Source organism: Salvia splendens, chromosome 6, assembly GCF_004379255.2.
Source record: "Salvia splendens isolate huo1 chromosome 6, SspV2, whole genome shotgun sequence".
Classification (NCBI taxonomy): Eukaryota; Viridiplantae; Streptophyta; class Magnoliopsida; order Lamiales; family Lamiaceae; genus Salvia; species Salvia splendens.
The window spans coordinates 15,007,719-15,078,693 of record NC_056037.1 but is presented as its reverse complement, the minus strand read 5'-3'; the positions used below and the strand labels follow the sequence as shown (position 1 = coordinate 15,078,693).

Below are 70,975 nucleotides of genomic sequence, written 5' to 3'. Positions count from 1 at the left end.
AAGTCATTGGCGAATAATAATAAAATATCTACTTCCTCTTATTTGACCGAGTCTTCAAATTTATGGCATTGTAGATTGGGACATGTAAATTCAAAAGCCATTAAAAGATTAGTGAATTTAGATTTACTAAAGGCTAATGAAGTGGATACCCAAGATAAATGTGAAATTTGTCTTGAAGCAAAAATGACTAAGTTGCCGTTTCACTCAGTTGAACGAAGCACAAAACCCCTTGAATTAATTCACACGGATGTATGTGATTTAAAGATGGTGCAAACTAGAGGTGGTAAAAAGTACTTTATCACTTTCATAGATGATTGCACAAGGTATTGCTACATTTATCTTTTAAGAAGTAAAGATGAAGCAATAGAAGCGTTCAAAAATTATAAGAACGAAGTTGAGAATCAACTTGGTTGTAAAATCAAAACGATTCGAAGCGATAGAGGAGGCGAATATGTAGCCCCGTTTGAGGAGTTATGCAACGTAAGTGGTATAATTCATCAAACAACTGTTCCATATTCACCACAATCTAACGGTGTTGCAGAACGCAAAAATCAAACTCTAAAAGAGATGATGAATGCACTGCTTCTGACTTCAGGATTACCACATAACATGTGGGGGGAAGCTGTTTTGACAGCCAACTATATCTTGAATAAGATTCCTCTCAAAGGAAAAGATGTTACTCCTTATGAGCTGTGGAAGGGAAAGAAGTCATCCTACAAATACCACAAAGTGTGGGGGTGTTTGGCAATGGTGATGGTTCCTCCGCCCAAAGAAGTTACAATCGGACCTAAAACGGTTGATTGCATCTTCATTGGATATGCACTTAACAGTAGTGCATATCGATTTGTTGTTCACAAGTCTGAAATATCGACTATCACCGTAGGAACAACAATTGAGTCGAGGAATGTTGTATTTCTCGAAAATACATTTCCTTGCAAAGACAAGAAAAAAGTCTCAACCAATTCTGAGACAAGAATTGAAGAAGCCACTAGTTCTAAATCAGCGGATGAGGAACCTGAATCGCGCAAGCGTGCAAGACTCGATCCAAAGGATACAGTACTAAGACGTGGTAATAGAGTCAGAACACCAAAAACATTTGGTCCTGACTACATTTCTTTTATGTTAGATGAAGAACCGACATCTATAAAAGTAGCATTCGATGGCCTAGACGGGTTACATTGGAGAGAAGCTGTTCAAAGCGAAATTGATTCAATTTTGCTAAACCACACGTGGGTGTTGGTTGATTTGCCCGAATGTGCTAAACTTTTAGGATGCAAATGGGTCCTTAAAAGAAAGTTTAAGGCCGATGAAACAGTTGATAAGTATAAAGCCCGATTAGTGGTAAAGGGTCTTAAACAAAATGAAGGACATGACTTCTTCGATACATATTCACCTGTAACAAGGATTACATCTATCCGAGTGCTTCTCGCTATTGCTGCATTGCAAAATCTTGAGATTCATCAAATGGATGTAAAGACCGCGTTTCTAAATGGTGAATTAGAAGATGAAATATATATGGAGCAACCCGAAGGGTTTGTCGTACCTGGACAAGAGAAAAAGGTATGCAAGCTCGTAAATCTCTATATGGATTAAAACAAGCGTCATTGCAATGACACTTGAAGTTTGATAATGTGATGTTATCAAATGGGTTTAAAATCAACGAGTGCGACAAATGTATCTACATCAAGAGCACTAATAACGGCCATGTTATAGTGTGTCTATACGTTGACGATATGTTAATCTTGGGTAGCAACACTCAAGTAATTAACGATACAAAGGTCATGTTAAAGAGAAACTTTGACATGAAAGACATGGGTCTAGCCGATGTAATTCTTGAAATGAACATTCTAAGAACGTCTGATGGAATCATCTTAATCGAATAAATTCAAGGCCTATGATAGCGCGTCGGTTAAGACTTCAATTGAACTCGACGTTCACTTGAGCAAAAATAAAGGCGAGCCCGTTGCACAAGAAGAGTATGCACGGGTCATCGGGTGCATTATGTACTTGACTAATTGCACTCGACCTGACATTGCTTGTGCCATGAACAAGTTGAGTCGTTACACGAGCAATCCTAGCAAAGAGCATTGGAGAGCTCTTGTGAGGGTTTTGAGATATTTAAAACATACTCAAAATCATGGGCTACACTTCTCGAGATCCCCCCCGGTACTTGAAGGGTACTGTGATGCGAACTGGATATCCGATAATAGAGACTCACTTTCAACAAGTGGATACGTCTTTACTATTGGGGTGGTGCTGTATCGTGGAAATCCACAAAACAGACATGTATAGCCCGATCAACAATGGAATCGGAGTTCATTGCCTTAGATAAGGCTGGTGAGGAAGCCGAGTGGCTTAAGAACTTCCTTGAAGATATTCCATGTTGGTCTAAGCCAGTGCCACCAGTGCTGATCCACTGCGATAGCCAAGCGGCTATTGGAAGGGCAAACAATGGTTTCTATAACGGTAAGTCTCGACATATACGTCGACGACATAACACCGTGAGACATTTGATCACAACAGGGGTGATTACAATTGACTATGTGAAGTCAATAGATAATCTAGCAGATCCGCTAACCAAAGGGTTAAACCGTGATCAAATGAATAAGTTGCTAGAAGGAATGGGTTTGAAATCCACAAACTAAAGAATTATCATAGTGGTAACCCAACCATGATGACTGGAGATCCCAAGAACTTGGTTCAAAGGGACAACTAAGCTATGAGAGTTCATGAGAAACACTCAACTATATCTATTCCCTAGAGAGCAATAGAGTGTTGGAGAACTTGCCTAGTGGTACAGGCTAAGTCTATGACTTTTAATGGTTCTTAAATATCTCAAAGAGATGGACTTCTCAAGGAGACCAAGTATGGCAAGGTACTTGACTAAGAATCACCTATGTAAGTGCGAAGTGTGGTCGCTTCATAAAACGCACTTATGAATCCAAAGTGGGGTCCAAGACCGCAACGGACACAAAACGTGAGAACGGATGAGGTTGAGGTGTTTAAGTGTTAACACCATTGTCTCGGTGCACGACGTGGGGGATTAGTTCAAAGCATCGCGCTACTAAGCCGCCTGTGTATCCGATGGTGTCGACTATGGAAGGTTCAAAGCCAACAACTACCTATCCTTATGCTTATATACCTCTCGAGGGTTGAGCTTGTGTCTGCATGCATATGCATTTGGCTATTTCCACTCATGTGGGGGATTGTAAAAATCATGGATTAAATATGCCCGATCAATGGATTTTGACCAAATAATAAATGTGAGGAGACATTTAATTTTGTGAAATTAAATGACATAGCGTCAATCTACATTTTACGTAGATAAATGTAGTATATTCACTTTCTCAAATCCGATTTCCGGTGAATGAGAAATAGTGGATTAAAGTTGGGCATAATTAGCTTTTAATTAAAGCTTGAAGTTGGAGCTTAGGGAATAATTAACTAGTGTTAATTATCCCACATTGGAGGATTAACACATATTTTAATGTGTTTAAATTAAGTGACTTTATGTTACTTAATAATTATAGTGGACCAAGATGGGTGAAAGAGCCCACACGCGCGCGCCGCCGCCCGCCCGCTCGTGCTCGCGCTCGCGCTCGTGGGCCTCGGGCCCGGGCCCGGGCCCGATCCTGATCCTGATCTTGATCTTGGACTTGGACTTGGACTTGGATCTTTGGGCTTGGTGCTTGGCCCAAACTAATCTTTTTAGACCACCGCCGAGTCAGCAGTCCAAGTGGCTTGACACATCGTCAAGCGAGGCACAATCACGGTTGCCACATAAGAAATCCACACGCTCCACACGCGAAAGGCACACTCCTGCCTCACGCCTGTAACCGACGACGGTTACGAATCTGCCATGATGAGCCTTCAATGGCTTGGTTGACCCTGCATTACTACACACAAACAAGCATTCATAAGCTCTCTCCCTCTCTCTGCATTGTTTTTTGCGGTGCTACTTCACCAGAGACGTAGCCGTTTTACCTTTGGGGACGACACGCCAAACCGAGAGCATTACCGGGGCGTATCTCGTCTTGCGGGAAGAGGCCTCCTCGACTCGGCTAATTCACGGTTTAGTTGTTTCGATTTTCCGTTGTAATTTTTAAGTTCAGTTTCTCCTTTTGTATTCTTTCTTTTGGGTTGTATTACGCCCGGTTGTATCTCTTGTAATCCTCAGAAACCAACAAATTCAACGTTTAAGATGATGACAGAGCCTAAACCCAAGCTGTAAATCGCTGTTTGAATGAGCGGCATGGTCGGCAGCTGGATAACGACTTGTATATATTTTTCGTTAAAGTTTCACCCTTTTTAATCGGAATAATCGTAAAGAAAATCGGAGAAATTTTAAGAAGGGTCCATTTACTCAATCAATTACTACTTCTTTGGATTTTCTATTCCAATAATAATAACAATACTATCGCTGTCTAGAAAAAAGAATGCAAAATAATGTGAAAGTCGAAGCATCATCATATCAAAGTTTTGCACGAAATTAGGGTCCTAATTATATTCACACAAAGGTCTCCTTTTCGGCAATGGTGGTATCACATCCATTAATTTATGATTAAATAATATTCTGTTTCTTTTTATACTCCCTCCGTCCCGCACTACTTGCACTTATTTCCTTTCTGGGCGTCCCAAGTTATTTGCACTCTTTCCATTTTTAGAAACAATTTATACCTACAGCCGTAATTGTTGACTTTGTCTATTACTTATTCCTTAATCTCCGTGCCCAAAAGGAAAGGTGCGAGTAGTGCGGGACGGAAGGAGTATTATATTATGTGCAGCATAACACACGCTAGCTAATCTTCTACCTTCTGTCATTGTGTATACCAATTATATATATTTCCTTTTATCTAATTAGAACAACTAATAACAGTAAGATAGTACTATTAATTTGTTATCAGATGTCAAAAACAGAAATTCAAAAATTGATAATAAATTAATAAAATCTAATTAAAAATTGAGGATTGTAGCTAGCCAATCACATGAAGGCAATTATTACCACTAATTTGGCAATACAGGATAAACAAACTGCCACTAATATTAACAAATTAATTAGCCAATAATAATTTCCAAAGAATCGACTAAAAAAAATACCTCATATGTACAAACATTCGACATTTTGTACTCCCTCTTCCCGATTAATTGTCACTCCGTCTCTCAATAATGGTCACACTTCATTTTTACCATAAATGGTAAGTAGGTCACACATTCCACTAACTCACTCCACTCACATTTTATTATAAAACCAATATAAAAAATGGGTCTCACATTCCACTAACTTTTTCAACCAACTTTTCTTTACATTTCTAAAACTCGTACCCGGTCAAAGAGTGACAATTAATCGGGGACGGAAGGAGAAGGAGTAATAAAATTTGGTACCCCTAATATTCTTTTAACAATCAAGTCATCACCCTTTTCACTAAAACATGTGTTCACTACAAACGGGTCGTGGTGCAGTTGGCAGCGTGGAGTTGTGGTGACCTAAAGATCACGAGTTCAAATCCCACTTAATTTGCAAACTTGGTCAAGCAGGATTAGTCGAATTACACCAAAGCCGGATTCGGTACATCTATGATATAAAAAAAACAAATGTCCGTGCATGTAAATTGTTTTCCATAATAGAAAATAGTAATATTACTCATACTATACAGAATTATAGCCGTTGTACACAATTTATCACAAAATATCTACATCATCTATACTTCATTAATGTAAACATTCATATACAACGTGCAACGTTACATTGTCTTATTTTTATACCAAACAATTTTAAAAGCGTCAATGCAATTAATTAATTAACATAAAAAAGAGCAACATCACCAGTGGTCGAGATAATTCTAGCAAAAAACTTTTATCCCAAAAGAGAAATATTTCTGGTAATTACTCAAAAAGAAATACTCCCCTTGATGTTGACTTAGCAACATGAATTGGAATCAGAATTGTGAAAATATATTAACTCTGAAAAGAACCTTTAATACTTAATTATTGATGTGGTTATATTAATTAATCACCATCTTCTTCGTGTGTGGTGGTGCTGCTGCAACTGCATCGCATATTTATACGTAATTTAATAGCGAAGTCTAACCTTTTCTCGTTGTAAAAAGACAAATTAATAAACCGTTACAATTATCCTCATTTTTCATTTTTCTGGGGATTCTTCATTTTTCCGAGCTTTTTTCTTCAACTGCTTTATACTTTAAGAAACTTGTTGCTTGAAATTTGTTTTTCGCACTTCACACACGCATACGCATAGTTTCCGCTTCAGTTTCCTTTCCGTATAGCTTTGATTTGGATCTGTGACTAAAACTGCAAATTTCTTCTTCTTCTTCTTCTTCATGCTCAAAATTTGTTACAACCTTCGCCTCAAAAGCGTTGAGTTTCCATCCAATTTCACTTCATTAGCTGCAAACATATAAAGGTAAGCCAATTATTTGAGTTTCTTGAATACGGGCTTGCCTCAATCATGGTGATACTGGGCTAATTTAGATGAATTGCCTGTAAAGTTTAATTCTTGAAATTCTGTATTGATTCTCAGATTCTAGTGTTTCATGTGTGGGAATCCGATGGGTGATGATGATGATGATGCTTTGTCAGAGATTTGTGCTCTGAAAGATGCACTATGTGCTCAGCAGGAGCTTCTGCAGAAGCTCTACAGTGAGTTGGATGCAGAGAGGGAGGCCTCTGCCTCTGCCGCCAGCGAGGCCCTGGCCGTGATCCTCCGGCTTCAGGGGGAGAAGGCCGCGGTGCAGATGGAGGCCGACCATTACAAGAGGCTCTCGGAGGAGAAGATATGCCATGCTGAGGAATCTCTAGCTATGATTGAAGATACAGTTTATCAGAAGGAAATGGAGGTGGCTGCATTGGACTATCAACTGCAGGCTTATAGGTCTAAGTTGTTGAGCGTTGGTTGCGATGAACATGGCTTTGGTGGGGAGACGAGCCGCATTGGGAGAAGGCATTCTGTGCCCATGTCGTGTAAGGGGGAGATGGCTGAGGAAATGTGTTTGGATTCAGGGAAAAAGATCGATGGCTATTGGGAGAAGATTAGGAGGTTGGATGAGAGGGTGAAGGAGATTGCAGGAGGAAGTTCTTCTTCTAGGAGAGAGACACGGTCTCCCTCTTCATCGTTGTCTTCACATCTGAGTAGAGGGAGTTCGTGTGATCCAATGAGGGACACTGGCAGTTCGTGTCAACCAAACAAGATGATGGATGGAATTGGTGAGACTAAGAGTTCAGATGGTGTAGCTGCTGATGGCTCTTGTTCAACGAGCATTCATGACGTGTTTGAAGTTCCACAAGCCGATGAGAGGTGTGAATCAGAATCAATGGAGAAAGATGAAATCAAGAATCTTGAAAAGGAAGACGTTGTTTTTCCAGAGACTGCGAAGATGGATAGAGATGAGCCCGAGTGGTTCAAGAATGTGTTGCAGTCGAGTAAAGTGAGTGATGTGGAGTGCGGTATGGTTGTTGCGCCACCTGCAACGAGCATTGCTCAGTTTCATATGACGATGGGTCAAGTTGGGGGGAGATCAGAGATTGTGGAAGATGACAGATCAGTAAAATGTAGTAGCAGAGAAGAACTGAAATTGTTGAAGGAGCTGAAAGAGAAAGTGAATTTGTTGCATGATGAGATCAGGAGTTTGAAGGGGAAGAAACCATCCCCTGTTAGGAAAGAAGAAAACGAAGAAGAGACGTCCTTGGCTATGGCTCTTCTCGCAGAGGTACTCTCCTCTCTCTCTCTCCCTCTCCATTGAAGCTCTGAGTAAATTAATCTTGTGCATTGTGATGCAGGCAATGCTTTCCTTTTGGCTGTGAGCTGTGATGGAAGTTATAGAGATCAACCTGCTGATTTAACCAACGCTGCGTATGTATGTGCTCTCTCTCGTGAACGCCTCATCGTGTAAGATCTTTGTCGATAATTACTGTATTTATTTTTATTTTTTCATGTAATTGATCTAGAGTTGGTTTTGGATTTTTTGGTTTGTATTTTGGGTTTTGGTTGCAGCTGCATAGTTCTTTTGTACAGAATGAATACTGATATGTTACTATAATCAAGAATGTCTTGTACCTCTCTCTCTCTCTCTCAAAATATTGTGATCAAACATGCATAAGTAATTCGATTGTGTAAAGCAGCATATGGAGAAAAGGAAAAAAACTGTAAAGAGAACTTTGATTAATGGCACTAGAATTATTAGCCATTTATTGCAGAAATGATGTTTCAAACACAGCAAGATCATCTGCATCATCATCTCACAAGGGAGGCTACGAATCACTCAACAGTTCCATTTCTGGCATGGACTTCCCTGATAGGAATGACTTGATGAGCGTCAGAGCTTGCTTCGGCTTATGCAGGGGAACTTCATGGCCGGCTCCTCTCACTGTCACGAATGTCAGCCCCTCGTATTCTTCTGTCCATCCGCCTACCTGTTTTGCAACTCAACGAGAATTCAAGTCTGATCAGTAATTGACCAGAATCAGAGGGTGGTGAGTGAGGTGAGAACAGAAAGCTGACCTGGCCATCATCGTACCAAGCGCGCCAAGGCCTAACCGTCTGAAGCTTCATCGCATTTATGTTGTATCGGGTCGAAGTCACCGGAATCACAGCATCCGTGTCACCACTGTCCACATAATATATGTTGTAACAGTGCATGTTAAGCGTTCCGTTCTAATAAATTTCCAGAGTTAGATAGAAAAACCTGAACATCCAGATACGAAGTCCAGAATTCAAGAGCTCACTGTAGACATCCAGAACCGATTGAGGCGAATCCTGCCAGTTTTGATTCACCAAGCCACTGCAATCACAGTATCTGTCTTTTAATGAATCAAAAGGAAAACGTAGTAAGTTTGCATAGGATTTGCACCTGCAAGTCTCCCAACGGGAGTTTCTGCTACGGACATGAAGAGCATCTTGAACCTCGGGGAGATTGAAATATTGAACCGAATGCATCTCTGTGCATGGATCGTATGATCTTCTGAGAAGACCAACCTTGTAAACCTCAAGAAAATAGATACCATTAATAACCCAAATATGAAAAATCTGAGGAAAATGCCAAAGATGTGAACACTTACAGTCTTGCTTCTCCAAATATGGCTTAATCTGCTGAAATTGGCAGTGCAGGGAGGAGTATAGATGCTGTACATATCAATGTCCCCTATTTCTTGATCAGCGATCACGAGGACTTCCACGCATTCCTCTGAGGTGTGAACAAATGAATCAAAGTCACACTTAGCGTTCAACTGCTTGTAGGTCTGATCTGAGATCATGCCAACGGACCACATGAATTGAAACACCCCGAAATGGTCATGAAAGTCGTCTGTTAGAGCATTTCCAACCTGAATGCAGAGGCTTATTTCAAGGTTATCCATTTCCACACAAGCACATAGCACTCTAATAAAGTGAGAGGAGAATACCATGAAACCCTTAAGATTGATAGTTTCTTCTCCATTTTTCTCATTGTATTTGACAATGGCATGAGCGAGTTGAGGAACATAATGCCCTGAATCAATATAGTAATAACAGTAGCAATATAAACATTTGCATGGAGAAATACGTAAAGTTTAGAATGATGAACCTACCGGCATAGCTCTCTCCTGTGAGATACAAGTCTGTTCCTTTGAATTGTGGAAATCGTTCTAACCATTTCTCGATAAATTTAAGGTTATCAGCAGCTGCAAGAACAGAAGTTGCTGCATCAAAATACACAGAATTTGTTTTGATGGAAGGTAGAAGAAAAAGAACTGTACCGGTTCTTTTATCACCATTGCTCAGTAAATCAGAGTAAGAGTTTGAATACGAAAAACCAACTCCGACAGGAGAGTCCACGAACAATATATTTGCAACTGCAAAAAGTAGATATCAAAATGGAAATGAAGAGTTTTCAGGTAGATATCTAAATTCCAAATGACCATTAGTTGATATAATATCCTTTGCCATATCTCAAACTCGAAATGCAGCCTAAAACGCAATCTTCTATTGCTGTTTCAACAACTTGAGGGTCCATTTCAATTGCTTCCGTTTCAACCAAACAAAAACTACAAGAGGCATATAGAACTACCTTTGTTCCAAGAATAACGATTCAAATAAAGGGTTTTCCCATCCTTCTCAATATGCAATGGTCCAATTTCCTCAGCCAGCCCATAGGCAATTGATGAACAACCAGGCCCTGAATATCACACACAACTCAAAACAGCTACACATGAATTGAGACGACATCCATTTCCATTCTCCTCTAAACAACAAACATCATCACTACATCACAAAATTGCTACTCACAATTTACACCAACACACACATATTAGAAGCTAGCAAGTAGGAAGAAACTCAAAAACTCAAAACAAAAGTCAAAATGGAACTCAAAAGGCAACAACATACAACCACATTTAGAAGATCATAAGCATAATTAATTAGTACATAATGACCTCCATTGAGCCAGAGAACAATAGGTTTGGAAGAAGGGTCCTCCTCGGCCTCAAAGAACCAATATAAGAGGTCTCTCCCAGATTCTTCGTTGACAGTGATGTAGCCGGCGTAGTGCGCGAAGCTCACGTCGAAATTCTGGCCGGGAAGCTTCAACACTCGGTCCAACTGCTGCTGATCAGACGAAAAACTGGCGGTGCAGCTGATCGAGTGGAGCTCTGCGACTGATGTCACGACGAAAACGTTGAAAACCCATCTCCAAAATGGCATCTTTCGACGATTGGATTGGGGAATGAAGTGTTTTTTAGAGTCCCAACTCCCAATAAAAAAAGATGAAATGGGGTGTGTGTGATGTGTTTATATTGTTTTTTAATTTGTTGTAGTTATATACTGTTGCAAAATGCGTCCATTATTGCCGGGGAAGTGAGTCTTTTTCTTCTCCATATCTTTGGAAGGCAGTTGAAATTTGAAACCAATCTCAATAACATTTCCTTGTTTCATAATGTCCGAACAGATCTGTCCTTCAAATTTAACAAATATACTCCATCCGTCCCAACTTGAGTCCTAATTAGTTAGAGCACGGGTTTTAAGAAATGTAAAGAAAAGTGGATTGAATAAGTTAGTAGAATATGGTCTCACTTATATATATATTACTTTTATAGTAATAAAATGTGAGTGGATTAAGTTGGTGAAATGTGAGACTTACTTATCATTTATGGTAAAAGTGAAATAATACTCTTAAGTTGGGATGGACGGAAATGACAAAACAAGATTCTTAAGTTGAGACGGATGGAGTAATAATGACTGACGACATTTTCTTGGATATAAAAAAATGAGATCTTTTAAATTGATATAAAACCGCTTATTTAATGGCACTTAAATACTCACTTCGTTCCATAGTAGTGGAGGCATCGAAACGAATATTAAGAAAATGATGTGTAAATAAAAAGATAATAAAGTAAGAAAGAGTAAAAAGTAGAGAGAAAAGTAAGTGAGAACAAATGTGTTGAGTGACTCCACTAATATGAAACCTACCAAAATAATAAAATGACTCAATTATTATGGAACGGAATAACTACGACACGTACATAAGGAAGATTATGGACTCAAGTGCATTTATTTTAGGTTTCCTTGACCATTACATCTTGCCACCAACAATCCAAACTGATGGGAGCCCAACTGAGAACTCCTATTTTTTTCGGCCCAATTATACCAGATAATACTATAATAGTCTATACTCTATATCAAGAAATTTACAAATATACCCTTCTAACCCTAATTATTAATTTGGACGCCCTTAGGGTCATTCGCGGCTAGATCCCATTGTTGCGTTCGTGGTTAGGTTAAGGGTGAGGGAAAAATACTAAAATACCAATATACCGGGCATTCATATCGAAAAAACACTAAAAATAATAAATTATCGATAAACCATGATGGAATAATTGATAAGTATAAGGTCCCTTTGGATGTTAAAGACTTTAAGCAAAAGGAACGACATAATATTTTCGATCAGGAATACTTGTTATAATGTGTCATCATGCAGATGACATGTTAATCGCACTTGAAATTTGATTATGTAATATTATCAATAGTAAAGTGATTAACGATACAAAAATCATGTTAAAAAAGGGAACCTTTCACTTAAAAGACATGATGAGGCTAGTAGACATGATTCTTGGAATAAAAATTCTATGAAACCTGATGAGATCATATTGTCACAGTCTCATTGAGTTGAGAAAGTGTTGGGAAGATTTGATTATTTTGATCACACACTATCAAATTATTACACTCACATTTTAATACTTTACTCTTTGAAAAATATAAACTTTTAAAAATGCATGAGTTTTAGTGCACAATTGGTAAAATGTGAGAGAAATAAAAATAAAAAGTGATTGAGGTATTGTTACTGAAAAATAGGTTCTACTTTATTAACGAGAAAAAATTTCCTAAATTAGAAAGCTCATATTTTTTAAAAAATATATAAAATAAATGTATATAAAAGTAAAACATAGCATTCTACTATTTTTTTTATAAATCTTTTTTTAAGTTTCTTAAAACTCAATCTCTGCGACGAAGTAATGTATAAGCAGTACAATAACCAAATACTCCATATAATTTCGAGTTTAATACCCTAATGAGTGAAACACCACATCTTTTCAATGTCGCATTTGTATAATTTATGAGTAAAATTTGAAAAAAAAAATCATCATTTCATTTGGAGTCGTTCACTTTTATACAGGTGAAAACATTGAAGTGCATTACTATATGTCAACTTAAAATAAAGTGAATATTATAATTACAAAATTTTGAAAGATCATAATAAAATGTAATGTCATTACAAATTTAACGAAAGAATTTGTTATAATAGGCAATTGACCAATAAATAATGTGGCCTAGGCTATACTATTGTAAAGTCAGAAATTGTGAATGGTCCAACTACTCTTTTTAGCCAAAGCATAGTCTATGTAGCCCCCAATTATTCTTTTGGTCACGTCCCTTTTATACATTTTGTTAGCTTGAAAAGGATCTTTACAATTGGTTCTCAAATTTTAACACACGATTAATGCTATTTTTTTTTCTCTTTTTATCATCGAAACAAAATCCGAAATTTAAGAAAATGGTAATATGGCATTTTTGTCGCTGTGGCCGTCATATTAACTCTTTTTTAATTATTGAGATGGAATAATGATTGGATATTTTAGGAAAATATCGCATATTCGCATGCCAAGATTAATTATTTATAAATATAAAAAGTATTTTGCCAAGTTATCATGTATAAATAAATATGAAGTGAAGTGCAAATTTAGTCTTTTACTAGTATTTTACATTTGCGTTCAAACAATATGTTCGCGTTGTTAAGGCAATGTATAATATTATCTTCGTCTTATAAAAATAGATATTTTTGAATCATATGAGTTTTAATGGATAATTGATAAAGTGCGTAAGAAAGATAGAAAAAAAAGTAATTGAAGTATTATTAGTCAGAAATAAAGCTCATCTTATTCAAGAGAAAAAATTACAAAAAATGAAAGTAAGTTATTTTTTGAACGCACCAAAATAGAAAATAATGTCAATATTTTATGGGACCGAGGAGCCAAACTCATGCCATTTTTTTTTTGGTAAAGAAAGCAGGCTAAGCCTGAGTTAAAAATAAACTAACGACAATATAAAATGTCTAATCTATCACGAAGGAGCCAAATATTAAAACCTTGCGGTGGTTGATCCAAAGCATGCACCCCCGAGCAAAGCTGTAGGCATGGTGTGATAAGAAGTCGGCCGCAAAATTCCCCTCACGATGCACATGGCGCACCACTGTCGAGTCAAACTCTGAGATTAATGTAAAAATCATGGATTAAATATGCCCGGTCAATGGATTTTGACCAAATAATAAATGTGACGAGACATTTAATTTTGTGAAATTAAATGACATAGCGTCGATCTACATTTTACATAGGTAAATGTAGTATATTCACTTTCTCAAATCCGATTTCCGGTGAGTGAGAAATAGTGGATTAAAGTTGGGCATAATTAGCTTTTAATTAAAGCTTGGAGATGGAGCTTAGGGAATAATTAACTAGTGTTAATTATCCCACATTGGAGGATTAACACATCTTTAATGTGTATAAATTAAGTGACTTTATGTTACTTAATAATTATAGTGGACCAAGATGGGTGAAAGAGCCCACACGCGCGCACACGCGCGCGCCGCCGCCGCCGCCCGCCCGCCCGAGCCCGAGCCCGTGCCCGTGCACGTGCTCGTGCTCGTGCTCGCGCTCGCGGTCGCGGGCCGCGGGCCGCGGGCCGCGGGCCTCGGGCCCGAGCCCGATCTCGATCTCGATCTCGATCTTGATCTTGATCTTGATCTTGGACTTGGATCTTGGCAATTGGTCTTTGGGTGGTCTTTGGGCTTGGTGCTTGGCCCAAACTATTCTTTTTGGACCACCGCCGAGTCAGCAATCCAAGTGGCTTGACACGTCGTCAAGCGAGGCACAGTCACGGTTGCCACGTGAGAAATCCACACGCTCCACACACGGATGGCACACTCCTGCCACACGTCTGTAACCGACGTCGGTTACGAATTGCCATGATGACAGCCATCATGGCTGTTGACCCCCTGCAGTGGACTGAGCCTATAAATAGGCCAGCCATTCCATGCATCACTACACAATTCAAAAAGCATTCTGCATCATAAGCTCTCTCCCTCTCCCTGCATAGTTTTTTCTGTCGAAGCTCTGCCCTCTCCTCCATCCCGTTCGCCGGAGCTCTGTTGATTGCGGTGCTGCATCAATAGAGACGTAGCCGTTTTACCTTTGGGGACGACACGCCAAACCGAAGAGCACTACCGGGGCGTATCTCGTCTTGCGGGAAGAGGCCTCCTCGACTCGGCTAATCACACTGGTTTAGTAGTTTCGGTTATACGTTGTATTTTTAAGTTCAGTTCTTCCTTTCCTTTCTTTTGGGTTGTATTACGCCCGGTAGTTATCTTTGTAATCCCAGAAACCAACAATCGCAAGACGAGATAACTTGCCTTTGAAGGAATTTGGACTTCTAAACTGAACTAAAACTTTCGAAATATTAAACACCTTTGCTGGAGATGTCTACCGACTCCAACACCGCCGCTGCCACCACCGCCGCCGCCATTCCCTCCACCATGGCGACCACTGGACCGGTCAACACTTCATCGATTCCCTCGATGATGCCAACTTCTGGCTTCCCAGCCGCTTCATCCACCGTCCCTTGGGTTTGGGACAACCCATTCGGGGCGTCCACTGGTTCCACCTTTGGTGGTTCGGTTGGTTCCACTTTTAGTGGTTCCTTCGGATCCTTTAATGGATCGAGTGTTGGTGCCTTCGGGCTCAATACTAGTGTTGGATCTTTCGGGATCAACACGAATGCTGGGGCCTTCGGGTCTCATGCGGGTGCTAGTCCCTTCGGGGCTGGTACGACCATGGCGGGCTCTATGCCCAACATGAATGGTGGGGGCTCTATGCCCAACCAAGTTGTTGGCTCCTTCGGGGGCAACGGAATTGGTTCCTTCCAAGGACCAACTGCGGCACCTTTGGCACCAAGAATGATGCCACCTGCCGAGAAGCCACCAAAGTTTGGAGGATCTGACTTCAAGCGGTGGTACCAGAAGATGTTGTTCTACTTGACAACATTGGGCGTCGCCAACTTCCTCACGGAGAACGAGCCGCCCACACCAAGCGACCAAGAGACTAGGCTCGAAGTCATGGCAGATTATGAAGCTTGGAGGAAAGGAGATTACCTTTGTAAAAATTTCATTCTAAGTGCTTTAGATGATAGTTTGTACAATGTATACTCCAATGTAACCACATCTAAACAAATGTGGGAAAACCTAGAAAAGAAGTATAGCATAGATAATGCTGCAGGGACGGAACAAGTTGTAGCATCCAAGTTTATGGACTACAAAATGGTCGACTCTCGACCCGTCATGGAGCAAGTCCAAGAGCTCCAAATGATCATCCACTCATTAGTGGCTGAAGGGATGACCTTGCCCGATAAATTCCTAAGGTGCACGATCATTGACAAGCTCCCTCCAAGTTGGAAGGACTTCAAGAGTTATCTCAAGCACAAGCGAAAGCAGATGACCCTTGAAGACTTGATCGTGAAGTTGCGCATTGAGGCAGACGTGCGCAAAAGTGATCAGAAGGCTAAAGGCTTCACCCCAAATGAAGCCAAAGCCAACCTGTTGGAGCGGGGCGGTCCCTCCAACAAACGCCCTCGCCCAAACCGTCCAAATGACAAAGGGAAGGGAAAGCAGCCTTCAAGGAAGTTTGAAGGCGACTGCTACAAATGTGGCAAACCGGGCCACTTTGCCAAAGACTGCCGCAGTAAGAAGAAGAAGCCGGCAGCCCACGTCGTTGAGAAGGAGTTCAAGGACTGGGATGAGAACGACCTCATTGCAGTGGTCACTGAAGAGGTTAACCTTGTTGATAACAAGGGAGGCTGGTACATCGACACCGGCGCTACTGCTCATGTTTGCTCCGACAGGAGCAAGTTTGCCTCCTACACTGCTGTTGAAGGGAGGAAGATCAACATGGGGAATCAAGCATCGTCCGAAGTCCTCGGCGTTGGCAACGTGATTCTCATGATGACGTCTGGCCTAACTATCACTTTGAAGGATGTGCTGCATGTCCCGGACATCCGCAAGAACCTAGTGTCAGGATCAATACTAGTTAATAAAGGGTTTAAACTTGTATTTGAGTCCGATAGGTTTGTCTTGTATAAGTTTGGAAAATCCATCGGAAAAGGTTATGTAACCGATGGGCTTTTCAAGCTTAGTGTAGCAACTCGAAGTGTTGCGAAGCCATTGGCCAATAAGAATAAAGCATCTACTTCCTCTTATTTGATTGAGTCTTCAAATTTGTGGCATTGTAGATTGGGACATGTAAATTCAAAAGCCATTAAAAGATTAGTAAATTTAGATTTACTAAAGGCTAATGAATTGGATATCCAAGATAAATGTGAAATTTGTCTTGAAGCAAAAATGACTAAGTTGCCGTTTCACTCGGTTGAACGAAGCACAAAACCCCTTGAATTAATTCACACGGATGTATGTGATTTAAAGATGTTGCAAACTAGAGGTGGTAAAAAGTACTTTATCACCTTCATAGATGATTGCACAAGATATTGCTACATTTATCTTTTAAGAAGCAAAGATGAAGCAATAGAGGCGTTCAAAAATTATAAGAACGAAGTTGAGAATCAACTTGGTTGTAAAATCAAAATGATTCGAAGCGATAGAGGAGGCGAATATGTAGCCCCGTTTGAGGAGTTATGCAACGCAAGTGGTATAATTCATCAAACAACTGCTCCATATTCACCACAATCTAATGGTGTTGCAGAACGCAAGAATCGAACTCTAAAAGAGATGATGAATGCACTGCTACTCAGTTCAGGATTACCACATAACATGTGGGGGGAAGCTGTTTTGACAGCAAACTATATCTTGAATAAAATCCCTCTCAAAGGAAAAGATGTTACTCCTTATGAGTTGTGGAAGGGAAGGAAGCCATCCTACAAATACCTCAAAGTGTGGGGGTGTTTGGCAAAGGTGATGGTTCCTCCGCCCAAAGAAGTTACAATCGGACCTAAGACGGTTGATTGCATCTTCATTGGATATGCACTTAACAGTAGTGCATATCGATTTGTTGTTCACAAGTCTGAAATATCGACTATCACAGTAGGAACAACAATTGAGTCGAGGAATGCTGTATTTCTCGAAAATACCTTTCCTTGCAAAGATAAGGAAAAGGTATCAACCAATTCTGAGACAAGAATTGAAGAAGCCACTAGTTCTAAACAAGTGGAAGAAGAAGCCACTAGTTCTAAATCAACAGATGCGGAACTTGAATCGCGCAAGCGTGCAAGGCCCGATCCAAAAGATACAGTACTAAGACGTGGTAATAGAGTCAGAACACCAAAAACTTTTGGTCCTGACTACATTGCTTTCATGTTGGATGAAGAACCAACATCGATAAAAGTAGCCTTTGCTGGCCCAGACGGGCTGCATTGGAGAGAAGCTGTTCAAAGCGAAATTGATTCAATTTTGCTAAACCACACATGGGTGTTGGTTGATTTGCCCGAAGGTGCTAAACCTTTAGGATGCAAATGGGTTCTTAAAAGAAAGTTTAAGGCCGATGGAACAGTTGATAAGTATAAAGCCCGATTAGTAGTAAAGGGTTTTAAACAAAAAGAAGGACATGACTTCTTCGATACCTATTCACCTGTAACAAGGATTACATCTATCCGGGTGCTTCTCGCTATTGCTGCATTGCACAATCTCGAGATTCATCAAATGGATGTAAAGACCGCGTTTCTGAATGGTGAACTAGAAGACGAAATCTACATGGAACAACCCGAAGGGTTTGTAGTACCTGGACAAGAGAAAAAGGTATGCAAGCTCGTGAAATCCCTATATGGATTGAAACAAGCGCCATTGCAATGGCACTTGAAGTTTGATAATGTGATGTTATCAAATGGGTTTAAAATCAACGAGTGCGACAAATGTGTCTACATCAAGAGCACTAATAACGGTCATGTTATAGTGTGTCTCTACGTTGATGATATGTTAATCTTGGGTAGCAACACTCAAGTAATTAACGATACAAAGGCCATGTTAAAGAGAAACTTTGACATGAAAGACATGGGTCTAGCCGATGTAATTCTTGGAATGAAGATTCTAAGAACGAATGATGGAATCATCTTAACACAATCACATTATGTTGAGAAGATATTGAATAAATTCAAAGCCTATGATGGCGCGCCGGTTAAGACTCCAATTGAACTCGACGTTCACTTGAGCAAAAACAAAGGCGAGCCCGTTGCACAAGAAGAGTATGCACGGGTCATCGGGTGCATTATGTACTTGACTAATTGCACTCGACCTGACATTGCTTGTGCCGTGAACAAGTTAAGTCGTTACACGAGCAATCCAAGCAAAGAGCATTGGAGAGCTCTTGTGAGGGTTTTGAGATATTTAAAACACACTCAAAATCTTGGGCTACACTTCTCGAGATACCCCCCGGTGCTTGAAGGGTACTGTGATGCCAATTGGATATCCGATAATAGAGACTCACTTTCAACAAGTGGATATGTCTTTACTATTGGGGGTGGTGTTGTATCGTGGAAATCCACAAAACAGACCTGTATAGCCCGATCAACAATGGAATCGGAGTTCATTGCCTTGGATAAGGCTGGTGAGGAAGCCGAGTGGCTTAAGAACTTCCTTGAAGACATTCCATGTTGGTCTAAGCCAGTGCCACCAGTGCTGATTCACTGCGATAGCCAAGCGGCTATTGGAAGGGCAAACAATGGTTTCTATAACGGTAAGTCTCGACATATACGTCGACGACATAACACCGTGAGACATTTGATCACAACAGGGGTGATTACAATTGACTATGTGAAGTCAATAGATAATCTAGCGGATCCGCTAACCAAAGGGTTAAACCGTGATCAAATGAATAAGTTGCTAGAGGGAATGGGTTTGAAATCCACAAACTAAAGAATTGTCATAGTGGTAACCCAACCATGATGACTGGAGATCCCAAGAACTTGGTTCAAAGGGACAACTAAGCTATGAGAGTTCATGAGAAACACTCAACTATATCTATTCCCTAGAGAGCAATAGAGTGTTGGAGAGCTTGCCTCGTGGTAAAGGCTAAGTCTATGACTTTTAATGGTTCTTAAGGATCTCAAAGAGATGGAATTCTCAAAGAGACCAAGTATGGCAAGGTACTTGACTAAGAATCACCTACGTAAGTGCGAAGTGTGGTCGCTTCATAAAAAACGCACTTATGAATCCAAAGTGGTGTCCAAGACCGCAATGGACACAAAACGTGAGAACGGATGAGGTTGAGGTGTTTAAGTGTTAACACCATTGTCTCGGTGCACGCCGTGGGGGATTAGTTCAAAGCATCGCGCTACTAAGCCGCCTGTGTATCCGATGGTGTCGACTATGGAGGGTTCAAAGTCAACAACTACCTATCCTTATGCTTATATACCTCGCGAGGGTTGAGCTTGTGTCTGCATGCATATGCATTCGGCTATTTCCACTCATGTGGGGGATTGTAAAAATCATGGATTAAATATGCCCGGTCAATGGATTTTGACCAAATAATAAATGTGACGAGACATTTAATTTTGTGAAATTAAATGACATAGCGTCGATCTACATTTTACATAGGTAAATGTAGTATATTCACTTTCTCAAATCCGATTTCCGGTGAGTGAGAAATAGTGGATTAAAGTTGGGCATAATTAGCTTTTAATTAAAGCTTGGAGATGGAGCTTAGGGAATAATTAACTAGTGTTAATTATCCCACATTGGAGGATTAACACATCTTTAATGTGTATAAATTAAGTGACTTTATGTTACTTAATAATTATAGTGGACCAAGATGGGTGAAAGAGCCCACACGCGCGCACACGCGCGCGCCGCCGCCGCCGCCCGCCCGCCCGAGCCCGAGCCCGTGCCCGTGCACGTGCTCGTGCTCGTGCTCGCGCTCGCGGTCGCGGGCCGCGGGCCGCGGGCCGCGGGCCTCGGGCCCGAGCCCGATCTCGATCTCGATCTCGATCTTGATCTTGATCTTGGACTTGGATCTTGGCAATTGGTCTTTGGGTGGTCTTTGGGCTTGGTGCTTGGCCCAAACTATTCTTTTTGGACCACCGCCGAGTCAGCAATCCAAGTGGCTTGACACGTCGTCAAGCGAGGCACAGTCACGGTTGCCACGTGAGAAATCCACACGCTCCACACACGGATGGCACACTCCTGCCACACGTCTGTAACCGACGTCGGTTACGAATTGCCATGATGACAGCCATCATGGCTGTTGACCCCCTGCAGTGGACTGAGCCTATAAATAGGCCAGCCATTCCATGCATCACTACACAATTCAAAAAGCATTCTGCATCATAAGCTCTCTCCCTCTCCCTGCATAGTTTTTTCTGTCGAAGCTCTGCCCTCTCCTCCATCCCGTTCGCCGGAGCTCTGTTGATTGCGGTGCTGCATCAATAGAGACGTAGCCGTTTTACCTTTGGGGACGACACGCCAAACCGAAGAGCACTACCGGGGCGTATCTCGTCTTGCGGGAAGAGGCCTCCTCGACTCGGCTAATCACACTGGTTTAGTAGTTTCGGTTATACGTTGTATTTTTAAGTTCAGTTCTTCCTTTCCTTTCTTTTGGGTTGTATTACGCCCGGTAGTTATCTTTGTAATCCCAGAAACCAACAATTAATTTACAAATCCTTCCCACTGCAAAGTTATAATGAGCCGTTAAAATTTAACCACGAGACTAATATTAATCTAGTCTATTGAGAATAAAAAGATATCCAAAAATATATTTTAAAAAAATGATGACTAATATTAATCTAGTCTATTGAGAATAAAAAGATATCCAAAAATATATTTTAAAAAAATGATGATACAATCGTTACCATCTTAATTCAACATGAAGTAACAACATTTAATATCAAGATTCTGCAACAAAATGAAAGGTTTCGATCAAATTCAAGTGGATTTAAAAATGAAATTGAACCAATAATACTCACACGCCCTGCTACAATCTCATCTATCGTGTAGTGAGATTGGGTCCCAGGCTGGTAGCGCCTAGCTGAGATTTGGAATAACCACATAATTTTGATCGATTTTGAGGCAGATTTGTCGTTCAAGTCAGACGACGCATTTGGAGTGAGATCGTGAGTGCCACTTGCTCCAACTGATCACTGTCATTGGCAAACTCCGGTGTTAATCTAATGTCGCTCGACGATTGGTCGACAGAGAGAGATGTTGGAATTTCTATGGAAGAATTGTGAAACTATGTTAGCAATTAAATCTGGTGTCGTCGGTGATGATGTCTCTCATACACATTAACTCGGACACCTTCTACATTCTTTGAAACCTCCCTGCTGCTGGTGAGGAACGTGCATGTTACGCTTTTATTCGATCTATGTGAGTAACTAAGTTTTTTAGTCATAATTATTATTTACGTGATTGATTTTTCTATTTTTATTGTTCCACTACAATTCATTAATTTCTATTTCTAGCAAAAAATTATACTATATTATTATTTCTTATACTTTATTCTCTCATCATTTAATTTAATAAATACCAATTTATTAATTCCTGTGCCAGTCAATCACTTATAAGCATGCACACGGTTCAAAAACCGGCGGTTCACGGTTCAAAAAATCATGAACTTGAACCGGCCCGCCAAGGGTTTAGGCGGTTCCGATTCCGGTTCAAAAAACCGCCGGTTCGGGCGACGATTCAAAACCGCCGGTTTCGGACCGGTTCGGTGGTTCAGTTTTTTTTTTGCATTTTCTTCTTTGTTTATATATGGAATGTGCGTAAATAAAATTCAAAAAATCACGAAAAAAATTGCTTTATTGATATAAATTTAAACGAGACTATAAGTCACAACAATTACAAAATCAGTAAAGACTTGAAGTCTTAAACAATAAATTTAAATATTGGTTGCTTTTTAAATCGTCTATTTTTATCATTCTTATACAAATTATATTAATTGTTGCTTTTTTGCAAATTTTAATCAATACATTGAGAAAATTGAGTAACATATCTACATTTAAATCCAATTATTTGAACATGTCCACATTCTATAAATATACAAATTATGAGCAACATGCCACATTCAAATTTCATTAAACTATTATAACTAAACTATTCTAGTTGATGCTATTATTAACTATAAATTTGTCTTAGAAATGAATTATGATAAAAATAAATATAAAAATAGTAAATAATAAAATTTCGGCTTTGTTTCCGCATGTCAAAACGGTTGTTTATGCGTATTGTCAACACATTGTCCACCCATATTGAATACTTTCAATCAAGTAGAGACGCAACCGGTCGGCAAAGTCTCTCGGCGTTGCAAAAGTGTACTTGTGCCATCCGACAACTTGCTACTGGGCAAACAGCTGACCTCTTCGACGAGTATTTGCATGTCGGTGAGTCAACTGGAATCCTATGCCTTCAAATTTTTTGCGACGACGTTCGTTCTGCTTTCGGTGAGGAATTCCTTCGGGCACCCACCACAGATGATTGCCAACGGTTGCTTCATCTTCATGAAACAGTCCACGGTTTTCCCTGTATGCTTGGCAGCATTGACTGCATGCATTGGAAGTGGAAGAATTGCCCGACTGCTTGGAGGGGGCAACACTTAAGCGGCCACAAAGGCGGCGGCCCAACACATATCCTTGAAGCGGTCGCCGACTACCGCCTATGGATTTGGCATGCATATTTCGGTATTGTCGGATCCAACAACGACTTGAACGTGCTCTATTATTCACCACTCTTCAATGCTGTTTTGAATGGTGTAGCACCGGCAATCGACTTCACCGTCAACGGAAATGCATACCACATGGGTTACTATCTCGCCGATGGTATCTACCCAAGGTGGTCGACTTTCGTGAAGACGTTCAGCAATCCGCAAGTCCCGAAACGGGTTTTTTTTGCGCAGCATCAAGAGTCTGCTCGGAAAGACGTCGAAAGAGCTTTTGGGATCCTTCAAGGCCGATTCAACATTGTGAGGGCCCCGTCTCGGCTGTGATACGTTAAGAATATCGCCGACATCATGTACACGTGTATTATCTTGCACAACATGATTATAGCTGACGAAGGACTGAGGGCGGCTAACTTTTACGATGAGGATGAAGCCGGAAGCTCAACTGCGAGGTCTCCCCCACGCCGATGTGTGCATACGACGGTGGACGAGAGGATCGAAACAAGAAACACAATGCACGATACCCGAACCCACACTGAACTACAAGAAGACCTAATCAAACACATTTGGGCGAAATTCGGCCATGAGTAGTGGGTTTTTTTAATTTTATGAATTTAATTATGTAATTTTTAATTTTTAGGATTTTAATTATGTAATTTTTAATTTTTTTATAATTTGTAATAGTATTCCGAGTATTTTTAATGCATTTTAATATTGTGGAAATGTTTTTATTTAAATTGAATAATAAAATGGTGAGACCCTTGAGCATGTCCTTGCGGAAGAGCATGGATGTGGAGTTGTGCTCTTGCCTAAGAGTAGAGAGTAAAAAAGTCAGTCCGGGCCCATATCCGTGCTTTTTTGGCAAGATGGGATGCTCTAACAATGGCGATGATAACTGATAAGCTCTAAGTTTTGGTTAACAAAATCAATTGTGATACATTTATTTATTATAGAAATCTACAACTCAACTAAAATCCATAGATTTCAGGTCTTCTCTACAAAATTTAGTTGGAGACCACACATGATTTGATACACATCAACAGCATCTTCAATTCCTTGCTCGCTCGCGGCTTCTATCTGAAGCTTCTCTTCTATCCACAAAAAAAGGAAGTGCTAAAGAAAGGCGAATATATGTGAAAAGAAAAAGAGAAAAGGAAATTGCAGTGCTGCAATCAATCATTCATTCATTCATTCATCACAGAGACGATTCTCCGCGCCATTGCGAGGAGATTGATACTCCATATGTGTATTTCTTGACGCATACGCAAGATGAGAGAATAAAATACTGCATGGATTTCGTGTTGAACTTCCCTTTTCTTGTATTTGCGGGTGAAATTCGAGTATGCTTTTGGCATCACTCTCTCGCTCTTGTCGTTTAGTTGCGCAAGTTCGTGTTTTTAAGGTAGTTTGATGCTCTGCAGCGAAGCCCTATTTTTGTGATTTCCCTTTTTCTTATGTTTCTGAGGTCTTGTTTTGGTGGTTTGTGCATTGCAGTTGTGGATAAAGTTTGGGTTTTTTGCTGATGGCATGTTAGTCGGTGCCGATTGGAGTTTTGTTTTCAGTTTCACATAATATGGGGAAGCAATTATTCAATTCGGATAAATTGGGGATTTTGGTATCTTGTTGAGTTGAATGTGGTTTTGTTTTCGGTTAAGCTAAATCTGGGTCTCTTTGTATCTCATGTGTTGCAAAATCAGAAAAATTGGGGTTCTTGTTAAGGAATTTGGTGATAATATGCTTGTCATGTTTAGGTGTTGAGTGCTTTAGTATGAGGGGTTGAGTTTTAGCTGCAGAGTAGTTTGATCTTGAGGGTTGTTGTGGTGGATTGGTTTGACCTAAGAATGAATTCTAGTGTCTCAGAAGCCGTTGCTCAGACGGGCAGGCTTGTGGTTCACGTTGCTGAGAATGGGCAGTCGTATAAGATTGAGTGTGACGAATACACTCTAGTTGAGGCAGTGGGGAGTTTTCTAGAGTCGGCATGTGGTATACCGTTCAGTGATCAGCTTCTTCTGTGCCGGGACTCGAAGCTCGAACCCCATAGAACCCTCTCAGCTTACAAGCTTCCATCTGATGAAAGGGAAGTCTTTCTGTTTAATAAGGCAAGGATGCGGAGTCAGTCACCATATCCTGAGCCCGTGCAGGTTGATATCGTTGATATTCCTAACCCCTCGTTGCCATCTCCTTCTCAAAACTCTCTTGCTCTGGATGATGCTTCTGACCCTGCTCTGAAGGCCTTGCCTTCGTACGAGATGCAGTTCAGATATCATTTTCACCGCGGACATGCTATTTATAGTCGTACTCAAGCAAGATTTGAGGCATGCGAGAGGCTCTTGGAAGAGCAGAAGGTGCAAGAGAAGGCATTGGAGATTGCTAGGGGTAATTTGGATCATTTTTATAAGATGATTAATCAAAACTACATGGATTTTATGAAATGCTATTCACAGCAGCACCGTGTTCATACCAACCTCCTGGCCACATTTGTGAGGGATAAAGAGATACTGGGGTCTGTACGAGTTATGCCGGCTTTACAGACTGCTAACCGCAAGTGCTTGCTGGATTTTGTGAAAGAGGAAAGCTTGCAGAAGACGTGGGAGGATTGCAGTAGTTTGCACAAGCAGCTTCAGAATAAGGTTTCGGAGTTTAAACTTGAATTTGGAGAGCTTAGGAACAATGCAGAACATCTATTTTCGGACAAAGCTTCGTTTCTTATCAAAGACTTGGAGTCACCTATAAGAGATCGCCAACAGATTATCACTGAGCAAAAGAGCATAATGCAGGCGTTAAGGTCCGTTTCTTTCCTCCCCATTGCTCAATCTTGCATGCATTTAGTGTGATTGTATGCTTAATGATTATGCTCACATCTTTTTATTCCTTTTATGTTTATCATTGGGTAATTCACTGCATTAGGCAACATGGTCCTGATTAGGTTTTCTTGACACCATTTCCAGAAGATCACATGCATTAAAAATATTTACGACTGAGAATCACCAGGATTTAGCCCGGTCAAACTTGTTGTAATGAATTTTTTCCCCTTTAGGTTGACGACTTTTTTGGTTATTTTCTAGTTCTCTCTAGCGTATGCAAAAGTAGAAAGTCGCTCTGACCGTAGGGATCTTTGTTTTCTAGCGCCATCTTGTCTCATTCAACCCTACTTGTTTTCTACTCTATTTCAGTAGAAATCATTGAATGCTCGAAATGCAAAACAACATGACAAAAGTGAAGATGACATGGAAATAAGTGTTCGAGCTTTGAAATGTGTTTAGCTAGTCAACAAGAAAAACTCAAGGGCGGTGCTTGGATGTCGGTATAAGATGATTTTTATTACTTGACAAAGTATATGACCTTTTCCCGAGATACACCTGAAAACCAAATCAGTTTTTCCATATAACGGATGTAGTGCTCAAATTCACAGTATGAAGAGGGTCGGTAGATTATTTGGATGACGGGAAGCAGGAATAGGTCATAATTCCTTTCTATTCTGAGACTTATTGTAAATGATATTTATATCCTCTTGGTAATTATAAGTATATTTTATTTGCTTCATGTGCGTATCTGTTACCCATTCAACTTGTTTGAAGGATAATAGATATGAACTTAAAACATAGGATTGAGTATTTGAGGGATAGGAACTATGTAATATGCAACATAAAAAAAATATCGTTGCTAGTTTTAGGGTTTGGATTTTACGAATATAGCATGTGATTTTATCTTTTAAGATAAATTGTGAAACCAGTAGATGCTAAAATTGATGAGGTATTACCATCAATGTTGTTATTATTATTGATTTTGTTATCATAATGGACATGTATTGACGAAATTGGTTATGTGCAATTAAAGCCCTAGCCTTTTGAAACCCTGGAGATGCCTTAAGAAATCTTTGGTTTCGGCCAGATGACAACTACGATTTCTCAATATTGGGAACACGTGGATTCTGCATGGCATCCATAGACAACACTGTTTGTCATCATTGTTCTTTTTTTCCTTGCTACCGTTGATTTCTTTGTTGCAGCAGTTTCTTGAAGAGGGGAATTATGTAATGACCACTAATATCTCTCTTAATGCAGTAAAGATGTAAATACTGTGAAGAATCTTGTCGACGACTGTCTTTCCTGCCAGATGTCATCTTCAATGCGTCCTCATGATGCAGTCTCGGCATTGGGGCCTATGTATGATAGACATGACAAAAGTTATCTTCCGAGGATGCAGGCATGCGAGGGTGCAATATCTAGTTTGCTCAATTTCTGCAGGGATAAAAAGAATGAGATGAATATCTTTGTGCACAATTTTATGCAAAAAATCGCATATATCCAGCACAAGATTAAGGATGTACGCTACAAGTTTTCTGTGTTCCACGAGGCTTTAAAGCGCCAAGATGACCACTTTGAGCAATTAAAAGTAGTTCGTGGAATTACTCCTGCATACAGAGCATGTCTTGCTGAAGTTGTGAGGAGAAAAGCCACGATGAAAATCTACATGGGCATGGCGGGGCAGTTGGCTGAAAAACTTGCAATGGAGAGGAATACTGAGGTTAGGAGACGTGAGGAGTTCCTTAGAGCGCATTCTACTTTTATCCCTCGAGATATTTTAGCATCTATGGGATTGTACGACACCCCAAATCCCTGTGATGTAAATGTAGCTCCTTTCGACTCTAATTTGCTCGATATAGACCTTGTAGATTTAGAGTGCTATGCTCCTGAATCATTGCTAGGACTCTTTCCGAAGAGTGAGAAGCATGGGACTCTCAAGAGCTCGTTGCCCATGTGCAATGATAGTTATCAGGCAGATGAAGCAGAACAGGAAATGGGCTACCTTGAAAAGTATGATTACGGGGAAGTACTTGAGGAGTCGGAGTTGGTGGAGATCGCGGGTACTAGCAAGATGGAAGTCGAGAATGCAAAGCTGAAAGCTGAACTTGCTTCGAAACTTGCCCTAATATGTTCCATGAGTATGGAGCTTGATTATGAATCTCTCGATGAAAGTAAACAAGATAGTTTACTGAAAAACGTGGCAATAAAGACTTCCGAAGCATTAAATCTGAAAGATCAGTATGAAAAACACCTCCAATTGATGCTGAAGGCTAAGCAGAAGCAGTGTGAATCCTACAAAAAAAGGATTCTAGAATTTGAGCAGAGGCTATCTGATCAGCATATGCGAGGTGAGGATGAGCCTAATTTGACGGTTTCAACTACAAAGACTGATGATGACAAGTCAGAGGTTTCGGGGGTTGAATCGGTTCATATGCACCGAGCAATGGAGGAGGTGTTGTGCGCGTCTAGCATTTCAAAATCCGAGATTTTAACGGAACACGAGAAGTCACAGGAAGGGTTGGATGATAATATGACTGATTCGTCTACTATGTTGAATTTTCAGCTGGATTCATCGATGCTAGATCTACACCGTGACAAAGGGCATGTTTGTGAAAAAGATAAGATGACAAAGCCACAGTCAGATGCTGGCACGAGCATCACTTCGAGTAATATGACCGTCAGCATGTCTCAGCTGATTACGCCTGATTTGGATGGGAAAGGAAATCGTGGAGTTTTGGTGGAGCTGCAAAATGAACTAGCAGAGAAATCATGCCAATTAGACGACGCAGAAGGAAAGATTCAAACATTAACTGATGAAATTTCCAGACTCGTGGAGGATTTGGATGCCAGTCGGAAGCTACTGAATGAATCTCAGGTACATTACTAACTTGAAAGTGCAAGCCTTCGTTTTATGGGCTTCGCCTAAGGCTCTATGATTAGTTATGTTCTTTTCCTTTGCATAATATGCATACTTCACCTTTGCTTTAGGCAGTCACGAAAGACACCTTGCTTCTTGTATTGCAGATGAACTGTGCTCGTTTGGAGAATTGCTTACACGAAGCCAGAGAGGAAGCCCAGACACATCTTTGCGCAATTGATAGTAGGGCCTCAGAGTATAATGCGCTGCACACTACTGTGGTCAACATGTGTGGTCTCTTTGCAAGACTGAGAAGCTGTGTCTCATCGGTCGAGGTGGTTGCATTTGCTGACACTTTACATGCTCTTTCACAGTCTTTATATAGGTTGGTATTATTTTCTTGAGCAGTCCTGTGAGGACGAATGCTACTTGAATTCCTGTCCTTCCTTTTCCCTTCTGTGGAGTTCTTGACTTTTGAATCTAACGAGCGTGCTCACTTCTGTAAATTCTCAGTTCTTCGAGTGAGGTCGATGATGCCAGTGCTTCTGAGTTTTGTGAATGCATTCAGACGCTTGCCACTAAGGTTGGTCTTTTGTCGAGACAACGTGCAGAATTCCTCGAAAGATCCACAGAAGCTGAAGCTGCAAATAAGCAGCTTAACAAAGAGCTAGAAGAGAAGAATGAGTTGGTTAACACTCTTTATTTGAAGCATCATTGGGAAAAGCAGGTATCTGGTCTCTATGTTCCATTTCAAATAATTTCATTACAAGATCATCTTATTTAAACATTCTTGTCACAGGCAAACAAAGATAAGATTTGTATAGGTCGTTTAGAAGTCCATGAGGTCGCTGCCTTCATCCTCAACTCCTCCGGGCACTATGAGGCCGTCAACCGTGGCTGCCCCTACTATTTTCTTTCAGCTGAATGTGTCGCGTTATTTACTGAAAATGTTTCCCAAAATCAGAGTTACATATTAGGGAAGGTGGTGCATATTGAACAGTGGGTGGTGAAGCCTCCTCTGCCAGCCGATGATAGTAGCGATACAGTGACATCCTCCGAGAGTGGAGGCAAAGAGTTGACTCTAGATCGAGATTCGATTCCCAATCCCTACGGTCTTCCTGTTGGGTGTGAATACTATGTAGTGACTGCAGCCATGCTACCTGATAGTGTGGTAGTTTCCCCTCTTTCCTGATCTTGTTGCAGATAGATGTGATGGAAGAGACCAAGTGTAAATATTTTATAAACTGGACTTTTTAGTGAGCATGACTTGGTCCCTCCTCTAAAGATGAGAATCCAATCCCATCTCTTTGTAAATAGACTTTGCAACTGTTGTAAATATGTTATAAAAATGTTCATTTTTACTACATCTCTGTGCTCATGAAGAGATGTAATCCGTAGCTAAATCTTGATCCAATTGATTACATCTCATTCCACTATAAATATAATGGAATGCCAGTGTACCTGGTGTTGAGTTTGCTTAGTGAAGTGCTTCTTTTAAATCTAGCAATAAAAAAGATTCTTCACAACCAAATAATAATCTCAGCGAAAGCTAAAAAGTGATGCTCTTAACAAATTTACTGGAATTAGGAAATGATGCAGAAATATTTTCAATTGCCAAAAGGTGAAGAGTGCACTGAAACAAGAATCCATCAGCTTCAGTTAGCCCGGTTTACTTTCAAATAGGGCAAGGCGCCTATCACGTTGTCGTAATCGCTGCGATCAACTTGGATCTGTAAAAACGAGCACATAATTGTTCGTTAGATAACTTGGTAGAAACAAAAGACTTATTACGTCCTTGCCACTTATCAAATTGGTGAATTAGCCAACTATATGCATGGAAGCAAGGACTAATGCCCTTCACACGATGCCGGTTTGCTCCAACACTTAATAGTTTTGTATTGGCACTTAAGTTTTACTCTGCAGTCATAAAAAGCTTTTTCGTAGCAACACTAGTTACTGAGCTGCATTCCTTTCATGACAAAAACCTACTTTATTTGGACTGGACCTATTCAACTACTTTTTCCCAGCAATAACTCGGAATGAAGCTCTAAAATCACCCACAACCTCAAAATCTTGAACACTTCTACGGCCCTTCCGTTCAATTGCTATAGAACCATTCAGAAAATCATAGCAATCAATTTATACTACCAAATGCAAACAGGTTTCAATCCCCTATTCCATCATCACTACTACACGTCACGGATGCATCAATGATGTTATCTTGTGCAGGTACAACATGTTCGTAATATTGTAAGTCGGAGACGAGAAACTAATTGAAATTTTTGAATAGCCAATCACAATCTAGACATGTTTTTCTTCTTTCTCTACTCTTACTCCAGCTTGCTAATTATCAAACCAACAAAGATAACTTTACTCAACAGACCTCTGGGCTTACAGAAACTATAAGAACAACAAAGACTATCCAACAAAATCACATTTTAATCAAAAATTACTTAGTACATTTCTCCTAGCTAGTAGAAAAATGTCAAAGCCAAATACCCATTTACTATACAAAACCTATGAAAAAAAGCAAACTCATCCTTTATTCCTGCCCTCCACCCCCTTAAAAGAAGCTAATTCAAACTAGCATTCCTGTTACTTGAAGACCAATCAGCTAATTCACAGTCCAAAACAACAATTCAATTCAATTCAATACCTACATAAAAACTGGATTAATAACAGCAAAAAGCAATCTACAGCGATAAATTGAGTTTAAAAAGCCACTAACCGATTTAGAAAGTCTCAATCTCCTCTTGGTGTTCTTCTTCCTGAGTAAATGCTGCTTCCCTGCTCTCCTCCTCATAATCTTGCCGCTCCCGGTGACGCGAAACCGCTTCGCGGAAGCCTAAAATTCCCAATTCAAACGACATCGCTATCAAAAATTCCCTAAAGCGCACATTGCACAGCAGAAAATATACCTTGTGTGTCTTCATTTTGTAGCCTTTGGCACAAACCACCATGGGCGGTTGTGGATTCCTTCGAAGTGAGGTGGAGGTGTTGAGGGTTTGGGTGAGAACGAGGGGGCGAGGGCTGCAAATGGAGCGGGAGGAACTGAGATTGAGGGACAAGGAGGCGCGTTTGTTGATTAAGGGTGTGGATGGGAGTGTTGCGGAGTGCGGAGTGAGCGTTGTGAGACGGAAGGAAAAGATGGCAGCCATTGTCACCGTTGGCATGAGAGTGAGAGCTCTGTTTTGTGGCTATGGATAGAAATGAGAGATTTCGGAAAAAGGTGAGATTCCAACAATTCACCCAAAAAAATCCTAGACTATTAGAAAATCTGCATTTAAAAATGATATGGCCCACTATTCATCCCTATACTAGACATAGAACTCATCTTTGACTCCCAAGGAAGGCAAATATAAAGAGACTATCATTGGTGTTTAGCCTGCATATATAGCAAAAATACCAAGTAAAAGTTGTGCATGCGGTGGGGCTACATTTCTCCATGCCAATTTTCGCGAATAACATTGGGAAGAGAATCTCAAGGGTATCGTCTCGATCCAATTATCAAGCCAAAATCTAATATTAGCTCTATTGTTCACTTTCACTTTGATTCTATACTTTGCCACTTTGTGCATTTCTTTACTAAAATTTGAGAACTTTAGCATATGAGTTATGATCTCATGGGCTTGACAAACTTCTCTTTTCAAACCTTTGGAGATCTTCAATGTGTCTAGTACTATGCGTGGAGTTTACAACTTTCTTATAGAGATACCACTTATTTTCCATAAATTTTTACCACCATTTAAAAAGTAAAACTATACTCCCTCCATTTCTTGTTAATACATACATTTTTTGGGCATGTAGTTTAGAATAATGTGTTAAATGGATGCTGAATAAAGTAAGATAGATGAAGAGATAATAAAATAAAAGAGACAGATACTTTTTGCTAAAAATAGAAATGATTCAATTATCTTTGAACTTCTCAAAATAAAAATAAAAAATGACTCTGTTAATGGAACATAACAGAACGAAGGAGTATTTTTTTTATGCGCATGAGCTTGATCAATAACTTTGAATAATTTTCCATTCAATTAAGTTACCTCGATGTTTATCAAATAGTTCTGAATACGAAATCTGAAAGTTAGGATGACGAATATGTCTTCTAAATGAGTATAACTATATCTATATATATATATATATGATATCATCATCATCATCACAAGCAGAAGCAGAAGCAGAACAGAAACAAAACTAGAGGAACTCGTGCGATTAAATCATCACAACCTACTAAGCCGTGGCAGTAAAATCCCGTCGCCATTCCATGATAATGAGCGTGGCAGCGCTGTGAGCCAAGGCGGCGGCAACGACGAGCACGTGGAAAATCTGGTGGCTGTGGCCCACAATGTCAAACGCACCGGGCCTCCATCGCTCAGGGATCCTGGTCACATAAAAGACCGCCCCAACAGCGTACAAAAGCCCCATCGCAATCTCATAACAAAGGGATCCTAGAATCAAGGGGTGGTCGTAGTGGAGGACGACGGCGTGGGTGGCCGGAATGACGCCTGAGAATCCCATGCAGAGGAACAGAGCAGCCCTAAAGGACCTGAAACGGCCGCTGGAGAGAGAAGGGGCCAGCAGGGTGACCATGACCAGGATGCCGAATAATGTGATGGAGGAGAGGTAGACGAAGCGCCAGTGAGGTTGGTCGGAGAAGGCGTAGTATATGGGGGCGAAGAAGGAGCAGATGATCATCAGGGAGATGCCCACGTAGTCCAGCCGCCAGAAGAAGAAGTAGAACCGCCGAGAGTGGCAGGCGAAGAGATGCGACACTGTGCTGAAGATCAAGCAGGTCATTGCTCCGCCCAGGAATACCAACCAAGGCCATACTGGGACTGACTTTGAGTATATGTTCATGCCCAATATTGGTGATTCTGCTATATGTCTCAGATATGAATCCTGCATTTCCACGTCCAATATTAGTTTTTTAAATTCACAGATATGGATTATTAAGTCTTCATGTGTAGGATTGATTCCATCATAGTATAAATTAAGTTTGTTAACTTTTGGATTCAAACATTGTGTTTTGGTCATATTTAACGGTTCCGTTAAAATTGATTTTAATTTAATTGAAACGTATTATTTAGGATCAAAAGATAATACACTTAAATTTGTATGACCAAATAGGTTTTTGTGCAAATGTACAAGACTAATATTGGACTTTAGAACTTAAAAATGCGTTTAACAGTTAACTTTTTACGGAACCATTAAATATGGACTAAAATATAGTACTTAGTATTTAGAATCAAAAGTTAAAAAACTTAATATGTAGAATCTAAAAATTTAATTGAACAAATGTACGTGGTCAATTTTGAACTTTAGTCTAATTTACAACAGTCCACATATATTTAAATCGAAGCGTAATAGTTTTGCAGTTGTGCTCGCATTAGATTCAATCAATGTTTCCAAGAAATACTCTCCTTGAAAGTTTGTTCCTAGCGTTCATATAATGGATTACAAGTAATGTTTGCAACATTAACTCATTTTCAAAATTTGATTACGCTACTACATTCGTTATAATTGAATTCCTTAAATAGCTTAGTTAAATGAGTAATAAATCCGGTATATAACTCAATTAGTTTCTGAGTTTAGCTTGAGAGTTGAGACATTCTATTTGTTTTATAATTGCCAGCTTGAGACAGATGCATTCCATTTGAACCAACAAGAAAAATCATCATGCCAGCCACTTTATGAATCGCACAAGTCACACCTCTTTGAATATAGGGAAAATATATATAGTACACGTTTTATTTGCTATTAAGATTTTTATTAGTGGGGAATTTCTACCATAAATAAAAAACAGCATGTGTGTAAAGGCCCACCAGCCCCTGACTACTATTGTCCAAAATGGCAAGCTTTAATTTATTTTTTTCGTAATTTGTCTCCAAAGTTTGAGAAGAAAAGACACTAACCGAAAAGAAAGCGCTAGAGCCGTTGGATTGGTTCATCATCATCGTCGCCTTGAACAACCATCCGTCGCTTCCCTCTCTGCAGATTCAATTATTGGTCAATATTCAAAACGATAAGAAAATGGTGTGAAATGTGTGAAGAAGAAGAAAAGCCCAAAATATCATCAAACAATCAACTACAATTGCGTGAATTACCCGAAAAAAGCGGCCAACACATTTTTGAACGTCGTCTTGTCCGTCAAGCTGATGACCGTCAATCCGAAAAAAATCACGAATCCGATCAAATGCCTGAACAAAATCGAGCCAAAATCAGAATCTCTACACTTTGATTCCAAAATCCACACAGAAAACACGAAAACTGAATCAAAATACAAAACGATTGAATTGAAATCGACTCACGTCCAGATATTGAGCGTCTCGTTGTGCAAGGTGAAGACGCTGCGAATTACATCCTTCAAAGGCCACTCGCATCTGTAATGATCCGTTATAAATTCGTTATCCTTCAAATACTCCGGCAGCTCCTCGTACTTGAGCAGCCTTCTCTCCAATTTCACCACCGCCTTCTTCCTATCACCGTCCTCCACCTTCTCGGCGCTATTCACCGCTCTTCTCCTCATTCTAACTGATCACTTCTCAACTACGAAGCTGGCGAACAAAATGAACCTCTTTTTTCCGTCCAAAAACCCTAAACAATTGCTCCTCCGATCCTCTCCAGCGACGGCCAATACGTACAGCTAGAATAATGTGTGTGTTCAATTAAATGCCTTGCGAAGAATGGAGTATTTGATGATGGGCGAAGAGATTATATAACACCAGCAAATATCGCGTCCAGATTTATTTATCCTTTAAATTTATATTTAAAAGGGCAGAAGGGTATTCTAGTGCTGGGGTAGGGATCCCATGCGGCCGGGAGCATATTAATTGGGAATGGGGGTTTGATTGGATGAGTAAATGAGCGCTGACCTAATTAAATGTAGATAAAGTCAATGTACACATGGCTAAGAAAAGCAATCAGAATGGGCCACGTGTCTGAGGGTGATGGTCGGCAACTATGTTAACTTTTTGCATGTCCAGGTTGGAGAGGGACCGTTAGTTAGGTTGGTGACACAAGTGTTGAAATTCAACTTTGGTGGAAGATTTTCAATATGAAGAGAATAAAGGAAATTCGATTCTAGAAAGGGAACCAATAAATTTTATCCTAATCACATTCATATGACTAATTTTGATTATTGAGATATGTGGAAAAGATTTCTTCTATTTTTTTTCTATTGACAACGCGTTGGATCTAGGGAACATTTAATATAGAACTTCAATTATCTACAATTCATTTCCTTTCTTTGTTTACTAATAATATGAATTATATACAAAAAATAGTGAATTCTTGCTAATTAGGAAGTGCTTTATGACACAATACTAATGACGTAGATCTGGACATCTGGTATTATTATTATTAATAATCACTTCATTTTTGATAATTAAGTAGTTAATATTAGTAATATATATTAGTCAAATTTGAAATGAACTGCAGAACCACTGCAAATTCATTACCCTTTATGATTTTATTAAAAAAAGAAGTAAGTTTGTCTTTATTAGTATAGTATTTTAAGCTACAAGAGATAGCCAGTTTGGATTTAAAATTAAATTTAAATGAATGTTTAACATTAAATTTGTCAATTAATTTGAAATGGAGTCCTCCATGTGATAGGGGCAAAGTTTCATGAATTAGATAAAACTCCAAGAAAATGATGTCATAGTGGAAGCCCTAGTGGTTACCACATCAGCATGCCCCTTCTTTCTGCAATGGTTTGGCCCTAGTGGGTGCCCTATCAATTAAACTCAATTTGTTTTTAATTTTTAATATTGTTATTTTTTATTTTTATTTTTAATTAATAAAATACCAAAATATATTATATTAAACATTACAAATTTGACTCGGATCCATTCTTGAAAGTGTGAAAATGAGAAAAGAGAAGAGAAAGTGAGAGGAGTAGAGAGTATTAGTGCGGTGAAGAGAAAGTTGGGTATTTTTATAGTGGTTTAATCAGGGTTTAAAGAATTAAAAAAAAAACTGAAAAATAGCCCGATTGGGCTCGGGCTGCAATGGATGCCTGATCTCGTGCCCGATGGATCGGATCGGTCGCGCCCGAAGATGCCCGATGTCTGCAATGGATGCCCGACGACGCTCGAGCCCGATCTCGGGCGATCGGGCATCCATTGTGGATGCTCTAAAAAATGTGCTATACATGTAATATTACAACAATCGTATCGTATGATATTTAAGTGTGAATTTGAATTTTGAAGGGCTAATTTGGAAAGAGAGGTTTATTTAGGTGATTAAAAAAGCGAGAAAATACAATAAAACGGGAAATAAATTCAAAATAAATTGGAAAGTTATGGCCGTTTACTACCAAATCCAAATTGCCATGTGCTCACATGCAACCAAACCAAAGTTCACTTTTTTTTCCTGATAAGTATGTGTGCTTGGCCAACCTCCTGCTAAAAAGCACCTCTCAATAATTGACTAAATATGTAGCATCGGTTTATACAAATTAAAGTTATGGCATGATGATTGTCAGTTTGTCACAACCTCCTTTGTGATTTATACAAAATTCTATGACCACTTGCAACTTTTTATTATGCACAGACAGCACGATGGCAATTCCTTTTTTTTCCAATCATTTGAGCTAGATTTCATAAGTTGGCGCAATTATTTTTGAATATTCATCGTTTTATGTAATTCCCACGTTATCTAGCTAGTAATTCCACTTTATTTTGATCTGCAATAACTCGTATAAATCTGAGGCAAACAACACAAAAACTTCAAAATTTTAATTGCTTGTGGGAGTAATTGAGAATAATCTAAAATTTTGTTTTTAATAATATATAAATATCCATCGACGTTATCATATGACCTGATCAGCCTAACTTTTTAAATGTTAGCAACTTAGTATAGTTAATTTATAGAGTACTTATATAATTGTGTTTTGATCGAAACTATAGGTTAGTACCTTCCATAGATTAACTTGTTTCTTTGTATGGCCACCTAACGCCCCAAAACCAAAAAAATTCAGCCAAGTAAACTATATACCTATGTTTTCTAGTGTAGCTGACCAACCTAATTGCAAATCATACACGTTACTTCTTTGCTTCATGAAACTTTTTCCAATAGAGTATTCATCTTTTCATCAAAAGTGTACAACAATCTGTCTATACTTATATTAAGAAGCTAGTAAGCCACGGTTTTGACTTGGCAATTTTGGTACCCAATTTAATGAAATGTGCATCGGCGCATATTGAGGAAAGGTAAAAGAAAAAGAAATTCAAAGTCTGAAATACCAGTTGAGATGGGAAGAACAACAACAATATATAAAAAGAAAAATAAGGGGATAAGCACAAACCTCATGTCAACCGAGCTCGGAGCCCACCTATATAATACTCTTTTCGTTGCATAGTAGTGGAGTCATTTTGTCATTTTGGTATGTTCTATAGTAGTGGAGTCATTTCCATTTTTAGTAAAAGTCAACACATTTTTTTCTCACTTACTTTACTCTCTCTTCATCTCTCTATTTTTTTTTTCATTTTTTACCTAACCCACTTAACACAATTATTCTTAAATCACGTGTCGAAAAAAATGACTCAACTATTATAGAACGGAGGGAGTAGTAAGGAATAAGGGGGGCAAGATATCGATTTCTACAAAGTGATTCAACTTTTAACTCCAAATCTCTTGCACTGAAAAATTACTCCAGCGTTGTTGGTTATCACATTATTAATGCAAATAAGGAGTATAAAGAAGAGATCAAGAAAATAAAGTAAATTGGTAGCATAATCGATGCATTTATGAAAAATAACAGCCAGCAGTTATGAGAGCCAAGCTCATTAAATACTCTTTAAATGTGTAGGATAATACACGAAAATTCACAGACATATATACAAGAAAATAAAATAATGGAACAAATCTATCTCCATACTATATGAGATGAGATTTTCGAGGTGGAATCAATATTTTACGACGCTTAGGCATTAGTTCTCTGAACTTACGCAAGTTGTGATATTTCTGTTCTAGATTTAGGACTTGATAGCTTATTCGCTACACATTATTCAAACTCGTGAGTGAAAGTAATTGACTAGAAGATTTGAGGTCGATATTAGGAGTGACGAAATTCAAGAATTTTTGGAATCATCCTATAGATCTTCGATATATATTTAGCAATTACAGATGTAAAAGCGAAAATATTATTGATCTATAAAAAAAAGTTACTGTATATCTGAGGTGAATAAAAATGGGTAGTGAATTTTTGTCCGTTTTACTCCTTCAAATAAAATTAAATTCATTTTCTTAATATATTTCAAAGTTGAAGACACTAGTAGTACTAGTAACAAATTTTTATGTTTTGTGGAATTTAATATGCACAAATAAATACTCCAGTATAAGGTAGTACTAGTAATAATTTTTTATGTTTTGTGGAATTTAATACGCACAAAATATCTATATCCCTATTATAGCTAATAACACAGTACCAAACTATGTTGAACAAGAATAACTGCCAACCCATAATCAAACATAATAGTAAGACCAATTCAACACCATCAATAAAAAACACTTCTCCAACAAACATAATATCACAACAATCCTGAAAACTAGTACACTACTTTCAATCTCTATTTCCCACTTGTCACGCAACACAGTTATTTCATCTCCCAAACCTCTATATATATATATATATATATATATATATATGATCGAAAAATAAAAATTCATAAAAAAAAATTGGAAACAAAAATGGCTGGACCAGGACAAGAAAATGCTAAAGGACATCCTCCAGCAGGGGATGGATACCAAGGCAGGCCGCGGCCGGCCTCGGGCACCCAACATTCGCCCGAGGTGCTCCACCAGCAGAAGAAGCTACCCATGTGTCTGGCCAAGGCAGCAATAGGTGGCTTCGCGATTGTGGCCGTGATCGGCTACTTGACACTCTATTCTAAGAAAAAGCCGGAGGCCACCGCCCTCGACGTCGCCAAGGTTGGCTCGGGCACTGCCACCCCTCAAAACACTCGCCCCCGGAACTAGACCGCCGCGGCCGAGGAGTACGGTTATGTTGTTAATGTTATGTTCATGTGTTTTTTGAATTGTAGCAGTTTCTTTATGGATAGTTGACAATGCTTGTTTTAATTTTTGTCATGTGTTTTTTAAGGCCATGTTTGGGCTTTTATTCTAGTTTTATTACATTGAGTAAATCGTCAAAATGACTCGAGCACATTCATGTATTCCACAGATAGATTTTTCCTACAAACTTTGGTGAGAAATCATTGGTTAATTAAATACATAATCAGTCAAGATTTAATTAATAAATTATCAATTTTGGTAACTAATATTATAAGGGTAAAAAGTAATTTGAATTCTTAATATGGTATATTATCTCATTAATCAAAATCCGCATAAAGAAAATTATTCAAAAAGAGGTGGAAATTTTCTGAAATACTTTATCTGTACCTTAAAAATAGTTATTTTTTGCTATTTTGGTTTGTTCTAAGAAATTAGTGCACTTTTATAGTTGAAAACTTTTTAACTCTACATTACCCTACTAATTATGTGAGTTTCGGTATCCGCTAATATTAATTTAATTACGTTTTTCATTTTCTCTCCTAGTTTCAATCTTTTGTTAAAATCATTCCAAATTCTGTAGGGGATGGGGGAGTATTTTTTAGATGTGTATTTTCTAAGTTGATATATCAAACAAGTCCTAACTATATACACTCGTTTAACAGTCCCACTAAAAAGATGCTACTAATATTTTGAGTTGAGAAATGGACTAATGTGAGTGGAGAAATGACCTAAAAGAGTTGTACTTATAGTACATTTTTGTTAGGGGCAAATAAAAAAGTTTCATACAACGTGGACGAAAGAAAACAGTTATAAATAGACAATGATAATTAACTTTACTCTACGAATGCAATATTTTAAAATTTATAATATTGAAAAAATTAAAAATACAAAGGGAGTAACGGCCAACGGGTTTCCAAATATTTAACACACAACTAATTAAAAACGCAATTTCTAAATCACGAATCTCAATGCAAATCCCCAAATTGAAAAATAGAAATTCATCATCCTCCTCCTCCATTTCCAAGAGAATCTTTCAGAAGATGTGATCACACATGTTGAAAAAGAAGATGACATTAATATGCCGCCCACATTCATTATGTAGAGTTTCTAAGTATTGAGGAGTTCCAATCCCATTTATTGATGTACTAGATCCTTCTAAATTCACCCTATAAATACTAGGGTGAATGAACATTTGAGTACACAAGAAAAAACATACAAGAAATATATTTTTCTACCTTCTACTCTCAAAATGTCTTATCAATCTTTCCATACCTCTCTCGATTACCATCTTTAAGATGGTATCAGAGCAGGAAACTAAAAAACAACCTCCAATGGAGGTCAGCCAAACACACACTCTCAAATTATTGATTGAGACAATCTCAAATCTAATTGATTTGTACAAATCCAACACAAACCAAAGCCAAATTTCCTACCAACTGAAGAATCTCGGCGTAGGGTCCAAGCGCACAACCTTCGGCTTCAAATCCTTCTCTTCTCTCTGGTTTCCAACTAATATTTCAAGTGTTGATAGATCAAAAAAGGTCATCGATGCGAAATTGAACCAAAAATCAGATGGAAAGCATGCCTCTGTATCGGAGAGAAAACGAAATTGCGATTCGGAGGTGTCGACATTGAGGAAATTGGTGAAGATGGAGCGGCGGAGAGCGGATGCAGCTCTCGCGGAGGTGGAGAGGGAAAGGGCTGCCTCTGCCATGACGGCGGAGGAAGCGAAGGAGATGATTCAGCGGCTGCAGCACGAGAAGAACTCGATCGAGATGGCAGCCGATCAGCAGCGCCGATTGTCGGAGGCGAAACACGTCCACGATGAGGAGGTGATTCAGTCGTTGGAGTCGCTATTGTGGAGTTATGAGGAGGAGCTCGGCTTGCTGCGGCAGCAGCTCGGCAGCCCCAAGAAGAATCTGATCTCCCACTCCGTCAAAGCCGGCCTCCAGTTTCCCGTCGGAAATAACGAAGTTGAAGAAATGTTGGTGGAGGCAGAAGCTGATACACCTCGTCGAAATATGCCAAATTGCCAAATGCCCCCCCCCCCCAAATCCAAGCCCCTCTAAAGAAATACCCCACTTACCTCTCACTTTGCAAAATGGTCCCCAAACTCCTAGACACTCCCAAAATATACCCCACCTCTACCTTTCGTCCACTATGCACCCCCAAACAATCCAAAAATATCAAAAACCACTCCAGCTATCCAAAAAATACCAAAAAAGCCCCCCAATGGTCAAAAATTCCGGAAAAATGCCTCCATCTTACAAAAATTCGAAAATTACCTCCTGTATTTTTTAATTTAAGCCATCCATCCCATGTATAAATTCTTTCCAGCCTCTTGCGTACTCATCATCCTCCCAAATAGGACCTAAAGACTACCACTGGATTTTTGACTGTGGGGCAACCGATACCATGTCCTTTGATGCATCGGACTTCCTCGATATTTCTCAATCCACAAAAAATTTTGTCCAAACAGCTAGTGGGGAGTTAGCACAAGTAGAGGGGGCAGGAACTGTCACTATCTCACCAACCCTTCGCCTCTCGAACTGTCTTTATGTTCCTTCATTGTCCCACAAACTTTTGTCTGTTAGTCATGTAACAAGAGATCTCAACTGCAAATTGCTAATGCAGCCTCATTTTTGTATGTTACAGGATATCAAGACGGGAACGATAGTTGGGCGTGGCACTGAGCGACATGGATTATACTACGTGGATGAGATTTCCCAACAAAGTACTGCGATGCTAACTCACGGACTAACTGACAGACAGATTTGGCTCTTGCATCGCCGGTTAGGGCACTCATCCATAAGTTATCTTCGCCTACTCTTTCCTGAGTTAGTTTCTTCTACGCATGTTTTGAATTGTGAAACTTGTGTTTTAGCAAAAAGTCACACACATTCCTTCAAATTAAACAACACAAGAGAAAAATCACATTTTGTTTTGGTTCACTCTGATGTGTGGGGCCATGCTCCGGTTACTGGAGGACAAGGTTTTCGATATTTTTTGTTGTTTATTGATGATTTTTCGCGTATGACGTGGATTTATTTTTTGAAAACAAAATCAGAAGTTTTCGAGAAATTTACTGAGTTCTATCGTCTTGTCCAAACCCAATATAACTCTAGAATTCAAATCCTTAGGTCTGATAATGGGAGGGAATACGTGAACTCTAAGATGACATCTTTCTTCACTGAAAATGGCCTTGTCCACCAAACTTCATGTGCCTATACACCAGAACAAAATGGGGTAGCCGAGAGGAAAAATCGATATATCCTAGAAATCACCCGTGCCCTCCTCATTGAATCAAACATCCCAAAATCCTTATGGCCAGAAGCCATCGCAACTTCCGTCTATCTCTTAAATTGTCTTCCCACAGGGATCCTTAACTTCAAAACTCCTCTAGAGGTCTTCTCTTCCCAAAACTCGGTATCATCGTCCCTCCATCTCGACCCCAAAATTTTTGGTTGTACCGTGTTTGTCCACATCCCCAAGCATGACCGTGACAAATTCTCACCTTGTGCAGTAAAATGTGTCTTCTTGGGTTATGGAAAAAATCAAAAAGGTTATCGATGCTATGACCCTTCGACAGATCGTATGTACACAACTATGAACTGTGACTTTGTTGAAAGCGAATATTTCTATAGCCAATCTAGCGGTCAGGGGGAGAGTAAGTTAGAAAACTCGAGTAGTGACGCACTAAATTGGCTACCTCTTTGGGGAGAAACCATTCAGGGGGAGGGAGAAAACAACCAAACAAATGAGTTAGACCAAAATCATGTCACAGAAGTTGGTCCAACGGAGGAAGTTAGTAGTACCATCGGGCAGTCAACTCCCCAAGAACATAATGTGTCGTTTCAGGATCCCACCGAGCTATCTGACCAGTCTTTGAATCCTGAGGTAAACACTTTTGATCCCAATACCGGTACCCTACTTGAAACCTGTCACGACCGCGCTTCCTAAGGATAGGAAGCACGGGGAATCGTGACTAGTGGGGGAATTAAGAAGCGGGGAAGAAAGGGAAACAATCAAAGAAGTACGACATATCGGTCGAAATACGAAATTTCATTTATCAACAGGGTTCCAAATCCCGAAGGTACATAACGTGAATGACATAGTTTGACAATTCAAAGGAAATCAAAGAAATTCCTAAACTTGGCATAGCGGAAGCATTTGAGAGTTAGCTACTACTATGTATGAAGACACAATAGCAACCGGATCATTTATTGAATATTGTCTCTGTCCAATGCTCAACATCCTCCGTCCCCCGTCCACGCTCAACCTGCACATAGGGAAAACATATGCAGGGGCTGAGTACTTGATGCACTCAGTGAACTCATGCCCGGAATACATTCATCGTTAAGATATGTCAAGCCATCATTGAGTGAAACTCGGGTTTTACTTTAAAAGGCCGAGAAACACTAAATCATTCCTTAAAAGGTGTCTGCAGACACATATCATTATCATCCTCCATCATATACCATATCTGAACCATCATGTGAAACGAGAATGTGGCCACAAACTCGATCACTGGACCGGCCGACCACAAAGGACGGCTCACGATCCCCATCAGTGCACTAGTCCGAGTAGGGACTCACTCCCTAGTCAGACCCGAATTCGTTAACCATCAAAGTCTAGTAGGACATTATCCTAGTAGACAATCAGATAGGCAAATCAAAACATAAAATACGGCATGACATAGCATTCAAACCACCATTATCTCTCCGTAAACATATCATTGCAAATAAAAGAGTTTAAGTAATAGAGCCCACCTCAAAAGCTTAGGATTTCCGTAAAAAGTTCCTCGTTCTGACTTTTAGCGTGCGTGCAAACCACCTTCTCGGAAAATACATAAAATTCATATCAATCTCGGTAACAAAAACCATTTTAGAATGCATGCACTCTAATTAAATCCTTTAATTCGTTTTCTCGTTTTCATGCATTTTCAGTTATTCGGCGGCCGCCCAAGGCATCCTGTGCGACGCCGGTCGGCCGCTTACGCTCGTTCTTTTCCTCCGTTGGCTCCTCGTATTTTCCATGTCGTCGGAATAATTTCTAAAAATTATTCAGGCACATGCTTAACTTTTCGTAATGATTTACCGTTGAAAAAGTGTTATTTCGTACTTAGGTAAATTATTCATCCTTCAAAAAGAACTTACAGAAATTAATTAAATATTTTCCCCCGATTAAATTTTAATTTCCGGCCCAAAGGATTTAATTCCTTAACCACTTTATTCCTCCAAAATTAAATAGTGAGCCCCATCAATTAAAAAGAAGAGCCCAAAACTCAACTTAATCTTCCAATAATTCATAATGGCCCAACTAAAAAGATTTAATTCAAGGCCCAAAACACACAAACAAAAGAGGCCCAAATGCATGGCCCAATCTTTTATCTTCTTCCCCAACCCCACTTCTCTCTCTCTCTCCTCTTATCTTTCTCTCTCCCCGTCTCTCTCTCTGCCGCTCGCCGATCGCAGCAGCCGGCGGAAGTCGACTCCCCAGCCATCACCGATCGTTGCCGGGAGGTGCTCCTGCCCGCCGGAAGATGCTGCCGCAGATCAGGAGCTGCTGCAATCCGCCGGGAGCTGCTGCCGTCCGCCGAGGGCTGCTGCCGTCCACCCCTCTTCACCCGTCGTCGCCGCCTGCTCCAGCGCCGGGGAGGGAACGTCGCGGTCGTCACCTGGGAGGCCGCGAACCGTGCCGCCTCTGAATGTCGTCAGCACCGTCGAGCGCGGCATGTCCGCCGCTGCCCGTCGCCGGCGGTAACCTCCTCTCGTTCGAAACTACCCCGAACGACCCCGAATCAACCCGCAACACCCGTTATGTTTATAAAGTTACGTTCTTTCTTAGTTTCGGTTAAGCGCGGCGATCGTTGGTCGAAACTTACGGTTTGTTACATGGTTTGGTTATGGAAGAATTCTATGGAACAAGAAGGTATAATATGTATGCAAAGCTACTACAACACATGCTTTGAGAATGGAAGGAATGGTATACCTCAAGCTTAAATTTGATGGTGGTTGGAAAAAAAAATGGTGGAACCAACTTCTTCTTCTTCCTCCCTCCTCTCGGCTTCGCCGCTTCTCTTTCTTCTCTCTTCTCTTTTTTTTTTGTCAAGTGGAAGTGATGAGTGGGTTAGAGGAGGGTGTAGGTATTGAGGAGGGAAGTGGAGGGGTGGGAAATAACCGATCGGTCATCATGGGGGAAGAAGGAACCGCCGACGTGGGGGGAGGAAGAAAGAAGAGAAAAGGAAAAGAAATTGGGCTTAGCTAAAATAATTTCATACTTGGGCTTCAAAGATTTAATTTCAATTGGGCTAGAAAGGAATCAACAATTAATTACAAGCCCAAGTTAAAACTATCACTTGATGGATTTAAAGAGTGATTAGATTTAATTTATCTTATTTATAATTGAACTTCAAATTTATTATTTTGGAAAGTCCAAAATAAATTCATACATTATAATTTTTTTCGTATTTTCCCTCGTAAATTAAAAAAAATTCACGGGAACTTTATTAAATTTCGTTATCTTGTCTTCACAACAATTAAAAACGCCCAACGAAAAAATTATAATATTTGGTGTTGTTCCAAATATGATTCCTTCGACCGTTCCTCGATTTACGTGCGTCATCTTCCATAAAAAGTACGGGCGTTACATTCTACCCACCTTAACAGAAATTTCGTCCCGAAATTTGCTCATCTCATACTATCATCAATCATACTCCATTCATCATCACGTCCAACATCATTTGCATAAACATTTCTCATTTAAAAACATTTTACCTTCTCTCTTGTAGAGCGCGGCGAGACGTCACGCCCGCATTTTCACCACATTTTGTTGCTCAAGATCCAATATCTAGAGGTATAGCATAATGTTCGATCCCTTAGCAACTCGCTATTAGCGGTATGTAAAAGCTGAAAAAGAAAATTTAACACCTCGTGTTCGTGGTTATATCGTTGCCTCTAGTTGGTGTATCACTTTTATGCATATCTGATTATAGAAACTCTTTCCCCCCGTGTGCATTCGATAAGCTCTATCTCACCCTTTTCTCCAAGTCTAGTATCAAGAACTCGAAAATTGATCAAGCAGTCTTACTTGGATATGAACTGATTTCAAAAATTGTAGCAACACTGCTGAAAGTGTCTTAATAAAAAAAAAAGCTGTAGAATTGATCAAGAAAACAAGAACAACATTTCTAGCTCGACTCTTCTTAATCTCATCACCAACTTGAGAAAATTGGTTTGTAAACAAAGCAAGGACTAAAGCCATTGAACTTAACACATCCATTCTGAGATTTAAATGGTTTAAACGGTATCAAATAAAATCAATAGAGCTTGGGAATTTACTTCTGATGAGAGCTCGAAAGAATATGAGATAGGTCATGAAAACATGATGAAACTGAATTAAGTCTCAAATTCCATAGTAGGCTGCCAAATAAGATATTTCAATTGTCAAATCAAATTTGCAAAATTTCGGCATCAATGAATGATGGCTCAAACATGTCATGACATGAGATGATCAATCGTGGGAGGGTTTAGAAGCATAGACAAATGTCATGAAGTAGCACTGATCATGGTTCGACGACATCATGCTATTGAATATTGAAATCACATCAATGGATTCACAGGTTTGCAATCGACGTGAAGTGAACTTTTTAGGAAAATTCGCTAGATTAAACACGTTAAGGAAAAAGAGAACACGATAGCCTTAACTTGGTGTTGCAAGAAAGAAAAATCATCGCATGAACAATATATGTAGTGAAACTGAGCTAAAAATAATTTCACTTCTGCAAGAAAGAACTTGCCACATGCATAGTTACGAAATAAAAAGGTGTACAAAAGTTCCAAGAGGAATATTTCATCCGTTGAAGAAACATGTATGGAAGATGTGATCATACTGAAGGTCAAAACTGCAAACAACTTTAGGAATGAAGTTCAATGACGAAAGCTCATAAGGTCAAAATGTGTATACGAAAGATGAATCAAAGAAGACTACTAATCAAGATGTCCAAAGTTACAAAGGCAAGCACCAATTTTCAAGAACTGAAAGTGAGTCATGACTCGATATAGGGAAAAAAATAATGGGCACTACTTGCAAAGCATGAGTCAACCAAGGTGTTTAAATAGACGAGGGCTCACGGTTATTCAATACGTATCGAAAAGAACTTAGAATCCAAGTAAGTACTGTTGAGTTAAAATCGTTCATTCTAGCTACGAAGGTCGCACTCGTCCGCTCGTCTTTCTGAGGCCAAACGTGGTAACATCGTTCTACGAAACTGCGGATTCCAAGTTGATATTCATCACGTCATTACAACAAAATAATTGTAGTCAGTCAAAAGCCATATCTTCATAATATTCTTGCATATTATAACAACCATTCTCTTAAAACATTTTCATCATCCGTGTGCTTCTCTGCCTCCAATAAAGGTCGTCTCCATCGTGTTGCTACTTTTAGCAAAATTATGCGAGATAATGTTATATTAATTGCATCACGAGTATGATCTCTTGTCGTTGCACAGCTACATCACTTAGCATCAGTTCTTCTTGTCTCGCACCTTTTTCGTGTTTGAAGCTTCATTTCATCTTCTCTATCCTCATCTTCTTGAAATCTTCCTCTCATTTTTTCCTTATCGTTCACGAAAAACGATAGAAAATAGTAAAATGGTTCACACACTAAGCTTGCTCTAACGTTTCGCGTCATTCCAAAGAAATAACAAAAGTTCCATGGTCCACCGACCTCCATTCGCATTCTCGCTCTCCTTGCCTCGTCGTGCCTTGACACATTAGGGATTCACCCCACACTTTCAGATTCTCGTTGGTTTTCATCGCTCGGGAAAGCGATGGATAAATTGTCAACTTACAACTATAGTTCGCGCACGTTTCATCTAGCTTAGTCTTAGGCACTCTAAGTTCACAACACATTTCACCACCTCATAGATCAACAAATATCACATTTAAAGTCATTCATACCTCAAATAACAAGTATAATACATAACATTTCGCTTCCCAGAACCCAGTGCTTTCACATTTCACATCTACTTTCAAAACAACCATTTTCTTCAAAACTCACACTTTTCTCAAATATTTCAACATCTCACTTTCAACTTTGAGGTACAAGTTTTGAATCAAAACTCAATATATACTTGAACATCAACTTTCATCTTTCATATAAAAACAAACAATCCATCGTCCCTCATCAATCTCTCACAGAAAGATTCTACTTCTTCCTTCTTATAAAACTTTTCTCCTTTTTCTTTCTCAAAAATTTTCTCGTCTTTCTTTCTCCAAAACTTTCTCATAAAAATTTTCACATAAAAAAAATAATACATCTTTCTTGGTTGAGCGTGGCGAAGCGGGATGTTGAGCCTTCCAAATTTAACCTTATTTTAGTCTAGCGAATCGAATCTAGACTAAGACTGAAAAAGACTCTCGGACCAGAGTGAAAGAACAAAGCTCTGATACCACTCTGTCACGACCGCGCTTCCTAAGGATAGGAAGCACAGGGAATCGTGACTAGTGGGGGAATTAAGAAGCGGGGAAGAAAGGGAAACAATCAAAGAAGTACGACATATCGGTCGAAATATGAAATTTCATTTATCAACAGGGTTCCAAATCCCGAAGGTACATAACGTGAATGACATAGTTTGACAATTCAAAGGAAATCAAAGAAATTCCTAAACTTGGCATAGCGGAAGCATTTGAGAGTTAGCTACTACTATGTATGAAGACACAATAGCAACCGGATCATTTATTGAATACTGTCTCTGTCCAATGCTCAACATCCTCCGTCCCCCGTCCACACTCAACCTGCACATAGGGAAAACATATGCAGGGGCTGAGTACTTGATGCACTCAGTGAACTCATGCCCGGAATACATTCATCGTTAAGATATGTCAAGTCATCATTGAGTGAAACTCGGGTTTTACTTTAAAAGGCCGAGAAACACTAAATCATTCCTTAAAAGGTGTCTGCAGACACATATCATTATCATCCTCCATCATATACCATATCTGAACCATCATGTGAAACGAGAATGTGGCCACAAACTCGATCACTGGACCGGCCGACCACAAAGGACGGCTCACGATCCCCATCAGTGCACTAGTCCGAGTAGGGACTCACTCCCTAGTCAGACCCGAATTCGTTAACCATCAAAGTCTAGTAGGACATTATCCTAGTAGACAATCAGATAGGCAAATCAAAACATAAAATACGGCATGACATAGCATTCAAACCACCATTATCTCTCCGTAAACATATCATTGCAAATAAAAGAGTTTAAGTAATAGAGCCCACCTCAAAAGCTTAGGATTTCCGTAAAAAGTTCCTCGTTCTGACTTTTAGCGTGCGTGCAAACCACCTTCTCGGAAAATACATAAAATTCATATCAATCTCGGTAACAAAAACCATTTTAGAATGCATGCACTCTAATTAAATCCTTTAATTCGTTTTCTCGTTTTCATGCATTTTCAGTTATTCGGCGGCCGCCCAAGGCATCCTGTGCGACGCTGGTCGGCCGCTTACGCTCGTTCTTTTCCTCCGTTGGCTCCTCGTATTTTCCATGTCGTCGGAAATTTCTAAAAATTATTCAGGCACATGCTTAACTTTTCGTAATGATTTACCGTTGAAAAAGTGTTATTTCGTACTTAGGTAAATTATTCATCCTTCAAAAAGAACTTACAGAAATTAATTAAATATTTTCCCCCGATTAAATTTTAATTTCCGGCCCAAAGGATTTAATTCCATAACCACTTTATTCCTCCAAAATTAAATAGTGAGCCCCATCAATTAAAAAGAAGAGCCCAAAACTCAACTTAATCTTCCAATAATTCATAATGGCCCAACTAAAAAGATTTAATTCAAGGCCCAAAACACACAAACAAAAGAGGCCCAAATGCATGGCCCAATCTTTTATCTTCTTCCCCAACCCCACTTCTCTCTCTCTCCTCTTATCTTTCTCTCTCCCCGTCTCTCTCTCTGCCGCTCGCCGATCGCAGCAGCCGGCGGAAGTCGACTCCCCAGCCATCACCGATCGTTGCCGGGAGGTGCTCCTGCCCGCCGGAAGATGCTGCCGCAGATCAGGAGCTGCTGCAATCCGCCGGGAGCTGCTGCCGTCCGCCGAGGGCTGCTGCCGTCCACCCCTCTTCACCCGTCGTCGCCGCCTGCTCCAGCGCCGGGGAGGGAACGTCGCGGTCGTCACCTGGGAGGCCGCGAACCGTGCCGCCTCTGAATGTCGTCAGCACCATCGAGCGCGGCATGTCCGCCGCTGCCCGTCGCCGGCGGTAACTTCCTCTCGTTCGAAACTACCCCGAACGACCCCGAATCAACCCGCAACACCCGTTATGTTTATAAAGTTACGTTCTTTCTTAGTTTCGGTTACGCGCGGCGATCGTTGGTCGAAACTTACGGTTTGTTACATGGTTTGGTTATGGAAGAATTCTATGGAACAAGAAGGTATAATATGTATGCAAAGCTACTACAACACATGCTTTGAGAATGGAAGGAATGGTATACCTCAAGCTTAAATTTGATGGTGGTTGGAAAAAAATGGTGGAACCAACTTCTTCTTCTTCCTCCTTCCTCTCGGCTTCGCCGCTTCTCCTTCTTCTCTCTTCTCTTTTTTTTTGTCAAGTGGAAGTGATGGGTGGGTTAGAGGAGGGTGTAGGTATTGAGGAGGGAAGTGGAGGGGTGGGAAATAACCGATCGGTCATCGTGGGGGAAGAAGGAACCGCCGACGTGGGGGGAGGAAGAAAGAAGAGAAAAGGAAAAGAAATTGGGCTTAGCTAAAATAATTTCATACTTGGGCTTCAAAGATTTAATTTCAATTGGGCTAGAAAGGAATCAACAATTAATTACAAGCCCAAGTTAAAACTATCACTTGATGGATTTAAAGAGTGATTAGATTTAATTTATCTTATTTAGAATTGAACTTCAAATTTATTATTTTGGAAAGTCCAAAATAAATTCATACATTATAATTTTTTTCGTATTTTCCCTCGTAAATTAAAAAAAATTCACGGGAACTTTATTAAATTTCGTTATCTTGTCTTCACAACAATTAAAAACGCCCAACGAAAAAATTATAATATTTGGTGTTGTTCCAAATATGATTCCTTCGACCGTTCCTCGATTTACGTGCGTCATCTTCCATAAAAAGTACGGGCGTTACAAAACCACTAACAGTGACAGGGAAAACAGAAGTGATACAAATGAGCCACCGATGGAACAAGAGACAGGGCACGGCAGATTGCCCCAAAGAAGTACAAGGGGCATTCCTCCTCGGAGATATTCGCCAGACTGGAAAGGGCGGAAATCAAGATACAGTATTGCCAATCTCACCCAGGGACACCTTACCGAAATGGCTAGGGCATTCGAAGCTGCACTTTATGAAGAAGAAGAGATTCCGCAGTCCTTCGAAGAGGCAATGAAACACAAGCACTGGAGGGAAGCCATGAAGAAGGAGATTGATGCCTTGATAAAAAATGAAACGTGGGAAAAGTGTACTCTACCTCCGGGAAAGAAACCAGTCGGATGTCGGTGGATCTTTACCATAAAAAGGCGTGCAGATGGTTCAATCGAGAGATACAAGGCAAGATTGGTTGCTAAGGGATATACTCAGGTGTATGGAGTAGACTACGAAGAAACTTTCTCCCCTGTGGCCAAACTAAACACAGTTAGAGCACTTCTATCTGTAGCTGCATGTAAGGAATGACCATTATACCAGTTTGATGTTACAAATGCCTTCCTTCATGGAGAACTTGATAAAGACAAAGAAGTCTACATGGAGGTCCCCCCAGGTTTTAGTGAAGAATTTGGAAAAGGACAGGTGTGCAGACTGAGGAAGACTCTTTATGGGTTAAAGCAATCCCCCAGAGTGTGGTTTGGAAGATTTTGCCAGGCAATGTTCAAACATGGCTTCAAACAGAGCCATTCAGATCACACACTATTCCTAAAGAAGAGGAACGGGAAGATGACATGTCTAATAATATATGTTGACGACATGATCATAACAGGAGATGATGCCGAAGAGATCCAAAATCTAAAGGAGAATCTTTTCAGGGAGTTTGAAATGAAGGACTTGGGAGCTTTAAAGTACTTCCTAGGAATTGAAGTGTTGAGATCCAAGCACAGAATATTCCTAAGGCAGAAGAAGTATGTTCTCGACATGTTAGCAGAAATGGGCCTACTGGATTGCAAGCCTGCTGAAACGCCAATGGTACCCAACCATGGATTAAAGATCGTGGATGGAGCTAAGCTTACAGACCGTGAAAGATATCAACGGTTAGTAGGTAAACTTATCTATCTTTCTCATACTAGGCCCGACATAACATATGCAGTTGGAGTTGCCAGTCAATTCATGCATCAACCTCAGGAAGATCATATGGATGCTGTCATGAGAATTGTGAGATACTTAAAGGGAACAGCCAGCTATGGGGTATTCTTAGAAAAGAAGAAAGATTTGGAAATTGATGGGTACACCGATGCAAATTGGGCAAGCAATCCAATTGATAGAAAATCAACTGGAGGATATTTTACATTTGTTGGGGGCAATTTAGTCACTTGGAGAAGCAAGAAGCAGAAAGTGGTTGCATTATCAAGTGCAGAAGCTGAATTCCGAGGGATCAGAAGCGGTCTAATGGAGATACTTTGGCTTCGAAGATTGTTAACAGAAATTGGCTTCCCGCCAACACGAAAAAGTCAGCTTTTATGTGACAATAAAGCTGCAATTAGCATTTCAGAAAATCCCGTGCAGCATGACAGGACTAAACATGTTGAGGTCGATCGTCACTTTATCAAAGAGAAACTTGAAAGCGGGATTATCGAGTTTCCATTTGTCCGATCTGAAGAACAACTGGCAGACATTCTCACCAAGGCGCTGAGTCCTACAAAATTCAAAGAATTCCTTGGCAAGTTAAGTATCGGGGATACCGTTACTCAACTTGAGGGGGAGTGTTGGAAAAGAAGATGACATTAATAAACCGCCCACATTCATTATGTAGAGTTCAAAAAAAAAAAAAAAAAATTATGTAGAGTTCCTGAGTATTGAGGAGTTCCAATCCCATTTATTGATGTACTAGATCCTTCTAAATTCACCCTATAAATACTAGGGTGAATGAACATTTGAGTACACAAGAAAAAACATACAAGAAATATATCTTTTTACCTTCTACTCTCTAAATGTCTTACCAATCTTTCATACCTCTCTCATTACCATCTTTAAGAACACCTACTCGACAAATTAAGCAAAACAGATGGAATTAAGCAAAACAGATGGAATTATCAACTCATTTCAGCGGTTCGAGTTTTCACTCATCGTTTTCGCGTTCACAGAATCATCATTGTGAGTTCTCCTCTACCGCATCCTGTATTTCTCCTCTCCCTCTCTCTACGTATACTCTGTTTATAGGATTAGTGCTTATGCATCGATGTTATGTGTTTGTATTTTCTAGGCTTTCTAATTTTGTTTTGGGTAATTACTAATTTTGCAGGTAAGAAGGGCCAATCGGTATTTGTTGGGGCTTGCAGTGGAATGGTAATTAAATCACTCACGCGCACTAGACACGATGAATCAGAGAGATACTCCATATGAGTTTTTGTTACTGAAGTATGATTATGCTTCTGATTGCTCCTAGTTTTGCTTGTTGAATTGTTTACACTGCCTTTGTTTATGTTTAACTAATCTAAAGTATCGTACTTGCTAACAAACAGGACCTGGGTATGATGAATTTGATAATTTTGATGGAACCGAATTGAAAGAGCTGTATTAACTGATATTACAAGTTTGGTTGTTTGAACGTAGTTGCAATCGTACTAATTTGAAACTGAATTCAGCCCAAATTATTTATTATGTATCATATTTATGCATGCAAAAGTATTTTTAAAGATTTATTATTCATTTTGCTTACACTCAACGTTCCTGCTACTCGTGTTCATCTTGTGAAGCGAAGAATGGAATTGAGGGAAGGCAGGAATAGTGTTAAGTAAGTATTGGTATTTGAGTTGATGAATGCAAACCCCTCTTATTAACCTTGCTCTATGCATCGGAAAACTTCCACTTGATATACAGTGTCTATCATACTTATCAGTGCTTAAGCCTTCCATACAGACCCGTAGTTTAGAGAATAATCTAAAGAGGATTACTAAGATCTATCAACATAATGTAAAACTTTGATTGTAAACTGAAACTTTAACAATTATAAGCATGTCTGCTTATAGGAACGTATGTATTGCTAATTTGTTCATAGAAATTAGATTTTAGCCTGGTTTATCAGGTCTAGATGATACACAAGAGTGATTAGTGTTGCATCCTTGAAAGTTTTTCTGCCAATCTGATACAATGACCATTCTGTTGCTGAACATTGATTTGAGCAGTTGGCTTCTTCTCATGGATTCCAGTTTGGCCGTGTTTCACTTAAACAGAACACTCAAAGATATTCGGAGACATGTGAGTGAACTTCCTTTATGCATTTAGAGTTAAATCTTGAGATGTTTTATTCAACTTGGTGTATGTATTTGATTGCAAAGAGCAGATTTATATTCTGAATTAGAATCGTGCAATATGAAATGCATTCTCAATAAATTTCACATTTAGAAAATCGTGTGGGTTTCTCCCTGTACACTTCTCTCCTCTTCTCTGCAAGTTCCTTTATTTTCTTGCAGTTGGATGTTATTGCTTCCAAAACTGATCAGCCACATTTGATGGAGATTGTTTCCTTTGCTCTATTATCTTGATCCAGTTAAGAGAACTTGCCTAATGTTCTTATTAGGGTCATTTTTGGAAGTTTTGCTATATTGCTGTGAAGTACTATCTGCTAGGCTACATGTGATAAAGTCTTAGTGCTATTAATTGCTCTTGATTGGTTTTCTTTTTGCTTATGTAGATGGCCATACACACGAAACAATATGTGGTTTGAGGAAAAAACATTATCCTTTTCAGAGCTTTTTGAGCCATGAAGAGGAGCTGCACAGAACATATAATGGTTGTGGATGTCGTAGAAGGAGAAAAGTTTTAAGAGACTTAGTTGTTAGATCTGAACTTGCAGATGCTGGAAGTGCAGGAGCTTCATATCCATCATCAGGTATGCTTTTAGTCTGGTCTATTTCTTTTCAAGGTGGAAATCTTCTTAGTCCCACCACTCACTTTTCTGATCCTCATTGCAGAAATTTGGTTCAATTCAAAGCTAAGAGGAATTTGCTTCTATATTGTAACATCTCTTGCTGCCATCACTTTATTCGTGCCAATGGTTATACAGCATCCGCTTGTCCTAACATTTGATCGATATAGAAGAAAAGCCCAGTGTCTTATAGCTAAAGGCTGGGCCTTTTTTGACAGTGTCTCCTTTCTTCAAGATTGAGTATGAGGGATTGGAAAATCTCCCTCGAACTGATACCCCTGCCATGTATGGTTCCAACCACCAAAGCTTTTTAGACATCCGTACTCTTCTGACCCTTGGGATAAGCTTTAAATTCATTAGCAAGACATCAATTTTCCTTTATCCAATTATTGGATGGGCCATGTTTCTACTGGGTGTCATTCCTCTAAAGCGCACAGACAGCAGAAGCCAATTGGTATGTGATACCTCTTTTTGATATTATGTCATACTAAAGTAAGTTTGTTGTTCAATCATGGACTCATAGTTCAACTAGATAAACTAAGGAACATGAAATAGGTTTTTCCACCTAGTTAGGGGATTAACTTGTATAGTAGTATTAAATAGAAACTACTTTAAATGTAGGAATGCCTTAAGCAGTGCATTTCCCTGATCAAGAAGGGTGCATCGGTCTTTTTCTTCCCAGAGGGCACTCGAAGTAGAGATGGAAAATTGGGTACTTTTAAGGTATGGTTTTTATTTTGCATCTTAAATACTACTCCTAGCATTTACGGCTGCTTAAATTAAGCTGCAAATTTTCTTTGATTGGTAGTCATAATTGTACCCCCTGACGGGTAGGATGTTGAGGTTTGTGCATCCTTAAAAGTCCCTTTCCTCTCGAGGGATGCTGACAGATGTTGATTTAAAAATGCATAAACACTGATAAATCATTAATTGTTAGCCTTTGAGGAATCTCTAACCTCAATAAACATATTGAATACATGATGCAAGGAAACTTGTCTAGTATGCTCAGAAAGTTCGACTGATTTAGTCAGCATGTAGGGACGGTGTACCTGAGCAATATATTTTGGAATAATCTGTCACCTTTGCTTATGTGAGCTCCCCACATATTACACTGCATATTTCCATTAAGTAAATTACTCTTGATCGATGGTTGATTAATTTGTAGAAAGGAGCTTTTACTATTGCTGCGAAGACTGGGGTACCTGTTGTTCCAATTACTCTGATTGGAACAGGCAAAATTATGCCTCCTGGAATGGAATGAGAAGTGAATCCAGGATCTGTGAAAGTTATCGTTCATCCATATATAGTAGGAAATAATCCAGATGAACTCTGCAGGGAGGCTAGAAATATCATTGCCCAGGAACTTATTCGTCAAGGCTAGGTGACCTTAACAATTTTGTTTCTCTCTCTAGAAAATTAAGATTTTAGAGGAGCATTGAGATAGTATGAGATGAGAGCTTTTGCTCATCCGCCTTCTGTTCCTGTGTATCTGCTGGTTTTAGCTCTAGTAAAGAAATGAGTTCACTTTGTGATAACCTTTTTTAGTAGGTCCTTCGTGGAACTGTCTCACAGACTGAGTCGCGAAATGGTATGATCTAAGTAATACTTTTTTGCAAGTTTTATTTGGATTTTTTTGTTTCACGAGATTTTGTATGCAACTTTTTACTTACATTACATATAAACCCATATGTTTGATCCATGAGGTGTACTGTGTAACTGTTCCAAGGAAAGACAGTGAGAAAGATGGTTGTGGTTGTAGTTGTGCTTGTGGAAGTGGAGATTTCTGGTGGGGGCGGGGCTGGTGGTGGAGAGTGTCGGCGATGCTAGCAGGTGGTGGTTCTGGGGGAGGCGTTGGGGAGCTTATTGTTTATTACTCTGCGTTTTATCTAAGATGACTACTTTCCGGGAGAGGAATGTCTGAGGCCAAAAAGTTCTAGGTTTGAGTGCTTCGTGTCAATGTCTTTAAATTATTATCCATTTTCCTAGAAAAAAAGAGAGAAAAATGTGGTTAAATATTTTTAATGAAAAGAGAGAGACAAAATTTATTCCAGAAATAGAAACTGTCATCTTGAATGAAAATTTGTTCTTTTGGGTAATATGTCAACAGAATTACACCTAATTACCAATGATTGGAGCTGAATTTTGAGAATTGGACAGTTGTATAAAATCTGAACCATTGCCATCAATCAAATTGGTAACTGGGTCCGTTTTGATCGAGTGGAATTTATAAGATGAGTTGATCTGCTTATAATCATTATTTGAAAATAATTTAGCTGTTCTCTCTGAATGATTATTGTAGTATGATTATGTGTATTGCTAAAGTAAAAGCTTACAATGTAAATAGCATAATGGCAGCACACATAATTTAAACCAATACCTATTTTTTTCTGCTATAAACTAAATTCAACAGCTAATCATTTTTAAGTAACACTACTGGTTTAAGGGCACCCGCAACGCGTGCCGCCGGCGTTCCGCGTGCCGTTCCGCCGGAACGGTTTCGCCGCGGAACGCATTGCGGCGCACCATTCCGCTCCCATTCCGTTCCGCGTGCCGACTGCACGGAACGTGGCACGGCTTGTGCCGCCACGCGCTGGGGCGACGTGGCGCTCCCCGCTTCGTGCGTGCTTCCCACTCGCCGGCCCGCGAGTGGGACACGTCATCGCAATAATTAATTTTTTTTAAAAAAATATATTTTTAAAATTTTTTTAACAGTCATATTACTGTTTTTTTAACTTTTTTTTAATTTTTTTTTATTTTTATTTTTATTTTCGTATTCTATAAATACACCTAATTTATTACATTTCACACACAACTACACATCTACTCTTCCTAAACCAACATCAATTCCTCTCCAATTTTCTATTTCAATCTCCTTCACAAAATGTCCGGCGACGGGAATTACGGCGGTGGCGGCTCCGGTGGGTGGGATCTCAACGCGTTCGGCGATTGGGAGACCATGTACAACACACTTGGTGGTTCCGGGTCGTCGACGCCGGGCACCCAGGGGTCGGCGACGCCGGGTGGGTACCAACCACCCACTTTCGATGTGGATGCCTACGCTCGACCACCCGGCTCGCGGCTTTCTCAGGGTTTGTCCCAGATTCGGGAGGATATCCTCGTTGAACCCACCCAGGGAGGAAGCCGAGGCGGTGGAAGCTCTAGGGCTGTGTCTGAGGCACCCGAGGAGGAGGAGGAGGAGGAACTGGAGGATCTGGGCCGGCATCCGTACAACAACGAAGAAACTAAGGCGGTGTACACCGCCTGGCTCACCGTCTCGTACGATCCCATCGTCGGGAACCAACAAGCCGCCAAGTGCTTCTGGGAAAAGGTCCGTGATGTCTACCACCAGACTAAGCCGAAAGGGGCCCGGAAGCGCAAATATACAATGCTCCGTGCTCACTTTGGCCGAGTCGACGCACAGGTCAAAAAATTTTGCGGCATCTACTCGGCCGAAGCGGCGAACTACCAAAGCGGAGCTTCGGGCGCCGACATTCTGAGGGCGGCTTTGCGCGTCTTCTACCAGGACACCGGTCTACAGTTCAAATATGTTGATATTTGGCAGCTCGTCAAGGACGAGGAAAGGTGGGCCGGCGGTGTCCGCTCGAGCTCGGGCTCAACCTCAAAGCGCACGAAGCACACGGCGAGCGGCAACTACTCGTCTGGTGACACCGGTGAGGCCAGCGAGGGTGAACCGCAGGTGTTTGGGGGTACGGGGGATCCAACGCCTGACGAATACGGGGGATCCAGCCGTGGGCGCCGTCGGCCGCAAGGGACGAAGGCGGCGAAGGCGGCTAGAGCGAGGAAGGGCCGAGGCGAATCAAGCCAGTCGTCCTCGGGATCGGGCTCGTGGGGAGGCTCGGACACACTTATGGTGGCGTACATGACCGCCACAATGGCGGACACTTCCCGATTCTCGTACGCCCAATTCACGGCCTGGTGGAACGGAATTGTGTATATGGCAGCACAACTTGGCCTTCCGACTCCCCCTCAACCTCGACCGCCTCCGGAGGATGATTCGCCGGCGGAGTAGTTTTTTTATTTTCCCACGTTTAATTGTGTGTTTTTTATTTTGTGTTTTTTATTTTTTTAGGATTTTAATTGTGTGCTTTTTTTATTTTTTTTAAGTTTAAGTTGAATTTTTTTTTAATGTTGTGTGTTTTTTAATAAAGTGTGTTTGTTTTTTATTAAAGTGTGTTTATTTAAATTGAATTGGGTTGGAAATAAAAAAAAATGAAATTGAATGAATAGTAATTTAAGGAACGGTTAAGGAACGAAGGGTTGCAGGTTCAGTTCCTTAGTTAAGGAATGGAGTAAAAAAGTACAGTGGGGCCCTCAAATAGTGGTTTAAGGAACGGTATAGGAACAGCGTTGTGGATGGCCTAATGATGCAAGTAAAAACAGTTAACAATTTTGTAATAATGGATATGAGTAAAAGATAAATCTCAATTAAAAAAACAAGAGGGACCGACTATGTTATGTTGAAATTAGTTTAAATATAATTGTTGGTTCACTATTTAAATCCTCTCAGAGCATTCATAATGGGACGTCCGATAGCACGCCCGATGCGTGCCATCGTCCACCCCATTGTGGGTGCCCGCCATCGTTTGGGCCCTACGCCCACGCCCGATGCATCGTCCGCGGTTGAAGCGCGGACGATGGCCTATCTTCCCCGCCATTGTGGGCTCGGCGGACGATAGGCTATCGTCCGCGCCATCGGGCGCCCCATTGCGGGATCGGCGGACGATGGTCGCGGACGATGCCACGCGTTTTTTAATTTTTGTATAAATACCCCTACCCCACCTTCATTTGTAACGTTTAATTTTCACGATTTCACTCTCGAAACTCACATTTTTATTATTTCGACGAAATAGATGCAAGTCCCAACAGTCCAATGTTTGGGAAGGCATGTTGGCCGAGTACAGAACCCGATGAATATCGGCCGTTCGACGCCAACACACAATACGATCCCGAATTCAGTACGGAATCGTACGGTTTGGATGACATGGAGTCGTCTCCAAACCGACCTGTCGCCCCCTCCCGCCGCCGCCGACGCCACCCCATCCGCCGCCGCCGCGGCTTCCGCCCCCGTCAAAAAGAAGCGGAACCGGCAACGCGCGTACAAGTTGCCACCTCCTGGAACTTGTGAAGAGTACGCCCCCGGTCGTACGAACTACCAGCCGGATGAAACCCTCGTATTGGCGAGGTGTTGGGTGGATATATCGGAGGACCCGATATTCGCGAACAACCAGAGGCAGCAGGCGTACTGGGAGCGCATCGCCGAGCGCGTACAAGCGCCAACGGGAGCAGCTCCACAAGCACTGGGACCAGATGAAGAGGCAAATCAACCTGTTCTCGTCGGAGTACAAGAAGTGCGCGAGGGGTGCAGGGGAGTGGTGAGAGCTTGTGCGACGTGCGCGCTAAAGCGCTGTTGTCGTACCAGTCCATGTACGGCGAATTCAAGCACGAGGCCATTTGGGCGCTCTTGAGGGACAAGCAGAAGTTCCAAGGCGAGATTCTGCACACCTGGGTGACAAAGAGGACGAAGACTACCGAAGCTAGTGGTTACACGAGCAGCGAAAGCGGAACTCGTCCGGTGGACCTCAACCGGATGTACGAGGACATTGAGAGTTCCGGCACACCGATGTCCTCCCTGCGTCCCATAGGCATCAAGGCTGCGAAGGCCAAGGGGAAGGCGGAGGCGACATCATCCTCGACCGCCGCGTATGAGTCGTTGGCAACAACCTCGATGGCGAAGACGTTGTTGCAGACGCACAAGGCCCTCAAGAAGTGTACGAACCCCGCCGAAGACGAAATTCTCCGGGGGTTGATCGATGAGTTGCGCCGGAAGTTGGGAATTGCGTAGATTAGCCAACTTGAATCGTGTAACTTTTGTGTAATTATTAATGCAATATTCGCCGATTTTTGGTTACTCGTTGTGTTTTTAAATTAGTTTGCATTATATATTTGAAAACATTTAAATTAATTAACAGAACAATATTAAAACATATAGGGCGCGCCTTAGAGTGTCCCATTACAAGTAAGTGGGTAGGAGGATAAGAGCATCCACTACGCGTCCCGCGCGCGGGTCGCGTTCCGTCTCGGAGGGACGGTTCCGCCGCGGGACGCGTTGCAACGTTCGTCCTGTCCCGTAGCCCGTCCCGTAGCCCGTATCCGCGAGACAAGGGATGCGCCGGCCCGTCACGCGCCCGGGTGACGTGGCGCGCCCCCGATGCATGCGTGACGCCCACTCGCTGGCCCGCGAGTGGGCGTCGTCACGGATGATGCAATAAATCAATTTTTTTAAAAAAATCGAATTTAAAAAAAATACTCTTTATTTATAAAAATTGTTTTTATATTTAAAACCAATTTTTACAAATAATTAAATACAAGAAATTCGTAATAGCCCACATATATTTGATGAGCTTGCGAATTTATGAAACTCATTATAGGTTGCTTCTCTTTTATAGAGACAACCTTGAATGTTTTATGTTCCACTTTTGATGTGAGACAAAGTCATTCTTGGTTGCTTCTCTTTTATAGAGACAACCTTGAATGTTTTATGTTCCACTTTAGATGTGGGACAAAGTCATTCTTGGATGCTTCTCTTTTATAGAGACAACCTTGAATGTTTTATGTTCCACTTTCGATGTGGGACAAAGTCATTCTTGGTTGCTTCTCTTTTATAGAGACAACCTTGAATGCTTTATGTTTCACTTTCGATGTGGGATAAAATCATTCTTGGTTGTTCTTCTTTTATAGAGACATCCTTGAATGTTTTATGTTTCACTTTCGATGTGGGACAAAATCATTCTTGGTTGTTTCTCTTTTATAGAGACATCCAAGAATGATTTTGTCACACATCGAAAGTGAAACATAAAACATTCAAGGATGTCCATATAAAATTGTATTTTAAATTATGTCATTTTTATTTTTTAAGATTTTAATTATGTTTTTTTTAAAATTTTAAGTTGTATTTTTATTTTATGTTGTAATGTTGTTTTAATTTTAATGAATTGTGTTTGTTTAAATTGAATTGAGTTGGAAAAAAAATGAAATTGAATGAATAGTAATTAAGGGACGGAATAAGGGACGGTTAAGGGATGGAGCGTTGCAGGTTCCGTCCCTTAGTTAAGGGATGGAGGAAAAAAGGACAGTGGGACCCTCAAATAGTGGTCAAATAGTAGTTAAGGGACGGTATAGAGACAGCGTAGTGGATGACCTAAAACTGCTGACGTGGCGCGCCATAGGGCGCCCAGTGTGGATGCTCTCATTAATTCACATATTGGCCATCAAATAGGTCGTGACTGGTTCAACAGTCTAATACTACTACATAGAGGATAACAAACAAATTACTGGTATTAAATATTGTAATCCCTTAATATTTCCGTCAAAAGTCTGGAGATTATAGAAATGAGAAATCTAATTAAAAATGACTTCAAATAAAGCGTATATTACTATTTTCTGACTAAATCTTCGAATTAATTAAAACAAAAATCCCTGTCAGTTTCGAGGACATATGCGTCAATTTCTAAATTGTGCTCCTCCACTTCCTGCATTACTTTACTTGGAGAATTTTGACTTCCTGCAATTCTGCTCTCCTCTCTCTCTCTCTCTCCCTACATCTCCCTCTCCCTCTCCCTCTTAGATGCTGCTGACAGAAACGCGGACTATAGCTAAATATATTTGGAATTTTGCTGTGAGTCTCTCCTTTTGATCTAGTTGTCTATACTTAGGCATCTGAATTCAGTATCTCTTTCATTTGATTGCCTGTGATTTACTTTGCTTCTCTCTCTGTTAATGAATTTTATTGTTAGATTCTATGGTAGTTATTTTACACTTGTGTTCTGCAATTTCCTGAAGACTTACTTGATAAGGTTTCCGCAAAATTCGATAGTTGCCGAGCTGACTTTATTCAGAAGATGAATTTACAGCTGTGGTCGATTTTCCCTTTTCAGGTATGATGGAGAAGCAGTTATATATATGTTGTAGGCTTAATTGAAACGCTTGTTAATCGAGAGAATTTGTGGGATACTGAATGTTGAGGCACTTTATACGCAGGGAACAAAAACTCTTATGAGAATTGGCTTTAGGCGAAATTGATGTCCTTAGAGATATGGATTCTCTCGACCTAGACAAATTGTTTTCTTAGTTATTATATTGGCTAGATTTCGGGAGTGTTCTTTATAGCAAACTTCGGGAGACTTGTTCTATAATTTGATCTTGGATTTTGGAAGACATGGAGTTGATGAGGGAATAGTAGTGCATTGTTGCATGTTCTAAGTTCTAAGTTCAGTTTTTCACTTTTTGGATTGTTAATTGCATTAGGATTTTTTTACTTTCACACTGAGCTATTCCAATTAATTTATGGAGTAAGCAATTTTAATAATAACTTTGATGCTCGATTATGAAATGAGCTTGGTCATAAACGCCTTCTTATGTGCAATAGAACAAAATTAAAATGTAATTCATTCCTATAGCACACCAGAGTTTTTTGAGCGTGTAATACCTTATTCAGACTTCTTATGTCTATCTATTCTGCTTGCAGTCAAATTTGATTTAATTGTACAAAATGTTCGATTGTGGGCCAAAGACTCAATACATCACCGGGCAGCGGGACAAGTTTGTAAGGTATCCTTTTCACTTGCTTATATTATTCTTGAATTGTAAAAGTAATCTGATTTGGTGGCTTCACGTTAGACTGCTTATGCTAGAGATGCTTTCCTGAGAAAGTGGAGTTTTGAGTAAATTTAATCTTTAAATTTCTTTCAAAGGTGGACATTTCTTTCGATCATGAACATACAATAACTAAATGCTCTCATCAGTGCACTTGGGACAAAGTACTAGATGTTGTTTCACTGTCTTTTACCGGGAAGGTGTTTATGAATGTTTTTTCTTTCTTATTTTTTATATTAGATTGGATGACTTGGATTCCAGAGTCTCATCCCCATCTACTTCAGTTGCTGCAAACAAATGCGGCTTGAGTATCGATGGTTTGGGCCGTGGTAATCATCTGCTCCATCAAAGTCCTTTAACAGAGGAATGAAGAAAGGATCTCAAGGTCTAAAATCTATTGGTCGGTCCCTTGGTTTTGGTGTCTCTCGAGCAGTTTTCCCAGAGGACCTCAAGGTGTCAGAGAAGAGGATTTTTGACCCCCAAGACAAACTCCTTACCCTTTGGAACAAGCTTTTTGTGATGTCATGTATTCTGGGAGTATCTGTAGATCCTCTGTTTTTCTTTCTCCCAGTTTTTAATAAATCAGAAAAATGCCTGGACATAGATAGGAAATTGGCCATCACGGCTACAACACTGCGCACAATTGTTGATGCTTTCTATCTTATTCACATGGTTCTCCAATTCCGGACTGCTTATATTGCCCCATCATCCCGTGTGTTTGGGCGAGGTGAACTTGTAATTGATCCTGGACAAATTGCTAAGCGGTACTTGAAGTGCTATTTCATCATTGATTTCCTTGCTGTGCTTCCCCTTCCACAGGTTAGAGAAATTGCATTCTTATTTGTCTTTTGAATTGTGTTACTGTATCTTTTGTCTTAATCCTTCCTAAAACATAAAATGGCCTTTTATTTACTGATCTGTTGGTGGAATTTTGAACAGTTAGATGATGTCTACTTTCTAATTAGGTTTTAGAATAGCTATAATTAGGTTTTAGAATAGCTATAATCTAACCAGAACAGAATGCTTTTGAAACACAATATTCTGAACATTGCTACCAATGTGGGGTGATTAATATATTGCTGCTTTTCTTCGGCTTATTTCTCCTTTTAATTTTCCTAGTTTTTTTCAGTAAGACATCTTTTAATTAGATACATGAATCGTATATGCTGGCTGTAGCTTTTGCAGCCATGGAATCAAGGGAGTATATGATCTCTATTTAGTTATTTACTTGCTACTTTAGTGTTTGAGCTTTTCATTTTTTTTGTTTGGAATAAGTATATCTATTTAAATGGTTCTACATTGTAGTTGTTCCTTAGAATTTATTTAAAATTTCTAAACATCATTTTCTTGGATATATGCAGATTGTTGTCTGGAGATTTCTGCAGAGGTCAAATGGATCAGATGTGCTGGCTACAAAGCAAGCATTATTTTTCATCATTTTGCTCCAATATATTCCTAGATTCACCCGAATTATGCCGCTCACTTCAGAATTAAAAAGAACTTCTGGTGTCTTTGCTGAAACTGCATGGGCTGGTGCAGTGTCCTACTTGCTGCTGTACATGCTTGCCAGTCACGTAAGCATTCTTATAAACTGTTGTATGGCATCATTCTTGCAGCAATACAATGTTATGATTTCCAAAATATCCGTCTTGGACATCCATATCTTTGAACTTTGCATTAGGATGTAGTGACTCCTCAAGCATGAAACTTAAGACTGGTTATCATGGCCTAGCATCCACAAAGATTTTAGTCTCCCCATGTGATGCTATGTTCATAATCTGCAGTGCATATAACTGACTCCTCCTTGTTGCCTGTCAGTGAGTGCCCACTTGGGCCTGGATCCAATCCAAAATGAGAACTGTGATTCTCCAAGTGTTATTCTGCATGATTTTTTTGGAGAACTTCTATTCGTTGCACAGGATAGATTTAATTCTTTAACGATCAATTGTTAAGATGTCTTTTTACATCGGTCTCGGGTCTGTTTAATAATATCATCCATGGATTATGAAACTCTAGCACATTTGGCGAAGAAGATTTGTCTGGAATTACTGCTCTTACCATTTGCTACAAGTCTAAATGGTGGATATCTTTTGTTATCTATATTGTAATATAGCGATATTCAACAAGCCTACCATTCTCCTACAGAAATTAACTGTATACAGACCAATCATGATATGCTGGTATACTCAATATGATAGGCTCTGTTTTTTTATGGGAAATAATAATAATAAGAGAACATATTCTGTCTTGTCTTCTTTGCAGATAGTTGGGGCTTTCTGGTACTTGTTATCTGTGGAGCGAAATGATACATGCTGGCAAAAAGCTTGCAAACATGAAGAAAACAACTGTACCACTGCTTTCTTATATTGTGGAAATCAAGATATGGCTAATTATAATATCTGGAGGAACATTAGTGAGGGAGTTTTGAGCTCAGCGTGCCCTGTGGATGATGAAGCCAATGTTCCATTTGATTTTGGTATTTTCAGGCAGGCTTTGGCATCTGAGATAGTTTCATCGAGAAAGTTTTTATCAAAATATTGTTACTGTTTATGGTGGGGGCTGCAGAATCTGAGGTAAAGAAACTTTTTCATAAGGTCACCTGATCATATATGTGAATGGTATAATGTTGGGTCACCACTATATGTTTATCAGATATGGAGCATCTAGAGAGGCCTTTGTAGTTAACAATTTAGCTTTACCAATTAAGAGTTTTCTTACTCTTCTGCCTGCTCTTTTTTCCTATAAGTTGCTTGAAGCTTTTCTACATACACCTACGCATGTCACTGATAATTGTATTTCATGGATATTTGAAATCAAAATAATACGGTCAGATAATCAAGGTATCCTCAAATGTGGTGCTTAAGCAATTTAAAGACATAAATCTTCTTCTTACCCGCAGTACTCTTGGACAAGGACTACAAACCAGCACTTACCCTGGAGAGTCTATATTCAGCATTGCTCTAGCCATCTTTGGACTCATTCTTTTTGCACTTTTGATTGGGAATATGCAGGTAAATGGTGATATGTTACATATGCGAGTATTTTCCTCACCCTCCTCTGTCCAACTTGTTATTGATGTAACAATCTTCTTCTTCTTCTCCTCGGTATTAAGTGAAATAACACGTACTCCCTCCATCCCATTACTCATGACACATATTCCTTTTTGGGCTGTCCTTTATAATATGATTATGATTCTTTATAAGACATCTTTGTTCCTCACATGACATTAAACAATGTAGTATATATTCCTCACATTACTTTTCAACTCCTATATACCCGTGCCCAAATGAAATGTTTTATAAATAATGGGACAGTGGGAATAGTAATTTAGGACATTTCTATGCCGAATAATGAAAACAGATTTGATATGCATGAGTGTCTTTAAGCCCAAGTGGAGGTCATACGATCCTCTGCTGTTTGTGTCTTTTATGTTTTATTTTTTATTATTGGGTATCTATCATTATTGACTCTTTATTCAATGTATCATTATGAAAAATAATTTTGTGATCTGTAGATTCTGCACTATGCAAATCTTAGATATGTAAATGCCTCAACTTTTTAGCTGCTTTGCTCTTTTCACAGACATACCTTCAGTCGCTCACAATCCGCCTTGAAGAGATGAGAGTTAAAAGGCGTGACTCGGAGCAATGGATGCATCATCGCTTGCTCCCACCAGACCTCAGAGAGCGGGTTAGACGCTATGATCAGTACAAGTGGTTGGAGACACGTGGTGTGGACGAGCATAGCTTGGTCGAGAGTTTACCAAAAGATCTCAGAAGAGACATAAAACGCCATCTTTGTTTGGCATTAGTCAAGAGGGTAAACTTCATATTAAAAGTTGCTTCTGAGTGCCTTAGAATTCTGTAGCTATAAATATTGACACAAATTTGACAGGTCCCACTCTTTGAGAATATGGATGAGAGATTGCTTGATGCCATCTGTGAGAGGCTGAAACCTTGTCTGTACACCGAACGCACTTACATCGTACGTGAGGGCGATCCGGTCGACGAGATGATATTTCTCATACGCGGCCGCCTCGAGAGCGTAACCACCGATGGTGGAAGAAGTGGGTTTTTCAACCGTAGTTTACTCAAAGAAGGAGATTTCTGTGGTGAGGAGCTTCTGACGTGGGCGCTGGATCCGAAGTCTGGTTCCAACCTGCCATCCTCCACTCGGACCGTGAAGGCGCTGACCGAAGTGGAGGCTTTTGCACTGACAGCCGACGAGCTGAAATTCGTTGCCAGTCAATTCAGAAGGCTCCATAGCCGACAGGTCCAGCACACCTTCCGTTTCTACTCTCAGCAGTGGCGCACATGGGCTGCCTGCTTCATTCAAGCAGCATGGCGACGCTACTCCAAGAGAAAACTCCTCGAGCTGCAGAGAAAGAAGGAAGAAGAGGAGGCGGGATTAGCCAGGGAGAGCAGCAATGCTGGCAGTGGCTCATACAGCATCGGTGCCACTTTCTTGGCTACCAAGTTCGCTGCAAACGCAATGCGTGGGGTTCACAGAAATCGGAACCTCAAGAGCGCCCGGGAGTTGGTCAAGTTACAAAAGCCACCGGAGCCTGATTTTACTGCCGATGCAGATTAGGTGTAATTTTCTGACTTAAAAATGGGACTCCTACAGCAATATTGGGGAGTTCCCAAGTTTATATTTGTGCACTACAATATTTTACTGCTATTCTGAGATGACAGAATTATGTTTACATCAACCATTTCTTAAGGAATGTGTAAATTTATCATTTAGGTAACAAACCGATGCGCATTATTTACAGAACTCAAAATGCATGGGCTTGAGCCCGTCCATGCGGAACGAGACAGTTGCAAGCCATGGTGCAGGCCGTCGTCTCATGCCACTCTCGGCCGGCTCACATATTTAAACAGAACGCGTGTAAATATATGGAATTAATTAGTTTGCAAATTATGACAAAACTCGTTAATAGGGAAAATATGGCTCTGTATGGTTTTCAAGACGGTTTTCTGCAGTTTCGACTGCAAATTCTTGGATGTTAACATTTTACTTAAATCAATCTTGCAAAAAAGTATCTACGTAATAAAACTACAAGAATTACTCCAAAATCATCCAAAAATGAATACACAAACCGAGAATAATATTACAGATTCAATCAATACAGCTAGTATGAAAAACAATGCCGTAAAACTATAATCACTATAATATGAGAAGCCAGAAGGAAGTGATCTAGTCTATCTTGACCGATGAGTAGATGAGTCTCGTGAACCAGAAGCAGGCGTAGAAACCAATTGTACCAGTCAACACGAAGAACGCGTATGAACCAATCAACATATAGCCGAAGTAAAGGATGCCCGAGACAGGTTTTGTTATGTTGAGCTTTGTGAAGAAGTAGAATGCCGCAAAGAGGAATAGGTATAAAGCTGAGGAACCTGACGTAAGGTAAGATCTCCACCACCACAAGTAGTCCTCGCTGCACAGTTCGAAATAGCATAGCACGACAGTGATCTCAGCACAGGTCACAATCAAGATGAGGAACACGAGGAAAAGGAAACCGAAAATGTAGTAAAACTGCTGCAGCCATATAGAAGTCAGGATGAAGAACAGCTCGATGAATACTGCACCAAACGGGAGGATGCCTCCAATTAAGATAGAGAAGAACGGGTTCATGTACCAGGCCTGCTCGGGTATCTGCCTTGGAATTTTATTGGTTTTCACTGGAGCCTCAATGGCTGGCTTTCTAAAGCCTACGTAGCTACCTACAAACACAAGTGGAACTGAAATTCCAAACCACATGAGCACCAATACAAACATAGTACCGAATGGCACAGCTCCTGAGGATTTCTCACCCCAAATCAGCGCATTCACAACGAAGAAAATAGCAAAGACAATTCCAGGGAACATAAAAGCTGTTTGAAGAGTAATTTTCTTCCACTCTGCTCCTTTGAACATCTTGTAGAGACGGGCAGAGGCATATCCTGCCAAAATTCCCATGAGCACCCAAAGAAGAAGCATCGCTGTCATCAGCCCTCCTCGGTTAGAGGAAGCCCAGTGCTGCGAAAATCATGGTCACCAGTATCATCCCGAGAAACTGTACCCCAGTACCAACATAAACACAGAGCAAATCTGAGTTCGTTGGAAGCCTGAAAACATCTCCATGAACTAATTTCCACCCAGTCTCTTCTTGAGCTTCTTCCTGAGTCTCCAACTGGTTGTACCTAGAGATGTCACGATAAAGAGTCCGCAGCATAATCATAGCCACCATTCCCGAGAGAAAGAGAACAATCATCAAAGAATTGACAATAGAGAACCGATGGATTTGATCAGCCATGTAAAGATATGTATCCCATCTAGATGCC

At 40.1% G+C, this 70,975-nt stretch overlaps 5 protein-coding genes and 3 pseudogenes across 7 annotated transcripts; 4 read left to right on the top strand and 4 right to left on the bottom strand.

The window, feature by feature from the left end:
• The first annotated feature begins 6,010 nt into the window (after positions 1–6,010).
• On the top strand, positions 6,011–8,074 carry LOC121809958. Its single transcript, XM_042210822.1, has 3 exons — positions 6,011–6,421; positions 6,539–7,724; positions 7,795–8,074. The coding sequence occupies exons 2-3, from the start codon at positions 6,552–6,554 to the stop codon at positions 7,816–7,818; spliced, it is 1,197 nt and encodes a 398-aa protein (XP_042066756.1). The 5' UTR covers positions 6,011–6,421; positions 6,539–6,551; the 3' UTR covers positions 7,819–8,074.
• Positions 8,075–8,154: 80 nt separating this feature from the next.
• On the bottom strand, positions 8,155–10,765 carry LOC121809957 (serine carboxypeptidase II-2-like). Of its 2 annotated transcripts, none has more exons than XM_042210820.1 (10): positions 10,423–10,765; positions 10,059–10,166; positions 9,748–9,843; positions 9,580–9,672; positions 9,415–9,500; positions 9,073–9,336; positions 8,865–8,998; positions 8,700–8,795; positions 8,516–8,621; positions 8,155–8,427 (listed from the first exon to the last, which is right to left on the bottom strand). In XM_042210820.1, the coding sequence occupies exons 1-10, from the start codon at positions 10,688–10,690 to the stop codon at positions 8,266–8,268; spliced, it is 1,413 nt and encodes a 470-aa protein (XP_042066754.1). In that variant the 5' UTR covers positions 10,691–10,765; the 3' UTR covers positions 8,155–8,265. The 2 variants fall into 2 exon arrangements, with proteins under 2 accessions (XP_042066754.1, XP_042066755.1); XM_042210821.1 differs by having other exon boundaries at positions 8,865–8,989.
• A 13,350-nt stretch (positions 10,766–24,115) lies between these two features.
• Positions 24,116–30,251, top strand: LOC121809741 (autophagy-related protein 11-like). Of its 2 annotated transcripts, XM_042210514.1 has the most exons (6): positions 24,116–24,586; positions 24,679–25,969; positions 27,249–28,866; positions 29,016–29,233; positions 29,362–29,575; positions 29,648–30,251. In XM_042210514.1, exons 2-6 carry the CDS (start codon positions 25,026–25,028, stop codon positions 30,038–30,040), a joined length of 3,387 nt encoding a protein of 1,128 aa, XP_042066448.1. In that variant the 5' UTR covers positions 24,116–24,586; positions 24,679–25,025; the 3' UTR covers positions 30,041–30,251. The 2 variants fall into 2 exon arrangements, with proteins under 2 accessions (XP_042066448.1, XP_042066449.1); XM_042210515.1 differs by having other exon boundaries at positions 24,116–25,969.
• Positions 30,252–30,320: 69 nt separating this feature from the next.
• Positions 30,321–32,135, bottom strand: LOC121809743 (50S ribosomal protein L35, chloroplastic-like). Its single transcript, XM_042210517.1, has 3 exons — positions 31,767–32,135; positions 31,577–31,693; positions 30,321–30,578 (listed from the first exon to the last, which is right to left on the bottom strand). Exons 1-3 carry the CDS (start codon positions 32,019–32,021, stop codon positions 30,504–30,506), a joined length of 447 nt encoding a protein of 148 aa, XP_042066451.1. The 5' UTR covers positions 32,022–32,135; the 3' UTR covers positions 30,321–30,503.
• Positions 32,136–32,849: 714 nt separating this feature from the next.
• LOC121809742 (heptahelical transmembrane protein 2-like) lies at positions 32,850–35,601 on the bottom strand. Its single transcript, XM_042210516.1, has 4 exons — positions 35,157–35,601; positions 34,953–35,045; positions 34,761–34,836; positions 32,850–33,747 (listed from the first exon to the last, which is right to left on the bottom strand). The coding sequence occupies exons 1-4, from the start codon at positions 35,372–35,374 to the stop codon at positions 33,079–33,081; spliced, it is 1,056 nt and encodes a 351-aa protein (XP_042066450.1). The 5' UTR covers positions 35,375–35,601; the 3' UTR covers positions 32,850–33,078.
• An 18,435-nt stretch (positions 35,602–54,036) lies between these two features.
• On the top strand, positions 54,037–57,670 carry LOC121806358 (annotated as a pseudogene).
• A 5,844-nt stretch (positions 57,671–63,514) lies between these two features.
• On the top strand, positions 63,515–69,400 carry LOC121808544 (annotated as a pseudogene).
• A 353-nt stretch (positions 69,401–69,753) lies between these two features.
• The window catches only part of LOC121806893, a 2,352-nt pseudogene continuing 1,130 nt past the window's right edge, over positions 69,754–70,975 (bottom strand).

Excerpts from the sequence above, each read along its gene's own strand:
- LOC121809958 (XM_042210822.1), top strand. The coding sequence starts at position 6,552 with ATGTGTGGGAATCCGATGGGTGATGATGATGATGATGCTTTGTCAGAG. Across the intron at positions 7,725-7,794 it reads CTATGGCTCTTCTCGCAGAG|GCAATGCTTTCCTTTTGGCT; the intron begins GTACTCTCCTCT and ends ATTGTGATGCAG.
- LOC121809957 (XM_042210820.1), bottom strand. The coding sequence starts at position 10,690 with ATGCCATTTTGGAGATGGGTTTTCAACGTTTTCGTCGTGACATCAGTC. Across the intron at positions 9,844-10,058 it reads TCGTTATTCTTGGAACAAAG|TTGCAAATATATTGTTCGTG; the intron begins GTAGTTCTATAT and ends TACTTTTTGCAG. Across the intron at positions 9,337-9,414 it reads TCAATCTTAAGGGTTTCATG|GTTGGAAATGCTCTAACAGA; the intron begins GTATTCTCCTCT and ends CTCTGCATTCAG.
- LOC121809741 (XM_042210514.1), top strand. The coding sequence starts at position 25,026 with ATGAATTCTAGTGTCTCAGAAGCCGTTGCTCAGACGGGCAGGCTTGTG. Across the intron at positions 28,867-29,015 it reads AGCTACTGAATGAATCTCAG|ATGAACTGTGCTCGTTTGGA; the intron begins GTACATTACTAA and ends CTTGTATTGCAG. Across the intron at positions 29,234-29,361 it reads CTTTCACAGTCTTTATATAG|TTCTTCGAGTGAGGTCGATG; the intron begins GTTGGTATTATT and ends GTAAATTCTCAG.
- LOC121809743 (XM_042210517.1), bottom strand. The coding sequence starts at position 32,021 with ATGCCAACGGTGACAATGGCTGCCATCTTTTCCTTCCGTCTCACAACG. Across the intron at positions 31,694-31,766 it reads ACAAAATGAAGACACACAAG|GCTTCCGCGAAGCGGTTTCG; the intron begins GTATATTTTCTG and ends TGGGAATTTTAG. Across the intron at positions 30,579-31,576 it reads GATTGAGACTTTCTAAATCG|ATCCAAGTTGATCGCAGCGA; the intron begins GTTAGTGGCTTT and ends TCGTTTTTACAG.
- LOC121809742 (XM_042210516.1), bottom strand. The coding sequence starts at position 35,374 with ATGAGGAGAAGAGCGGTGAATAGCGCCGAGAAGGTGGAGGACGGTGAT. Across the intron at positions 35,046-35,156 it reads GAGACGCTCAATATCTGGAC|GCATTTGATCGGATTCGTGA; the intron begins GTGAGTCGATTT and ends GATTTTGTTCAG. Across the intron at positions 34,837-34,952 it reads GTGTTGGCCGCTTTTTTCGG|AGAGGGAAGCGACGGATGGT; the intron begins GTAATTCACGCA and ends TTGAATCTGCAG.